Genomic DNA, 71392 nt, shown 5'->3' with positions numbered 1-71392 from the left:
CAAATAGATCAAAAGTAAAAGGATGGGGTGCCTGGGTGGCACAGTTGGTTAAGTGTCTGACTCTTGATTTCAGCCCAGGTCATGATCTCATGGTTGGTGGGATTGAGCCCTCAGTCAGGCTCCGCACTAGTAGCACAGAGCCTGCTTGGGATTCTCTCTCTTCCTCTCTCTGTCTTCCCCTCCCCTGCTCATACTCTCTCTCTCAAAGTAAATAAATATTTTTTTTAAGTAAAAGGATAGAAAAAGATATATCATGCAAACAGCAACCATAACAAAGATGGAATGGTTATACTAATATCAGACAAAATAGATTTTGAAACAGGAAAAAAGTCATTAGCAATAAAGAGGTACATCTCATAATGATATGAAATGGGATGAGTTAATCCATCAGGAAGATGAAACAATTATATATGCATCTAATCAAACACCCCAGGGATGCCTGGGTGGCCAAGTTGGTTGAGCATCTGACTCTTGGTTTTGACTCAGTCTATAATCTCACAGTTGATGAGTTCAAGCCCTGCATTGGGCTCTGTGCTGACAGTGTGGGCCTACTTAGGATTCTCTCTCCCTCTCTCTCTGGCCCTCCCCTGCTTATGTGCTCGCTCTCTCTCTCAAAATAAATAAATAAACAAACAAACAAACTTAAAAAAAGACCCCCAAAATATATGAAGGAAAAAAACGACAGGAATGAAAGGAGAAATAGACATTTTAACAATAGTTGGAAACATCAATACCCTATTTTCAAGAATAGATAGATAAATTAGGGTTGCCTGGGTGGCTCAGTCGGTTAAGTGTCCGACTCTTCGTTTTGGCTCAGGTCATGATCTCATGGTTCGTGAGTTCGAGCCCTGCATTGGGCTGACAGTGTGGAGCCTGCTTGGGATTCTCTTTTTCTCTCCCTCTATCTCTGCCCTACCCCTGCTCATGCTTTCTCTCTCTCTCTCAAAAATAAATAAACATTAAAAATTAAAAAAAATAGAAAAATCAGAGATTAACAAAGAAATAGAGGACTTGAACACTTTTAACCAAAGAGACCTAATGTACATCTCTAGGACACTGAACCTAAGAACAGCATAATATACATTTCTCTCAAGTGCATATGGAATATTCTCCAGGATAGACCATATAGTAGATGATAAAACAAACCTCAGTACTTTTAAAAGGATTGAAAGAATGCAAAGCATGTTCTCTGACCATAATGTAATTACCTGTATAACTCTCTAAAAAAAGCTCAAGAATATTCATAGGAACAAAATATATCCAGACCCCAGCAAAGTAAAAATCAAAATATCTGGCATATACTTACTATCAGGCATGCAAACAAACAGGAATTACAACCTGTATTTATAGATATACACGATCAGTCAATCAAAACTGACCCAGAACTGATATAGATATTAGAATTAACCAACAAGGATATTAAAACAATTATTATAACTATATATCACATAATCAAAAACTTAGAGGAAAGATTGAACTTTCAGACATGGAAGAAATAAAACCACCCAAATTGAACCTCTAAAATTATAATGTCTGAGATAAAATATACATTGGATGGAAAGTTCTGCCTGACGGTTTTACCACACTCATTACACTCTTAAGGCTTCTCTCCAGTGTGGATTCTCTGATGCCCATTGAGGGATGAGCTCTGATTGACAGATCTGCCACATTTACCACATTGATAGAATTTCTGTTCCTTCAGAACTCCTTGATGTTCAGAAGGACATATTAGGATGTTCCTTATGTTCAGCATATCCATCTTTTTTGTGTGTTTTAAACATTCCTTGTTTATTACTCCCAAGAAATCACTTTCCAATTTACCTCCTTCTCCATGTGAGGGTTGGCCTTTTACTTCCTCTGAAGTATCTTTATAGGCCTATAGCTTCTGATCCCTCAGGAACCACCACACAGGATCCTCCTGATGTCCCATTCAATGATTCTGACCTTTTAGAAATTTCCTTCTTTGGAGTCAACTCTGAACTCTGCATCCCTGTTCTTATCGTCTGCCAAAATAAAGAAGAAAACTGATTTTACTAGTTTATTTTCCTGTGGTTGAAACAGAATCTCTAAGAAACCTATACCTCAAAACAAAAACAAAAACAACAAAACCCTTCACATATGGGTAAGGAATGAGGTGACACATTGAAAACAGGAGGGGAAATTGGAAATAGCTCATTTTTTTTCTTCAGGGACAGAAAAAAAAATAGAGAAGAGGAAGTTGATAAATTCAGGAGAGTAGAAGAGATACTAGGACAGATAAATGGTGAACCATCATAGTCAAGTTAGAAGGGCAGGTGAAAAGCAGACAACTTTGTGGTATGATCTTACAGAAGTAAGATCCTTAGTAAAATGATTAACTCTAAGGTCCTTTCCAACCATCACATTGTTTGGTACCATGGCTCGTGGAGAAGATGTTGAGGAGACAAAGAGGTGGCAAGCACCTCAAATCAAATATGGGAGAAGACGGAATAATCATGATCATGATTGCTAAACATGAAAATGTTGATTACTTTCAATCAAGTTGTAACCAGGGCCACAAACTATCATGCCATTTTAGTATATGAGACGTTGAAGATGTCAGAGTTCCTGACTTTTAAGCCCACCTTTTCCATAGTTGACTACTGTCCTAGCCTAGTCAATCACAGAACCTGCCTTGCCAAAATCATCTTCCAGGAGGCTTCCCTGATCCAGTTTTGGTTGAGAGGGAAGCTGAGGTAACCATATTTTGTTCCAAGTGACGCTACTTAGTCCATAATGGACTACAGGTGATTGGACCAGGGTCAGGCACTTGACCCATGTGAAGCTTATCTCTAGGTTAATTATCAACCTCTGCTATGACTTGGGTGGGGCAAAAGCTCTGCCCAAACAGAGATGATATTTAATGGCTGATCCAACTGGAATACCTCTCTATGGAAATTTTCAATTGGAAACAGGACGAAAATAAGGCAGTTAAAAGCAGGAACTGAAGATGAAATGATGTATGGAAAGAGCATTAGGAGCCACAGCAAATAAAGTATGAGAGAACAGAAACTAAAATGAAGAAGCTATAAGGGGGACAGATGATTCTTCTTCACAGCTGAGCAGCAGTGGAAAAAGTAGAGAGAAAACAGATATACAGGAAGCAACTGAGTTACATTCACAGTGAAACACTAGGGTAGAGATTCATTTATTTTTGTTGTTGAGGCTCCCAGACTGTCATCCATCAAGGTACATTCTCCATGAGGACCTGTTTCTCATAGTCTCTTCTAGCTAGTTGGGCTTGGATCCCTTTCCATGTGGTAAGAAATTTAACCATAGACCCCTCTTTAACCAGGGATGCTTTCTTTTCCTCATTACTGTACCGTTCAGGAGGATGAGATGTGTTAAAGCTTGCTAATCCATGTCCCTATAAAAGTCCTATCTAACCTAGAAGTTAAAGAATTAGCTCCTGGATCCTCTGGAACAAGATAATTAGTCTCCAGCCAGACTGATACATGGGTTTTCACAAAATTGGGCATTGATGAAGGCACATTTTTATTTTAATCTAAATTGTTGATTATAAGTTTAGGTTTCTCCAATAGCATAACTTGAGATAAGGACTTAGGGATAGGTAGATAACTGGGGGGGGGGGGGGGAGGGGTGATCCCAAGAAGCAGAAGAGAGAAGCAGGGAGAATAAGACAGACAATAGAGGAAAAGCCAATAAAGTGTGAGATATTGAGTGGTTCCAGTCTGAGCAACTAAGGCTCAATCTCACTTGGGGCCCCCTAAGAACCCATGTGGGACATAGCTGAGAGTTTTTTTGTCAAAGCACAGGAAGCTTGGGTATTTATGCACCAATTCTTATTTGTCATTCTTCTGGGTTGCCCTTGGGGCTGTTATTCTCACCACTTCTTCCAGGCAGTACCTGAGACGGGCTGGAAGAGAAAGCCCTGAGGCAAAATAACCGGAGATGTCATGGTGCCCACTGGAGATGGAAGAATGTTAAGATGGATAGAACCATTCCTCAAGAGTTGCACAAAATTCACAGGTAGGCCAAAGTGATTATGGTATATAGAGAACAGATAGCATATACTGCAGGTCACAAGCAGAAGGTGCTTTTAATACCTGACTCAAATAATTTAGTATGTAGAAATAATTTCTTCATCTGTGTAGTAACTACTAACATTTTTCAGTACCCAAAAGTATCTGCACAATCTCTTGGACTGGGAAGGGCCCGAGTTACATTTTGTTCTGCTCCCCAGCCACTTTTTTTTTTTTTTAATTTTTTAATGTTTATTTATTTTTTAAATTTTTTTTAACGTTTTTATTTATTTTTGAGACAGAGAGAGACAGAGCATGAACGGGAGGGGCAGAGAGAGAGGAAGACACAGAATCGGAAGCAGGCTTCAGGCTCCGAGCCATCAGCACAGAGCCCGACGCGGGGCTCGAACTCACGGACCATGAGATCATGACCTGAGCTGAAGTCGGACGCTTAACCGACTGAGCCACCCAGGTGCCTCTTTAATGTTTATTTTTGAGAGGGAGAGTGCAAGCGGGAGAGGGGCACAGAGAGAGGGAGACACAGAATTCAAAGCCAGCTTCAGGCTCTGAGCTGTCAGCACAGAGCCCCACTCTGGCCTGGAACCCATGAACTCCGAGATCATTACCTGAGCCGAAGTCTGACGCTTAACCGACTGAGCCACCCTGGAGCCCCTCCCCAGTCATTTCTAAGGCTAGGAGACACTAGATTGATTTCAGGACTACCGCTTTTGGGTCTCTCCAAAGCACAGTGTATTTCAAGAGCTATGACCTTCTTTATACAAGTCCAGGTGGTATAAGCTAAGATAGTAGGTTCAGCTCCTTTAGGAGCCAACAAGTGTCCCGAGGGCCTGGGCCATATTATTCACCGTCGCATCCTTTACGTGTGGGATGCAACAGCTTCCATCAGTTCGTTCGGAGTAATGGAAACCCAAGCGCCCGGAAGCTCGGCCGGCCTCTTCTACTCTGGCGAAAACGAATCATAGAGATATGGCTTGCCAGAGAGCCAGGGATGGGAGGGGCTGGTGAGCAACCGGAAGTAGCGGTACGAGCGGGTCAGCCATTATTCTGGTCCTCGGCCGCAGTCGCGTCCTGTTCCCGTGTCATCTCTTGGAGTTCTGGTGCCCGGGCGGCGGTACCTAAGGCCGGAAGCGCAGCGGGAATCCCGGGTGAGCGGAGTAAGCTGGGGTCGGGTGGGCGGCCGGAGAAGCGGGCATGAGCTCCCTAGGGCAGCGCACACCTAGCCGACCCCTCCTGGCCACTGGCCCCCAGCACAGCCCCTACTCTGTTCCGTGTTGGCGTGGACGCCGTGGCTTGGACTGGGCAGATGGCGGCGTGGGGAAGGTAGTGAAGACAGCACCTCTGAGTCTTTGTGTGTCTGTGGTGCTCGAGTCAAACAATGAGGACAGATGCCTCAGTAGCCGGGCCTTTCTGCTTTTCCCCAGTCTTTTCTGAGGCTGGTAGAGACAGCTTGGGAGTTCTAGAGCCGTGGCAACCAGACTCCTGGGGACCTTTTTGTTTTTTGTTTTTTGGTAGGGATGGATTAATTTTTATCTTTTAATTTTGTGTTATAGTGGTGTTTAAAAAGCATACTTACACCACCCATGCCGCCATTATTTAATATATATATTCATTCATTTATTTTGAGAGAAAGAGAGAGAATCCCAAGCAGGCTCTGCTCTGCGTTGTCAGCGCAGAGCCGGATGCAGTGCTCCCATCTCAACAACCGTGAGTGAGATCATGACCTTAAATGAAATCAGGAGTCTGTTGGCTAGCCCACTGAGCCACCCAGGTGCCCCAGAGGAATATATTTTAAAGCTAAGTACTGACACTGTAAGCTCGGAATAAATGCCATCCTTTGCAAGAAAGGTCATTGCCAACCTCTGTTAGTCACTGTGTATAGTTACTGTATTTTTTGTTTTACAGTTTGCCAGATTAAATCTTTGTAATGAACTGGTGTTTGGAAACTTTTGCATTAGAATGGATGTTGTTTGGCTTTCAGAAGTCTTTTAGATGGAAGTATTTTGGACTTTTGGAATTAAAATCCCTGATTTCAGAATTTACTCCCACATATAACCAGTCAAATGGCCTTGAGTGAATTACTTAGCTCTTCTGAGCCTTCTCTTATTCTTTTTTAACTCAGAGCTCACAAATGTTTTGTGGGAAGTAAACAAAATGTATGTTGTAAGATTTATTTATATCTGTGAAGGAAGAGTAGAGTTCTAGTAATTTACCGTAGAAGATCCTTTTCTCCCCTTTTATTTATTTTTCTCAAAATAAAGTTTAGTTTTTAGAGCAGTTTTAGTTTCACACCAAAAGTGAGCAGAAAGCACAGAGATTTTCCATATACTTCCCTCATTCATGCACAGCTTCCCCCACTTATAACATCCCCCATAGACTGGTACATTTGTTAAAATCGATGAAACTACGTTGTCATGTCATAATCACCCAAATTCTATAGTCATTACATTAGGGTTCACTCTTGGTGGTATACATTCTATGGGTTTGGACAAATGTAAAATGACATATATAATGTATCCGCCATTATAGTATCGTGCAGAGTGGTTTCACTGCCCTAAAAATCCTCTCTGCTCTGCCTGTTCATCCCTCTCTTCTCCCACCCCCCGGCAACCATTGATATTTTTACTGACTCTCTAGTTTTACCTTTTTTTGAATGCCATGTATTTGGAATTGTACAGTAGATTGTCTCTTCAGATTGGTTTCTTTCACTTAGTAATGGGCATTTTAAGATTCCTCCACATCTTTTCATGGCTCGATAGCTCATTTCTTTTTGGTGCTGAATAATATTCCGTTGTTGGAATGTATCACATTTATCCATTCACCTTGTGAAGGACATCTCAGTTGCTTCCAGATTTTGGCAATTATTTATAATGCTGCTATAAACATTTGTGTGCAGATTTTTGTGTGGACATATGTTTTTAACTCCTTTCAATAAATACCAAAGGGCATGACTGCTGGATTGTATGTTAAAGAGTATGTTTAGTTTTGCAAGAAACTGCCAAAACAGTCTTCCAAAGTTGGCTGTACCATTTTGCATTCCCACCAGTAATGAATGAGAATTCCTGTTACTTCACATCCTCACCAGCTTTTGGTGGGGTTAGTATTCTGGATTTGGCCGTGTTAATAGGTGTGTAATGGTATTTCACTGTTGTTTTGACTTTCATTTCCCTGGTGGCATATGATGTGGAGCATCTTTGTATATTCTTGTTTAGAATGTGTATATCTTCTTAAAAAATTTTTTTTTAACATTTTATTTATTTTTGAGACAGGGAGAGACAGAGCATGAACAGGGGAGGGTCAGAGAGAGGGAGACACAGAATCTGAAACAGGCTCCAGGCTCTGAGCTGTCAGCACAGAGCCCGACGCGGGGCTCGAACCCACGGACCGTGAGATCATGACCTGAGCCGAAGTCGGCCGCTTAACCAACTGAGCCACCCAGGCGCCCCGAGAATGTGTATATCTTCTTTGGTGAGGTGTTGGTTAAGGTCTTTGGGCTATTTTTTAATTGAGTTGTTTGTTTTCTTATTGTTGAGTTTTAAGAGTTCTTTGTATAATGTATAAAAAGGTTAACAGTCCTTTATCAGATTAAGTGTGTCTTTTGCAAATATTTTTCCCAGTCTATGGCTTGTTATCTCACTCTCTTGACATTGTCTTTCACAGTGCAGAAGTTTTTAAATTTTATCAAAGTTCAGTTTATTATTTTTTTTCACGAATCACACTATTGTGTTGCATCTAAAGAGTCATCACTATACCCAAGATCATTTAGGTTTTCTTCTGTTATCTTCTAGGAGTTTCATAGTTTTGCATTTCACATTAAAAAAAATTTTTTTGGATGTTTATTTATTTTTGAGAGAGAGGGAGAGACAGAGCACGAGCAAGGGAGGGGCAGAGAGAGAGGGAGACACAGAATCCAAAGAAATCTCCAGGCCCCCAACTTTCAGCAGAGAGCCTGACATGGGGCTCGAACTCACGAACTGTGAGATCATGACTTGAGCTGAAGTCAGATGCTTAACCAACTGAGCCACCCAGGTGCCTCTTGCATTTCACATTTAGATCCGTTTTGAGTTATTTTTGTGAAGGGTGTAAGATTTGTGTCTAAGTGATTTATTTATTTACTTATTTATTTAGTTAGTAAGTCAGTAAGTAAGTATGTGGATGTCCAGTTGTCTTGGTACCATTTGTTGAAAAGACTCTTTATTCCATTGTATTTCCTTTGCTCCTTTATCAAATAACAGTTGACTATATTTATGTGGATCTATTTATGGGCTCTCTATTCTGTTCCATTAATTTGTTCTTTCACCAATACCACACTGTCTTCATTACTTCATGTTGTGTGGTGTCAGTCCTTCTACTTTGTCCTTTTTTTTGAATGTTTTATTGGTTATTCTGGGTCTTTTGCTTCTTGTATAAACTTCAGAGTGAGTTTGTTGGTGTCCACAAAATAACTTGCTGAGATTTTGATTGGCATTGCATTGAATCTGTAGATAAATTGGAAAGAACTGGCACTTTGGCAATATTGAATCTTTCGGTCTGTGAACATGGAATAGAAATCCTTTTTGAAAGTTCCTTTCCATCACCCACACCCAGATCAATTGCCAGGAACTGCTCAGTTTTTCTCAATTGTTTTATCCTTACTGCTGATTAGTGTAGAATTTCATCATTTGTTTAGACTATTGCAAAAACTTTACTGGCCTTCCTAAGATCCAGTCCTCCCTCCCCCATCATTCCTCCTATATAGATTTCTGACCTTGTTAGTTAGTACTTCCTTCACACTTAGAGTGGGAAAATCCTTTCTAACTCTGACACAAAACCCAGAGCCATAAAAAAAAAAAAAAAAAAGAAAAGAATGATTGCATGGTGAAACAAATATAAAGAAAGTCACATGAGATATATGGCAAAGACATGACAAAGGAAAAATTTGCCACTCCTATCGTAACAAAGGACTAATTTTCCTTTTAAAAATACACTCATTTACTCAAAATGCAAGTTAGATTTGGTGAAGGAGTGAGGAAAAAGGTACTCACTCCCATATTGCTCATGCTGGAAGTGTAAATTGTAAATTAGTCCAGGCCCAATGAAGGACTAATTGGCAATATCAAAATTATAAAGTCACGTAAATTTTGATCCAGCAATTCTGCTTCGAGGAACTTTTCATGTGTATGCCTACCCACATGCAAATTGATAGATGCCCAGAGTTTTTCATGAGAATATTGTTAGTTAGAAAAGATTAAAAACTGCCCATCTGTGATAGAGTGGGTAAATAAATTATGATACACCCATACAGCAATACTATGCATCGGTAAAAAGACAGGAGGAGCTATGTGTGATAGGAAAGATCTCTAGGATACATTTTTTTTTTTCTAAACAGATTATATTTTTAAGTAATCTTAGGTAATCTACATCCAACCTAGGGCTTGAACTCACAACCCCAAGATCAAGAGTTGCATGCTGCACTGACTGAGGCAGCCAGGCATCCCTAAGATACATTGTTAATTGAGAAAAGGAAGATGCAGTACATGACTCATGGTGTCCTATCGTTTATGAAAAAATATATATATTATACATTGTTTTATATATATATGCACATACACACATAATAACTGTAAAGATACATAAGATAAATAAGAAACTAATGGGAAGAGGGAAACTTTACACAGTATGCATTTTATAATTTAAAACTTTGAATCAGTATTACCTATTTTAAAAAATAACAAAAAATATAAAGTAAAATCTCTCTATTGGTTGCTTATCACATATAGTATGTGATCACCTCTTTGTTCTGCCTCTTAAGAGCCTTTAGAATTTGACTTCTGTTTACTTCTCGACTCTACTCCCATGGCCTTACCTCCAGAGTTTACTTTACTTCTCTGGTTTGCAAAGTACATTTTTTGTTTTGTTTTGTTTTGTTTTTCCTCTTTCTTTTTTCTTTTTTTTTCAAAGCACATTTGTAATAGAGCTATACTGTCATCCCCATGCTTTTGAAAATATAGTTTCTTTATTCCTGGAATGGCTTGCCTAATACTCCAGTGGTCTTTATTTTTCTTTAAAGCCCAATCCAAAATTACCTTCCATGAATTCTTTCTGTGCTTGTATGACCTCCTATTAATTTTACTTATACATTATATTGAAATTGTGTTTACATTTCTGCCTCCTCTGTTCAGTTATATACATGCTCCTTAAGGGTCCGAGTGTTAAATAAAATTAGTGAGAGTGCATTCGTATGTCATTGATAGTGTTTTAACCGTTATGACTTTAAAAGCTTAAAACTATTCTCATCTTCCAGCCCAACAGTTTTTTGTTTCTGGGAATTTTTCCTGAAAAAATAAGCAGAGGTATAACCAAAAATTCATCAGCAAAGATGTTCATTGTGGCCTAATTTATAATAAGAGGAAATTATAAATAATTTAATTGTTTAACAATAGGGGACTACTTAAGTATGCATAGTCTCATGTGCTCCTAAAATAATGATAAAGACTATGTGATGTCATGTTCATTAGATAACATGTGAGAAGCAAGTTACAGAGCTGTACTATTGGTTCCAATCATGTGATCCAAATCGGTACAGGGAGAAATGATCAGAAGAATATAGTACAAACCAATAGCAGTGATTATTCTCTGGTTTTGTGTGTCTTTTCTGATTTTACAAATTTTATGTTTTGTAATGAGAACAATAAATGTTATTTCTAAAAAAAGAAGATTTTTAGAGAGCAGCAAGCCTAAGTTTTATATAATAAAAGTCAAATGTATCCAAATATTTTGATTAATGGATAAACAATTTTCAGAGAATCCAAAGTATGTACAGTAAAGCTAACTTAGTTCAGCTTTTCTTTGTTAATTGAGAAGGTGTTAGGGTTTTGTCTTCTGTGTATCAGGATTAAGACCATACTTGTTAGGGGCGCCTGGGTGGCTCAGTTGGTTGAACGTCCACCTTCTGCTCAGGTCATGATCTTGTGATTTGTGGGTTCAAGCCCTGCATTGGGCTCTGTGCTGACAGCTCAGAGCCTGGAGCCTGCTTTAGATTCTGTGTCTCCTTCTCTCTGCGCCCTCCCCTACTTGTGCTCTCTCTGTCTCAAAATAAACATTAAAAAAAAAAAAAAAAAAAGACGACCATACTTGTTGACTGCACAGAACATAGGAAAGAGTGCTAATTAAAGAAGGATAGTAACTAATTTTTGAGTCCATATACCAGGCACTGTCCAAAACTTGAAATGCATGTAGATATCAAATTCTCACACAAGCCTCTGAGATAGGAACTGTTATTACCCCTATTTTGCTGGTTAAGAAACTGAGACTCAAAGGGGCGCCTGGGTGACTCAGTTGGTTAAGCGTCTGACTCTTGGTTTCAGCTCGGGTCATGATCTCACGGTTCGTAGGCTCAAGCCCTGTGTCGGGCTCCGTGCTGACAGTGTGGAGCCTGCTTGGGATTTTCTCTCCATCTCTCTTTGCCCCTCACCTGCTTGTGCATCCTCTCTCTCGCTCGCTCTCTCTCAAAATAAATAAGCTTAAAAAAAAAAAAAGAACTAAAACTCGGAAGTGAGGTAACTTATTCAGGGTCACACAGGAGTAGCCAGGATGCCCATTGTTAGAGTGGTAGATAAAGGATTTACTGTAATTAGGTGGAGGAGACACTGAATGCAGACTAAAGGAATTTGGGGGCATGTGGGTGGCTCATTCGGTTAAGCATCTGGACTCAAGTCATGATCTCAGGGTTTGTGAGTTCAAGCCCCACATGGAGTTCTGCACTGTAAGCAGAGCCTGCTTGGGATTCTCTTTCTCCCTCTCTGCTCTTCCCCTGCTCGTGTGTGCGCGCACGCGCTCTCTCTCAAAATAAATAAATAAACATTAAAAAAAAGACTAAAGGAATTTCATATCTTTGGTTGTAGCAGTGGTCTGGGTAACATGAGTGTCTATGTCTTCAGAGCCTTGGGCAGGGGCTTCTCTCAGAGGAAGCACTGCTCAGCACCTAGAAACTTGTGTTCAGGGAGGTTCTCTTCATCACTAGAAACTGGGGGCTCGAAAACTTGGTTGTTCCTTTGGGTTAATGTTATCAATGACTTATTGAGGTCTTCTAGATGATGTTCTCCAAGCTTTAAGGAAGAAATCAAGCAAGGATCGAGGGGACCCGGAGAGGAGCCTTTCTTAAATGACAACAATGACAAGAGAAAATTGGGGCCACAATGCTCTGAGACAAGAGGGTCTTGTTAAAGGGAAGGATGATACTTGGAAATGGGGAACCAGCTTCCAAGGAAGCAGCTCCTCTGTTTGGGAGACCTCCCACCTGCACTTTAGACAGTTACGTTACCATGAGACATCTGGACCCCAGGAGGCACTGATCCGACTCCGGGAGCTCTGTCGCCGGTGGCTGAGGCCAGAAGCACGTACCAAGGCCCAGATCCTGGAGCTGCTGGTCCTGGAGCAGTTCCTGAGCATCTTGCCTGGGGAGATTCGGACCTGGGTGCAGATCCATCGCCCTGGGAGTGGTGAGGAAGCCGTGGCCCTGGTAGAGGAGCTACAGCAAGACCTCGATGGACCAGCACTGAAAGTGAGAAGGGGGGAGGGGAGAGAGTTTGGGTTGGAAGGCAGGAGAGAATTGAGCCAGGGCAAGCTGTGCCGGAGGGTGATCCTGTGATTTTCATAAATAATTAATAGCACATTAGCCACCCTAATGCTTATTACAGCAGGTTCATGAGCTATTTCACATCATGGCATATCTGCAGAGAAGTGGATTTATGACTGGGGCCTTGGGCCCAATTCAGAAGTAGCACAAAGGCATTAACTGTGCTTTGTCCTTCTGGGTGATGCTTGCTAATGCTGAGGTTTGGTTCAGTAATCTGAAAAACATAATGTTTCTAAGTATTTCCCTAAATGGAAGCATATGTATTGTTTGTATTAAGTCTGGAAAGGCAAGGGGGAGCAAGACTGAAGCTTTCTTAATCTGGCAGGATCTCCCTATGTGTGCCCCTAGGGATTCTCTGACCCAGGGAATCTTACTTCTGGAAAGATTTTATATTCTTGACCATTAAATTGGGATCTTAATATTTTCCTAGTGTGTGTTAGATCTCTTTCTGTCAATCTGTAGTCCACTAGAAACATTTGTACGTAAGGAAGTCTGAACTTAAGTTCAGACTTAAGTTAACTTAAACTTGGGAATGGCGCCAGGGATGGGCTTGTTTATTTTAATCATAAAAATGAAGAATTTTAGAGCTAAATATTTCATTATAAAGCACTAATCCATCCTCATTTAAGAGATAAAAAAATGGAGACAGAAAAAGTTTCACTCGATTGCATTGTGTCAGATAGCTAGCTAGCAACAAAACCATGTGTCGACTCTAGTGTTCCTTCTCTTGGGGCAAGAAGGGATAACAAAGGGGTAAATAGGTAGAAGAGTATATTGAACCTAAGTCTGATCTAAAACCAGGTCTAGAGCTAAAACCCATTCCTTTGTGACTTGTTACTTCCCATTTGATTCTTAGCCCACACCCAGGTGTGGCTTTGTTTCCACCATTCTGTTCAGTCTCAGTGGGGGAGAGGTCACCAGTGCCATGAGTGGAGCTAGAGGGCCAGCTCCATTGTTCTCAAGGCAAAACTTTACTGCTGTTTTTGATGCTCCGTACTTGAGGTGGGTCTCTGATCTCATAGTTCTTTCTAGACTGTGGGCAGAAAGAGGTCCATGGTGGTTAGGTGAGTCCATTTTCTGGAGGTACAAGAAGAGTTGGCTTATTGTGTTTTGCTTATTCTCAGGTTCCAGTTCTTGTTCAGGACCAGGACATTCTCCAGGAGGGGATGAGTACTCCAGGAGCAGCAGTTCCTCACGCACCCAGTGGCAGCCACATAGCTGAAATTTGCCAGAATCCTTTTACTGACCCAGTGGTGTTCAATCTCCAGGATCCTCAACATGGTACTTGGTGGCCCTGGCTTTGGACTTTCTCAGAATCTTTATTATGGCTCATCCCTGTACTCCCAGTTAGTTGCTTCCTCTCCTGTCTTGTATATGAAACCCTTGTGGTACCAAGTTCTTTCTGCTCTTCCCTACCTGCCCTTTCCTGGGTCCCTCTTACCTTTAATTTTTTTTTTTTAATGTTTATTTATTTTTTTTGAGAGAGGGAGAGAGACAGAGTGCAAGCAGGGGAGGGGCAGAGAGAGAGAGGGAGACACAGGGTCACTCAAAAGGTTTGTAAGTCATTTTATAGCCATCATTGTCTAGACCTGGGAGTTCTGGGTCTTTCTGAATTCTTTGTTTGTCAAAGATACAGGACTTGGAGTAGTGGGCAGGAACAGCAGTAACTTCACATGTAGCTTTTTCTCCTTCCTCAGATTCTCCTGCCCCTGAAGCTTCTGCCCTTTCCCAGGAAGAGAATCCAAGAAATCAATTAATGGCCCTCATGCTCCTAACAGCCCAGCCCCAGGTAAGGTTTGCATTCTCTTTCCTTCCTAAGGCCCTCTCTGCACTACCAAACTGGCTGAGGTGCCCTCTGTCATCCTAATGTTTGGGGCCCAGTCAGTTCTTGTCTCTAAATCACAGTCCAAGCGTTTGGAGGGTAGACTTTATGTGGGGTTTCATTAGTACTCTTTGATCGTTCTTGTTCATCTCAGTAGGGGAGCTCCAAGGCACGGAGAATCTCACATACTCCTGTTATTTCAGGAGTTGGTGATGTTTGAGGAGGTGTCAGTATGCTTCACTTCAGAGGAATGGGAGTGTCTGGGCCCAATTCAGAGGGCCTTGTACTGGGATGTGATGCTGGAGAATTATGGAAATGTGACCTCCCTAGGTAAGGACTCTTTCTTCCCATCATTCTTACCTTTATTTCATTAGTCTTTGTTCTCTCATTATGAAAGTAGTATATTTTGGAATACATAGAATATTAGAAAGAAGAAAATATAACTTTCTTAAACCCACTGTAGACAACTACTATCAAAATTTTGACATATTACCTTTGTTTTTTTTCTATATGAGTTTTTTTATTGGCTACATAATTTGTGCCATAATTCAGCCATTTCCTTATTTTAGATAATTCTCTAATAGTCTATCCCTATACCTAGGGTCTTTCTTTGTTTCTCATTATTTTTTAGAAGTAGAATTACTAGGCTTAAGTTTGAATTGTTATACAGTTCTTGCCTCATACTGCCAAATTCCTTTCCATAGTGATTTCTGGGATCCCCGCGGAGTGTTACATAAGAACGCTTCTTTTGCTCTGCCTTTATTGGTACTGTGTAATCCCATTCTTTTAAATTGTTGCTGGTAGGATTTTCTAAAGTTATATCTTTATACTCTAGTGGATTTTTCTGACTATTAATAAAGTAAGAACATTTAAAAGTACTTAGTAGGCATTTGTGCTTCCAATAGACATTAAAATATCTATCATGTGGTGGAAATGATGTGATTTTGCCATTAGCTTATCGTGGTTTGGGAAATGAGCATAGAAAGAATAAACAAAGCAGAGTAAAATAAGAATGAACAAAGCAGAGTATAAGAGTGTGATAAACCTTTTCAGATGGAAATGAAGGGGACAAAGCAACCATTACCGTTTCTGGGATTAGGAAAGGCCATAAAAGAGGTAGCTTTGGGGGTGCCTGGGTGGCTCAGTTGGTTAAGCATCCAGCTTTGGCTCAGGTCACAATCTCATGGTTCGTGGGTTCAAGCCCTGCATCGGGCTCTGTGCTGACAGCTCAGCCTGGAGCCTGCTTCACATTCTGTGTCTCCCTCTCCCTCTGCCCCTATCTTGCTTGTGCTCTTTCTCTTTCTGTCTCTCAACAATAAATAAATGTTAAAAAAAAAAAAAAAAAGTAGCTTTGTGCTGGACTTTGAAGAAAAAGGTAAGATTTTGTTTGGAAAAATAGACATTAAAAATTGAGGAATCAGGGGCACCTGGGTGGCTCAGTTGGTTAAGCGTCCGACTTGGGCCCAGGTCACGATCTCGCGGTATGTGAGTTCGAGCCCCGCGTCGGGCTCTGTGCTGACTGCTCAGAGCCTGGAGCCTGTTTCAGATTCTGTGTCTCCCTCTCTCTCTGACCCTCCCCCGTTCATGCTCTGTCTCTCTCTGTCTCAAAAATAAATAAGTGTTAAAAAAAAAAAATTAAAAAAAAAATTGAGGAATCAACTAATGCACTGATCGAATTTATACTGAAATACAGATTCATAATATCAGTTTAAATAGCTGCATAGTATGTAGTATTCCATTGTTTATGTATCATGCTTTACCTTGACAGCTTTATGATACTGAATTTCTGTTTAAGAACATTACATGCTTTTCTATTGGTTAAGCACTGCCTTTATGTTTCAGGCCTGTTTAAAATTGTCTTCACCTAGATCTTGTATATTTCAGGTTACATTGGTTCTTCGAAATTGGAGTCTTTTCTGATGTTTTCTAATTAACTATGGTTTACATATGTGAAAATACTGATTTTTTTTTTTGCCATGTCTCAACCTTACTATTTTATTGTCTACAGTAATTTATACTGTATATTTTTACAATTAATGAGGATATATCTTTTATGATCTCAGATGTACCGATAGTGGGCCCAACATTCTGTAGATTTTATTTATTTTTTATAAATTTTATTTTTTTAATGTTTTCTTATTATTTATTTTGGGGGGAAGGGGCAGAGAGAGAGGGAAACAGAGCATCTAAAGTGGGCTCTGCGCTGATGGCAGAGAGCCTGATGTGGGACTCAAACCCATGAACTGTGAGATCAAGTTGGATGTTTAACAGACCGAGCCACCCAGGTACCCTAAGTCCCAGTAAATTTTTTTTTAAATGTTTACTTATTTTTGAGAGATAGAGACAGACAGAGTGTGAGCAGGGGAGGGGCAGAGAGAGAGAGGGAGACACAGAATGTGAAGCAGGCTCCAGGCTCCGAGCTGTCAGCACAGAGCCCAACATGGGGCTCAAACTCACAGACCATAAGATCATGACCTGAGCTGAAGTCTGATGCTTAACTGGCTGAGCCACCCAGGCGCCCCTAGATTTTATATTACATGTTACCAAACTGCTTTCTACCAGTGATGTACCAATTTACATTCCCATGAAAAGAGTAAAAGAGGGCCCATTTCTCTTATACGTGCTTATGATTTGATCATTGTTTTAAATCTCTGCTGGGTAGATGACAAATACTATTTTTCTGGTTGTCATTTCTTTGATTATTGTGTGGGGAAATCCTTTCACATGTTTATTGGTTTCACTCCTATTCGTATACTTTCTACATATTTTATTTATTAAACTGCTGACCCTTTGTCAAGTATTGCGTATATTTTTCCCATTTTTTTGCCTTTTAATGTTATTTATGAGTTGTTTTTTTTTAAGACCTAGAAAATCTTTTATGGTAGCATTAAACTTAGCAGTGTTTTCCTTTATAGTCTTTGTTGTCTTCTCAGTAAAATTGTTTTTTAAAAAATCACTCGTATTTTTTTCGGATACTTTTACTTTTTCATTTTTTTTTAATGTTTATTCATTTTTGAGAGAGAGAGGGTACAAGCAGGAGAGGGACAGAGAGAGGGGGACAGAGCATCCAAAGCAGGTTCTGCACTGACAGCAGAGATCCCAATACAGGGCTCGAACTCTCAAACCGTGAGATCGTGACCTGAGCCATTCGGACACTTAACTAACTGAGCCACCCAGGTGCCCCTACTGTTTCATTTTTACATTTAAGCTTTACATGATCTAAAATTTATCTTGATCTACAGAATGACATAGGAACCCAGTTTGTTTTTTTAACCCAAATGACTTTTAGTGGTTGCAATGCTATTTACTCAATAATCCATCTTTTCTAAGAGTTTTTTAAATGTTTTATGAGTAAATTGGTGAATTTTATGAACACTCACCATGGATCCGTATAACTCATGCTGTAAGCCAAAATAAATTCTCGATTAGTCTAAGAGTTAAACTAAAGAAGAAGGAGGAGGAGGAGAGGAGGAGGAGGAAAGGGAGGAGGAGGAGGAAATGGAATTGCTTATTCTAGCTCTTTGAGGAAAGAGAAGTTTGAATCAACTTTATTAAATAAGATACTCTTTAACTGCATTGTTGTTGGGGCTTTAGCAAGCAGATACCCAGGTGTTTATGCCCTTTGACCTAGTGATTTTCATTTGAGGAGGATACCTTAAGGAGATTGTTCAGAAAGAGGAAAATAAATAATATGTCTAATAGTGCCAGTAAAGTATTTATAATGGTTAAAAGTTGAGCACAAGCAAATTCACCAAGATAGAGAAAGTACTAAGCAAACTGTGGTGTTTTGACTTGGAATTATACTATGACATTATCAAATATGACAATTCTGTGCACTCAGTTTCCATGCATGGATAAACTGGTAGAAAAGCAGATTCTCAGATGGCTTGCATACACTGCTTCAATATGTAAAAGATTTGTATACGTTTATTTAAGAGATTGGAATAGAATTTGAAGGAAATTAAAGAAATAGTACTTCCTGTGTCAAAGTTAGCCCCTGCCTTCAAACATTCAAATTGGATTGGTAGACATTTACACTAATAATTACAATACCCTGTAGCAAATGCTATATAATAAAATGTGCACAAGCGTGGGAGCCCATAGGAGCTTGGGATGGTGGAGGGACTGGGAGAGTGGGGGCAGGGGTGGGTGGCTCAGGGAAAGATTTATAGAGGGGGTGACTTTTTATTTTAATAACAGTTTTATTGAGATACAATGTACGTACCATGTGGCTCACCCAATTAAAGGTTACAGTGCTTTAATTAGTGTACACACAGAGCTGTGCGACCCTCACCACAATTAATTTTATAACAGTTCATCACTCCAAAAGAAACCTTATATCATATAGCAGTCATATTCATTTCACCCAACTGCCCCTCCAACCCAGCCCTAGGCAACCACTGATCTGCTTTCTGTCTCTCTAGATTTGCCTGTTCTATGGACATTTTATGTAAATGAAATCACACAGGTCTTCTGCAGCTGCTTTTACTTGGCATAATGTTCTCAAGGTTCATCCATGTTATAGCATGTATTAATACTTTATTTCTTTTTTTTTTTTTTTTTAATTTTTTTTTCAACGTTTTTTATTTATTTTTGGGACAGAAAGAGACAGAGCATGAACGGGGGAGGGGCAGAGAGAGAGGGAGACACAGAATCGGAAACAGGCTCCAGGCTCCGAGCCATCAGCCCAGAGCCCGACGCGGGGCTCGAACTCCCGGACCGCGAGATCGTGACCTGGCTGATGTCGGACGCTTAACCGACTGCGCCACCCAGGCGCCCCAATACTTTATTTCTTTTATCCGTTTATTTATTATTATTTTTGAATGTTTTTATTTATTTTTGAGAGACAGAGAGACCGAGCATGAGTGGGAGACAGAGAGAGAGGGAGACACAGAAGCCAAAGCAGGCTCTGGGCTCTGAGCTGTCAGCACAGAGCCCAACATGGGGCTCGAACTGGTGAACCGCGAGATCATGACCTGAGCCAAAGTCGGACACTCAACTGACTGAGCCACCCACGCACCCCGACTTTATTCCTTTTAATGATATTGTCTTGTGTGTATATATCACATTTTCTTGATTCATTCATCAGTTGATGGTCATTGAAAAATGTTGCTTCCACCTTTGAGCTGTTGTATAAACAACACTGCTGTAAATATTTGTGTACAAGTTTTTCTGTGGATGTGTGTATTTTTATTTCTCTTGGAAGTATACCAGGGAGTGGAATTTCTGGGTCATATGGTAACTCTATGTTTAATCATATAAGGAGCTGACACTTCCAAAGTTGCTGCACCATTTTACACTTTCACCAGTAGTGTATAAGGGTTCCAATTTCTCCAGATCTTTCCCAGCTTTATTATCACACTTTCTGATTTAGCCATCTTAGTAGGTCTAAAAAGATCTCATTGTGGTTTTCATTTGCATTTCCCTGATGGCTAAAGATGTTGTGCAACTTTTCACGTGCTTATGGGCTGTTTGTATGTCTTTCATGCAATGTCTTTTCATTATTCTTTGCCTATATTTTAATTGGGTTGTCTTTTTATTGTTGATTTGTAGGAGTTTTTATATTTTAGATACAAATACCTTACCAGATATGGGACTTTCAAGTATTTTCTCCCATTCTGTGAGTTGTCTTTTCACTTTCTCAGTGGTGTCCTTTGAAACACAAACGTTACTAATTATGATGAATTTCAGTTTACTTTTTCTTTTGTTGCTTATGTTTTGGTGTCATCTAAGAAACTATTGCCTAATCCAAGGTCATTAAAATTTATGTCTATGTTTTCTTCTAACAGTTTTATAGTTTTAGTTCTTATGTTTAGGTCTCTTTGATCCATTTTGAGTAATTTTTGTATATGGTGTGATTAAGGTCCAACTTCATTCTTTCCATGTGCCTATTTCATTATCTCAGAACCATTTTTCCCCATTGAATTGTTTTGGTACCCTTTTGAGGATCAGTTAACCATAAATCAGTCCAGCTTATTTCTGGACTCTCAGTTCTATTCCTTTGATTGTATGTCTATCTTATGTCAGTGGCACCCTGTCTTATTACTGTTGTTTTGAAGTATATTTTTTTTAAAGTTTATTTATTTATTTTGAGAGAGAGAGAGAGAATGAATGTGTGTGTTAGTGGGGGAGGGGCAGAGAGAGAGGGAGAGCGAGAATCCCAATATCAGTGCAGAGCCTGATGCAGCGCTTGTTATCTCACATCATGACCTAAGCCAAAATCAAGAGTCCAACCCTTAACCTACCGAGCCACCCAGGTGCCCTTGAAGTACATTTTAAAATTAGGAAGTATGAGGGCCACCTGGGTGGCTCAGTCAGTTAAGTGTCCAACTCCTGGTTTTGGCTCAGGTCATGATCTCACGGTTCGTGAGTTCGAGCCCCACGTTGGACTGTGCACTGATGGTACAGAGCCTGCTTGGGATTCTCTCTCTCCCTCTCTCTGTCCCTCCACCGCTCACTCACTGTTTCTCAAAATAAATAAACATTTAGATAATAAAATTGGGAAGTATGAGCCTTTCAACTGTGTTCTTCTTCTTCAATATTGTTTTAGCTGTTCTTGGCCTGTTGAGTTTCCATATTGATTTTAGGATTAGTTTGTCAATTTCTGTGAAGAAGCCATCTGGGATTATGATAGGGATTGCACTGAATTTTTAGATCAATGTGGAGATTATTGCTGTTTTAACAATGTTAAGTCTTCCAGTCCATGAACATGGGATATGTTGATATGTTTTCATTTATGTAGTCTTTAACTTCTTTAAACAGTGTTTTGTAGTTTTCAGAGTATAAGTTTTGTATTTTTTAAAATTTATGCCTTTCTCCTTCAGCAACCTTAAAGATTTAAGGGGCAAAATTTTTCAGGGGTATATGATGAGGGAGCATAAGACAAGCTGATACCCTGCAAACACCCTTACCCCAGGTGAGATAATGTGTGACATTCCTCAGGCATTCAGGCTACCTGGAAAGGGAAAAATAATGGTTAACTGAAAGAGACCAGTCATGTAGGATATGAGTCTTCATCAGTTTATGAATGTCTTAGTAAATTATAAGAAAAAGGCAATCTTATTAATAGCCTAATCTCCAGAAACCATAGCCTCAGTTTCCCTAACATCACCCTTCCCTCCAATAGTGGTGTGGGGATCGAAGGCAAGAAGGAAATGGCAGATAAGATTAAATTTCCTTATAACCTGCAGCCCGTTGACAGATACTTGAGGCAAATACGGAATATAACATTTCTCCAAGAACTCCCTACTGTCTTAATGTTAATGCCTTACTGGAGGAAAACCAACCTTAGTTTGACAATAGCTAGACCTCCAGTAGCTTATGAGTCCTCTTTAGCATATGAAAGTCCTTCTGGAGGCCTCCCTTTTGTCTTTACCTTCCCCAACTCCAGAGTATATAACCAGTCACTCTTCACAACCCTCGTGCAGCTCTTTCTGCCTAATAAAATCACCTTTTTGCACCCTTCCCCCAAATCAGTCAATCAATCAATCAGTTTATTCCTAAGTCTTTTACTCTTTCTTAGGCTGTTTTTCTTGATTTCCCTTTAGGATGGTTCAGTACTGGCATGTAGAAATCCCACTGATTTTTGTTTATTGATCTTGTATCCTGAAATCTTTCTGTACTTATTTAGTTCTAACAGTTTTTTTTGGTAGATTCTTTAGGATTTTCTTTTTTTTTTTTTCTTTTTTAAATGTTTATTTTGTGAGAGATAGATCGTGAGCAGGGGAGGAGCAGAGAGAGAGAGAGGGAGAGAGAGAATCCTAAGCAGGCTCCGCGCTGTCTGTTCAGAGCCCTACATGGGACTCAATCTCACTAACTATGAGATCATGACCCGACCCGAAATGAAGAGTTAGATGCTTAACTGACTGAGCTACCCAGGTGCCCCTTTAGGATTCTACATGTAAGATCTTGTCATCTGCAAAGAGAATAGTTTTACTTGTTCCTTTTCAATCTGGATAACTTTTATTTTTTTCTCTTGCCTAATTCCCTTGCTAAAACCTGCACTATATATTACATAGAAGTGGCAAGAGCATGTAGTTCTTTCTGTTACTGTTCTTAGAGAGAAAGCATCAGTCGTTCATCATTAACTATGATGTTAGCTTTCGATTTTTTTGTAGGTCTCTGAACTTCCCTTATATTCCTAGTTTGTTATTCATGAAGGGTTGTTGGATTTTTACCAGATGCTTTTTCTGCATCTGTTGAGATGATTATGTGATTTTTGTCCTTCAATCCACTGATATGATGTATTACATTAATTGATTTTCCAAAATTATACCAACACTGCTTTCCTGTGATAAATCCCACTTGGTCATGGTGTATAATTTTTCATGTGTTGCTGGATTAAGTTGGCTAATATTCTGTTGAGAATTTTTAGGTCTATATTCATACATTTGTAGGTTTCTTTCTTTTCCTTTTTTCTTTTTTTGGGCATCTGCATGTAGTTCTTTCTGGCTAGAGTCTAGGGGCATAAAGAGTACTGGTAAAAAATAAAGCCAGAAAGATAGGCAGGAAGTAGATGAGGGCATCTCTTGGGTTATGCTGGTTATTTGTGCTTTATCCTGTAGGTAGTTAAGAATCATTTGTTTTGAACAGGTGAGTGACATGGTCAGATTTACTTATTGGAAAGATAATTGGCGATGGAGTGGACATGGATTAAAGAGGGGAGGCTTGGAAGTAGAGAAGCCTGTCTGTTTCTTGTAGACTTCATTCAAGATTGCAGAAAGTAATCAGGTTCCTCTATCAATCTGACATTTTTCTGCCAAGTCCTCTAAAGCTCAATAGGCCTACAGGTTGTGTGATTTCCATACTGAAATTTCAGATAGTTTAACTAGCAAATTACTGTGTATACAAGAATTGGCTGATTTCCCTTTTTTTTTTTTTAAAGAATTTTAATCATTTTTTTCCTTTCAAGACATTTGGAATATTGAATATGAATTTTAAGGCATTTCTGTCTTTTTGTTTTCAAGTAAACACTGTGCCCAAAGTGGGGCTCAAATTCATAACCCCAAGATCAAGAGTTGCATGCTTGGGGTGCCTGGGTGGCTCAGTTGGTTAAGCGACCGACTCTTGGTTTTGGTTCAGGTCATGATCTCGCAGTTCGCGAGTTCAGGCCCTCCTCTGACTGTGCTGACAGTGTGGAACCTGCTTGGGATTCTCTCTCTCTCTCTCTCTCTCTCTCTCTCTCTCTCTTTCTCTCTCTGCCCCTCCCCACTAGCTCTCTCTCAAAATAAATAAATAAACTTAAAAAAAAAAGACTTGCATGCTTCACTGACTGAGCCCGCCAGACGCCCCAAGAATTGCTAATTTCTTAAACAATTTTTCATCTCAGTTAACCACTTACAGCACTTCTACCTCCTAAAAGCACTTCTACTCCTTTAAAACACTTCTACTTCCACTTAAAGAGAATCTTCCTGAGACCAGCATCCTGCTTAAACTGTGAAACCATTCCTTCATCCAATCACTGTGGATAAGGAAACTGGAGTACCAATACTGGATAGGACACATGCTCATCCCTATAGCCAGATGAAATAGTTTGATTGACAGCCCTGCCTGAATCCTGGAGAAAGGGGCAGTCGAGATGAGATAGGAAAACCTGACCTAAGGATGTAATTTAAGTTGACATTTATTGAATATTTTCTATCTTTACCATCTCATAAATTAAAGAAGTTTATAATGAAATAAAATGGCTACTCCTTTCCTATGTCTTTTCTCTCTATTTAGGTAGAAGAAGAGTGTTGTTCTACTCTAGTAGAAGATAATGTTACTATTATTCACATTACTTTACTTATTAGGTAATTTGGGGAACTAGTTCATATTTTTTCCTCACGTTTGTGAGGAAAAATGTTTGTAAAAACATTTTCAAAAATATAAGTTCACATTTTATAACATTTGAGAACATCAGAGTAGAAAGGAACTTTGGCAGTTTACTAGTTCAGCTGCATCATTTTGTAGATACGTTTATGTTTTTAAAATGTCTCTATGTTTTTTTCTTTTCATTCTGTATTTCTTCTAATATGAGTCTTAATCAGACCTGATGTTTCTGTGAAATTTTAAAATTTCCATTTCTCAATTTTAAAAGGAATAGTGGGAGTTATATATGAATTCTAAGCATTAAGTTGCTTTTTAGTGGATTTTTTTCCCTGTAGTTTACTTGCTTTCAAACAATTAAAAAATGTTTATGCCCTTGACTCTTCAAAAATTAAAGATTGCCTTTAGGGTTCTTAGGTATATTTTCTCTCCGTTAGAGTTTCCATCTTCCTAGCATGAAGAAAATAAAAAGATAATTCTTTATAAGCCAAATGATTCTCCCTGTTCAATCTGACTTCCTGAGCCTCATGTCTGAACTGCCTACACATGATCTCATGTTATCTCTTTGGTTTTTTCTTGCATCTATTTACTCAACATCATTTATATTTCTCCATCTGCTCCCTGAAGACAAAATGCTTAGAAGTGTCTGAGTGAGTTCTGTGTTAATCCACTGTGTCAGCCTTGTCAGGGTAGTATTCTGCCTCGTACCTTCATCTCGTGAAAAGTTCTTTTTGTATCCATATAAAAATGTACCTCCTGGCTTGTTTGAAAATCATTTGAAGATCTTGTTCTTACTAACGTAGGGATGTGGTAACATTTGCGTTTTTAATTCCTTTTACCAGAATGGGAGACCATGACTGAGAATGAGGAGGTGACACCAAAGCCAAGCATTTCTCAAAGAACAGATTCTCAGAAAGGAACATCCAAAAGACTTCAAGGAAGTGTTCCCCAGACCCTTGATTTTGAGGAGGAATGTGAATGGCAAATTGTGGCAAGTCAGTGGGGGACTGAAACAGGGGAAAGAGATACGCTGAAGAAAGGTCCCCTCTGTGAACGAGATACAAAGAAAAGGGCTCTACCAGAAAAACAAGGCCAAAAGTGGAAGGAGTTTGGAGAAAGCTTGACTCTAGGTTCAGCTCTTTCTGAAAGTTTAATAGGTAATGAAGGAAAGAAGTTTTATAAATGTGATATATGTTGTAAACATTTCAATAAAATCTCCCATCTTATAAACCATCGGAGAATCCACACTGGGGAGAAGCCTCATAAATGTAAGGAGTGTGGAAAAGGCTTTATTCAGCGCTCAAGCCTTCTAATGCATTTACGCAACCATTCTGGGGAGAAACCTTATAAATGTAATGAATGTGGGAAAGCCTTCTCTCAAAGTGCTTACCTTCTAAACCATCAAAGAATCCACACTGGAGAGAAGCCTTATAAATGTAAGGAGTGTGGAAAGGGCTTCTATAGGCACTCAGGCCTTATTATACATCTAAGGCGCCATTCTGGGGAGAGACCTTACAAATGTAACGAGTGTGGGAAAGTTTTCTCTCAGAATGCTTACCTCATTGATCATCAGAGGCTCCACAAAGGGGAAGAGCCTTATAAATGTAACAAGTGTCAGAAAGCTTTCGTTCTGAAGAAGAGCCTCATTCTACACCAGAGAATCCACTCTGGGGAAAAACCCTATAAGTGTGATGAATGTGGGAAAACCTTTGCTCAGACCACTTACCTTGTTGACCATCAGCGACTCCACAGTGCAGAGAACCCGTACAAATGTAAAGAATGTGGAAAAGTTTTCATTCGAAGCAAAAGCCTTCTCTTACACCAGAGAGTACACACAGAAAAGAAGACTTTTGGTTGTAAAAAATGTGGGAAGATTTTCAATTCAAAGTCAAACCTCATTGACCATAAGAGGATGCACAGCAGAGAGAAACCATATAAATGTACTGAATGTGGGAAAGCCTTTACTCAGAGTGCTTACCTTTTTGACCATCAGAGACTCCACAATGGAGAGAAACCCTATGAATGTAATGAATGTGGGAAAGTTTTTATTTTAAAGAAGAGCCTCATATTACATCAGAGGTTTCACACTGGAGAGAATCTCTATGAGTGTAAAGACTGTGGCAAGGTCTTTGGTTCTAACAGAAACCTCACTGACCATGAGAGACTCCACAATGGGGAGAAGCCCTATGAATGTCGAGAGTGTGGGAAAACTTTCATTATGAGCAAAAGTTTCATGGTCCATCAGAAACTACATACACAGGAGAAATCCTACAAATGTGAGGATTGTGGGAAGGCTTTTAGTTACAATTCAAGTCTGCTCGTACATCGGAGAATCCACACTGGGGAAAAGCCCTTTGAATGCAATGAGTGTGGAAGAGCTTTCAGTTCAAACAGAAACCTCATTGAACATAAGAGAATCCACAGTGGTGAGAAACCCTATGAGTGTAATGAGTGTGGTAAGTGCTTCATTTTGAAGAAAAGCCTCATTGGACATCAGAGGATTCACACAAGGGAAAAATCTTATAAATGCAGTGACTGTGGGAAAGTCTTCAGTTACCGCTCAAACCTTATAGCCCATCAGAGAATCCATACTGGTGAGAAGCCCTATGCATGTAATGAATGTGGGAAAGGCTTTACTTACAACAGAAACCTTATTGAACATCAAAGAATTCACAGTGGGGAAAAAACCTATGAATGTCATATATGTAGAAAAGTTCTTACCTCTAGTAGAAATCTTATGGTACATCAAAGAATCCACACTGGAGAGAAGCCATATAAATGTAATGAGTGTGGAAAAGACTTTAGTCAGAATAAAAACCTTGTTGTACATCAGAGGATGCACACCGGGGAAAAACCATATGAGTGTGAGAAGTGTAGAAAATCTTTTACTTCTAAGAGGAATTTAGTTGGCCACCAGAGAATCCATACAGGGGAGAAACCATATGGGTGTAATGATTGTAGTAAAGTTTTTAGGCAGAGAAAAAACCTTACTGTACATCAGAAAATTCATACAGATGGAAAACTCTGTGAATGTGATGAGTCTGAAAAGGAATTCTCTCAGACTTCAAACCTTCACCTTCAACAAGAGATCCATACCGTGGAGGGATTCTCTTGGCTCCAAAATGCCAATGAGTCTAAGACAGAGATTCAGAAAATCTAGTGTCATATGTAAAATGGGATAGAATTCCAACCTACCTAAGTAACTGTTAGACAAATGGCAGTATATCATTCTTGCAAGGAAAAAAAAATCATGATTGACTCTTTTGTAAACCAGTGATTTGCATGTGGAAGAAAGCTAATGTAGACTTTCAAGACTGCAACAACGTAAACCAAATTCTAGTTAAAGAATACTTTGTTCCAGGCCATTTGTTATGACTCTAGAAAGGGACCTTAGAGCAATTAGACTCTGAAAAAAATTTATGAGATGTAATAATGTAGTTGTAAATGATAGCAAAAATATTTTTGTATTAAAAAATGAACATTGTTTCTGAAAGTGTGTAAATTGTACATTTTAAAAATTGCATCACTGCTACAGAAAGTCTCTGTGGACAGTATGATCGAGACATGTCAGACATGGATGTGGGTGGGCAAGAGTCTGCTGTTTGAGGGCAACTTAAGAAGAGTGCTGTATTTGGAATTAGAAGACCTAGTTTTAGGTCCTGGCTCCTTCTCTTACTAGCTATGTGATGTTGTTAAGTCAGTTTCTAGGCCTCAGTTTCTCTGTCAGTGAAATGTTGATATAATGCCTACCTCACACGGTTTGAGGATTAAGTAAAGGATGTTTGTGAATGTACTTTGTGAAATAATTTAGTTGTCAATAAAGTTGGATAAAAGAGGTATGGTCAAAATACAGAACATGGCATAATGTAATGTTTGTTCATTACATCAATGAACAATTGAATCCAGGAGCCTCAAAAACACTCATTTTTACAGTAAGAGGAAGTATGGTGGTAGATGGCTAACTTTGGATTTTAATAGTCTAAGAAGACTTTTTAAAAATACAGCTTTCAGAATGAATTAATAGATAATATGCGTAGTTTGTTTTGATAGCAAAGTATTGGCGTATTATGGAAAAGCAATATTCTGTTCAGCTGTTAACACTGAAGCCAAGGAAAAGTATTTTTCGACCTTCAAATTTGAAACCTAGCAGAAGGTGAATTTCAAAATGGAAGGACAGTCCTATGTTGCTTTCCTTGTTCATAGGGAAAAATCCTTAACCCCAACCCCTGAGCTAATGATCCCTGCCACTTTATTCTCAGTTCTGATCAACATTTCACCATTGCTGACATATGAAAGGTCGTTACTCAAGAAACAACATCCTGTTCCAGTACTCAGTTTACTACATAAGGTTCACAAAGAGCCGAGTTCTTAAATCTCTAACTAAATCAATTCAGAATCTACCTCTGAGTAATCAGGCCCATCACTCCTTATGAACCAATCTTAGATCTAATTCATCCTGTATTCTTGAGTTGCTAATTTTATACTGTAATTTTCAAAATTCCCAATTCTGTAACTGGTCTATAAAAAACCTTAATATCAAGATTGTGTTTCTAATACTAGTAGTATTAAAGTGGCGTGTTGATAAATGATACTAATTCAGCCCCAGAGTTCCTTGAGGTCTGGTTCCCCATTAGACTGAAAGGTACACAGGAGTGAAAAGTGGAAGGAGCGCAAGATTTAAAGTCGTAAGGCCTGGATACAAGTCAGTTTCTGTCACTTGCCTTGGACAAATGCCTTCATTTCTTGAGCCTTGATTTATCTGTTAAACAGGAAGGTGAAAATCTACCTCACAAAGTTGTTATGAGGTAGTGAATATAAAGCTGCTTTCTATTTGTGCTATAGGAGAATCACTACTGATTGTATAATAATTACAAAGGGAAAGAGGTACTTTTAACAATGGAGAAGCTGGCATTCACCTCTTAACCACTTAAAATACAACGTCATTAAGACTGAGGCAACCTACATAATGTGCCTCCTCATGTGATGCAGTAAGCCAAAAGTATAACCTGGATTTATCAAGCTTCTTAGACCTATTGCCAGTTTACAGGAAATAAAGGAGGCAGAGGAACAAGATAAATGGCACCACAAGAAAATTTAGAACACAGGATATTGTATAAGAAAACTGCACTGGATTCTTCAAAAATATGATGAAAAAGGCAGGAGGTGATAATTGTTGAAGCTGAATGAGTATTGGGAGTTCATTGTACTGATGTCTGCTTTTGTATATATATTAACATTTCCAGAATGAAAAGTATAAAAGTGGACAAGGGAGGTTTTGTTTTTTTTTTTTCTTTTAACTTTTTTTTAACGTTTATTTATTATTGAGAGACTGAGAGACAGAGAGACACAGAGCATGAGCAGGGGAGGCGTAGAGAGAGGGGGAGACATAGAATCTGAAGTAGGCTCCAGGCTCTGAGCTGTCAGCACAGAGCCCTACACGGGGCTCAAACTCAAACTGCAAGATCATGACCTGAGCCGAAGTCGGTTGCTTAACCAACTGAGCCACCCAGGCACCCCAAGGGAGGTTGTTTTTAAAAGGTATTAAAGAGCCATAAGACAGAAAGAGACTCATACAAATGCCCAGTTGATTTTTGGCAAAGGTAGAAGAGCAGTTTAGTAGAGGAGAGAGAGCCTTTTCAACAAATGCTGCTGGTGCAATTAGATATCCATAGGCAAAAATACATACATACGTACATAGGAACTATGACTAAGCAAAGAACTCTTAGACTTATATCAAAAGCAGGGTCCAGGGGCGCCTGGGTGGCGCAGTCGGTTAAGCGTCCGACTTCAGCCAGGTCACGATCTCGCGGTCTGTGAGTTCGAGCCCCGCGTCAGGCTCTGGGCTGATGGCTCGGAGCCTGGAGCCTGTTTCCGATTCTGTGTCTCCCTCTCTCTCTGCCCCTCCCCCGTTCATGCTCTGTCTCTCTCTGTCCCAAAAATAAATAAAAAACGTTGAAAAAAAAATTTAAAAAAAAAAAAAGCAGGGTCCATAAGAAGAAAATGATAAATTAGACCTCATCACAATTAATTTGCTCTGCAAAGAAACTTTAAGAGTGCCAAGACATAACGGACTTGGGGGGAATAATTGCAAACCATATATCCAACAGGAGTTGTTTTTAGGCTGTATAAAAAATCTCAAAACCCACCAATAATAAATAGATTCAAATAGAAAGTGGGCAAAAGACATGTAAAGATTTCACCAAAGAATAGGTAGCAAATAAATGAAAAGTTGTTCACTATCATTAGCCATTAGGAAAATAAAAGTTAAAAATCACTGTACACCTATCAGAATAGCTTAGAAAAAGGGGACAAAATAATATTACTACATGTTGGCAATGATGCAGAGTAACTGGATCTCATATGTTGCTGGGATTGTTAAATGGTACAGACACTCTTGGAAACAGTTTGGCAGTTGTTGTTTTTTTAAGCCTCCCCCCCCCCCGCCCCCTGCCTTTTTTTGAAGAGCTAGCATGTTGAGTGGGGGAGAGGTTGGGGGGGTGGGGAGAGACAGAGAGAGAGAGAGAGAGAGAGAGACAGAGAGAATCTTAAGCAGGCTTCATGCTCAGTGTAGAGCCTGATGCGGGGCTCAATCCCATCATCCTGAGATCATGACCTGAGTCAGTCAAGAGTCAGATGCTCAGCACCCCGTTTGGCAGTTTCTTAAAAACCCAAACATGCATTTACGATATAACCCAGTATTTGTACTCCTGAGCATTTATCCCTGAGAAATGAAAACTTATGTTCAGAAAAACATGTATACAACTTCATAGCAGTTTTATTTGTAATAGTCAACATCTGTAACTAACCCAAATAGCCTCAACAAGTGGCTAAAACAGTATTATATCTATACCATGAATACTTATTACTCTACAATAAGATGGGATGACCTAATGCTGCAATGACAAGTGAATCTCAAAATTATGCTGAGTGAAAAAAAATCCAATCTCAAAAGGTATTCTGTATGATTCTATTTATATAATCTAAAATGACAAAACTATATAGAGATGAAAGATTAGTGGTTGCCAGAGGTTGGGGATGGTGGGAAGGGACAGCAGGGAGAGGGAAGGGTAACACTTAGGAAGGTCTTTGTGGTGTTGAAAGAGTATATCTTGATTGTGGTAGTGGTTACACAAATATACACGTGATAAAAAGTAGAAGTATACACAATGTACAAGTGTCAATTTCCTGATTTTTATACTAAACTACTTATGTAAGTTGTACTTGTTGAGGGAAACTGGGGGAAGGGTATTATTTTTCCAACTTGCTGTGAATTGAACTCAAAATGAAAGGTAAAACAAGACCCTAAAAAACCATGACCAAATGCACTGCGTGAAACTGATTTGGAAGAACAAAATTATGAAATATATATTTTAGGGTGGTTGGGAGACTTTAATATGATTGGATATTAGATGATATTAGGGAATTGTTAATTTTCTTACCATTATGTAATGGTGGTATAACGTTTGGAGAATATTATGAAAGAATGCATATTGAAGTATTTGGAATGAAGTGTTTTGATGTTTACAACTTTCAAAGAATTTTTTTCCAGTATACACAGAGAGATCAGGCAAACGGAGGCAAGTGTTGAGTCCAGATGGAGGATACAGGTACTCACTGTACCATTCTTTAAACTTTTCTGTACTGTTGATATTTTCAAAATAAAACGTTTGGGGCAAAATTATCAGGGCGTTCTACAGACGAATGCTTTGTAGCTTCAGGCTCCTGCGTACACGCCTCGCCCAACCACTGCCGAGCCAGGGGATGTCTCCTTTCCTGAGGCTTTAGGGCCACAGTCCGCCTGCACCCTCCTACGCACTTTTATTCCCATCCCTGGTCCGCAGCGATATTGGACACCTATCGAGAAGATAGCACCTCCGACATTCCTAGAGAGGCCGGCCTGGGGACTTGGGAAGCCGGAAGCCCGTCTCCAGGCACTTCCTGTCCGGTCATTGTTCTCGCACCGGTAGGCGCGGGGCGCATGATCTAGCGTATGTTCTGCTGCAGAGCCCGCGAGCTCTGGCCCGGCCTTTCCGCGGTGCTCGGTGAGTGGGGTCGGCGGGATTGGGCACGGACCTTGCAGGCGCGGAAGGGGCCATTAGAGGGGCGCACCGCCGCGACCTTCCCTTGGGGCCTAGGCCTGTCTATCCCCGGTGGGCTCCGCGTCCCTCTACTTCGGGAACACGGCTGCAGCCTACCGGGGGTCTGGCCTGGGGGAGCTTGGACACGGACAGCCCCAGGGGCCAGGCTTACTCCGGGAATAGGGCTTACGGTATGGAGGTGGGGGAGGTAGGTTGCCACGTTGGGAAAGAGGGAAAGGACACTGAAAGGGAATCCCTTGATAAGGGACTCTGCTGTGTGGGGCTGGAGGCGGATTTGAGTTTGGTCAGCAGGCCGGTAAGAATACTCACAGTAGGCGGTCTTGCTTATACACAGGTGAAATGAATGTTAAGGGCCTTTCCGCCTGGTGGAATTCAGCTAGTCATAGGAAAAATAATCATCCAGATCGAGATTTGTTACAGGAGTGAAAGTACTATTGCGTTATTCAGGAAATTGTGCACACTACATTGCTAATAAGTTGACATAGGAGAAAGTATGTGATCACTTCAATAGTAGCAAAAGGAGACTTAGTAAAATTTGGCATCCCCCCCCCCAGTAAAACATCTGAAGGGGAATAGACAAATTTTAATCTATTCGTAATAAACTAAACTAGTAAGATTGTTTTTCTCACATGTTCAGCAAAGACCGCTGGCTTGGGTGTGATAAAGGGGTATGGTTAAGTTGGTGGTGGTGTGATTTGATGTGGTCCTTTTAGAAAGCAGTTTAGCGCTATATGTCAATGCTTGAACTAGTATCCCTCAATTCTAAAGGAATAATTCAGCAGAAGAAAAGGCTATTTGCACAGAAAAAAATTTAACATTAATTATGAAGAAAATAAATTGGAAACGATCAGAATTCCTTTTACCAAAGTAATGGCTTATAAATAGTATTGGTCAAGGAAGTTATATTTATTTACTTATTTTTTAAAAAAAAATTTTTTTTTCAATGTTTATTTTATTTTTGGGACAGAGAGAGACAGAGCATGAACGGGGGAGGGGCAGAGAGAGAGGGAGACACAGAATCGGAAACAGGCTCCAGGCTCTGAGCCATCAGCCCAGAGCCTGATTCGGGGCTCGAACTCACGGACCGCGAGATCGTGACCTGGCTGAAGTCGGACGCTTAACCGACTGCGCCACCCAGGCGCCCCAAGGAAGTTATATTTAGAATGCTATGCCAGAATGAAGTAACTCTGTATGTACATATATTGAAAGGTCTAACACTGTGGAATACTATGTGAAATAAAGACATTGAGTTCAAAAAACAAAATGCAAGTTGCTGAAAAATGTACAAATGTGTTCTAATTTCTGTTTTGGGAAAATAAGCAGTATGTGTAAAGGTGTGCATATCTGGAAATGCAGAGAAACCACTGATAACTACCGTGTGCGTGTGTATATGTAGGGCATATATTTGATTCTATGTATTTTTCTCTTTCTTGACTCTTTTTGGATGAGAACAATAGAATTAACACCAGTAGGTTATTGCATACCTACTAAAAGTGATAAGTATGAAGACTGGCAACATAAAACGTCTTTTTTTTTTTTTTTTAAATGTTTTTATTTATTTTTGAGAGAGAGTGTGAGCGGCGGGGAGGGGGGGGCGTGGAGAGAAAGGGAGGCAAGATCTGAAGCAGGCTTCAGGTTCTGAGCTGTCAGCACAGCCCAACACGGGGCTCAAACTCATGAACCACAAGATCATGACCCAAGCTGAAGTTGGATGCTCAACCGACTGAGCCACCCAGGTGTCCCAAAACATCTTTTTTTTTTTAAATCTTAAGAGTAATACAAGACATTTGGAAAAAATGGAAAAAGTAAACATCAAACAAGAATCTCAAAACTATCTGTAATTACATCACCCAGAGGTGACCATCTATCTCTAAATGTTGGTGTCTAGACTGTCAAACTTTTTCTTGAGTTTCTTTAGTTCATGCTTTTGTGTATCTTTGGCAATTAAAAAAGTTCTTTGTGTTGTAATAGTCCTTCTTAAGAAAAACAACAAAACAATGATGGTGGGGTGCCTGGTTGGTCCAGTCAGTTAAGCGTCCCGCTTTTGATCTCAGGTCAGGTCATGAGTTCAAGCCCTGCATTGGGTTCTGCATTGGGTGTGAAGCCTACTTAAAAAAAAAAAAAACCCATGGCGATAATTGTGAAAATATATACATGCCCATAGTTAAAAACAAGAAGTTTATTAAGTCATAATTGTTAGTGTGGTTGAAGGTTTCCCCTTAAAAGAAGTGTCTTAAATTCTGTGCTATACAGTGGTTACCTTTTCGGAGGTGGAGTAGGGTTGATTTTTTTTCGTTATTTTCTGTATTTTTCAAGTTTTATAATAAAAATACGTTAACTCTATAATCAGGGGAAAATCAGTAAACATTAAATAAAGCTGTTTGTAATGTGATTATGATGGGAACAAATTACATGTTTGCCGTTGAACCCTTTCTACCCTATGGGGGAAGAGCAGAGCAGACTCTTGCTGCTGTGGCTACTGTGTAGGCACTGGGCAACAGTAGGCTTAATGGCATCCAGGCACACCTCTCCTTGATGCTAACAGTGTTTTCTGGTTTTCAGTAGACAGTATCATCCTGGCCCTGAGAAGAAACTCAAGAAGAAACTTAAAGATTAGATGGGGCTTGACCTCTGCTGGGCAGCCCCCAGCTATAAGAGTTCCCCTCCTGAGCAGAGACGATGACTGCAGAACTGAGAGAGGCCATGGCCTTAGCCCCCTGGGGCTCAGTGACAGTGAAAAAGGAGGAGGAAGAGGAAGAAAACTTCCTAGGTCAGGCATCTAGCCAACAAGTGCACTCGGAGAACATCAAAGTCTGGGCTCCTGGGGAAAGTCCCCAGACAGGCCTTGTCATATCAGAACAGGAGGAAAAGGTAAATAATAGTCTTGGAGGAGGGAGGAAAGAGAGACCTGAACACCTCAAGTAGTTTCAGAGGGAACTATGTTCCTCTGCTTCCACCTGGAGTATTATTTTCAGGGTAGGGCTCAAGTCTGTTGTCCTTCGGTATGTAATAGAAACAGTCTCTTCTGACTGATGGGACATTAATGCTTTCTGTAAATCAGTGGTTCTCAAATTTTGCTGCACAGAATTACCTGGGGAGCTTTTTATAAAATCGTGATGCTCATGCCATACTCGATTCCAGTTAAAGGAGAATCTTGGTCTGGGACCCAGACATCTGAGATTTAAAAAAACAAAAAACAAAACCCTCTTCAGGTGACTCTAGTCAAGGTTTGATAGCTCTAACATATGCTTCTCAAATTTTAATATGCATAGGAATCACCAGGAGGTCTTGTTAAAATGCAGATTCTGATTCAGGAGGTCTGGGTTAAGATTCTACACTTGTCACAAGCTCCCAGATGATAGTGGTCTATGGATCACACTTTGAGTAGTGGGGCTATACACTCTACAGTGGCCTTTGATGTTTTCAGAAACATTCCTTACTATCACTAGCCAGATGAGCTGAGGTTCCCCAAAGATCATAACCTTGCTTCTTTGGTCTTTAGACCTCAAAAAACTCTACCCTGGAACATCTCCCCATGTGTTGCTCTTTTGTCAGGCACCCACTAGCAAGCCAGGCTTGGATGCCAGAGTGGCCAGTGAAGTGAAATCAAAGAGATAGAGAAGAAAGTCACAGGCTTGATTCTCTGCCTAACTCACCTTGGGGATCAGAGAAGACTGCCTTTATTTTCTGTTTTTGTTGTTTTATTAAAAAAAAAAAAAAGTTTAAAAAATGTAAAAAAAAAAATCTTTTATGGTGTCCAGGAATAGGTACTTTTATGTTCTCATCTTTAAAACTAATCATACTGCTTGCCATTGACAATTTTCTCAGAAATCCACCTGTGCTTACTTGTCTCTAGGATCCAAACATGTTCTGGAACATGGCTGTAGTCCTGAAAGCAACACAGGAGGCACCTCCTGCCTCAGCCCTTGGCACCTGCTCATTATCAGGGACTCTGGCCAAGAGTGAGATACTGGAGACACATGGGAACATGACCTCTCTAGGTAAGGTTCAACCCCTGATTCAGAATCTGACCATTGGGGTTTCTCAGAATCCATTCAGAGACTGGTGGTCTTGTCTCCCAGCTTGAAAAACATAAGAGTATTGAGGTATTGAAACCATCAGGGAAAGCTGGATAATAGAATGGTGAAAGATGCCTATGCATTTATCACAGGAAATGCCATATTTGGCACACGGTCTTAAGACACCAGACAAACACAGGCAAACTCCAAATTCACCTTTTAATCCCATTTGTTTCCTATCTATTCATACATGGAGACACATCCTGTTCATATGCTTTGTGTTTATCATAGGTCAGTGAGCCTGCAAGAAAAGCTAGCTAAAGTAGGAAGGGTCAATTTTTGTGGTGATTTTGAGGAAATGCCCTGGAGATGTTTTGTTTTTATAGATCTTTATGCAGATTCCAGAGGATTTTGAACAGTTGTGTCAGCCATATTGATGTTCAAAGCTAGGTCTTCATGGTTTTATCACCTGGTTTTCTCTCTAAGCTGGGACTCAGGATATATCTGACAAGCAGTGGAAGAAACTTATCTATGAAAAAGTGACGTGTAACTGTGGGCCAAGAATATGGTAGCTGTGGGTCCTGTGTTGTAGAAGTAATCCCTGCATGACTGCCAAGGCCCCTCTGGCACTCACATTCTATGTCAGCTGGGTACAGGGCTATGCCTGAATATTTTGAACCCACTCTGGTCCCTAGCCCATTCCTCAGGCTGACCAAGTTACTCACTTTCTTAAACCACTGTTGTGGGGAAGGTTAAAATTACCACTTTCATTTTCTTATCTGTTCCTTAATCTTTCCCTCTAACTCTCAGCAGCTTCTATTGCCCACTTTCTGCTCTCTGTTCCATTCTCTCTGATGTATCATCCCTTCTTTCCTGTTTCCTTGCTTTATCAGTCATTCAATGTCTGAACTCCAGCAGTGGCACCCATATACTAGGAATGGTGACTTTGTTCCTTCTCTGCCTCTTACCTCAAGACCCTGTTCCCAGCCAAGATTTACCTTTCTTTGTGCTGCCAGACGTTTGCATAGCTGTAGGTAACAGCAGGGATATGAGCTCTAGGAATTGAGAGAGAGATCTGAGTGTAGCTGCTCTCCTGCTTTTGATAACTCTGTGACCTTGAATGAGTCTTTTCTCTCTGGACCTCCATTGCCTGTTCTGTCAACTTGGGTGTACTGATTCAGTAGATACAGGATTTGTTGGGGGCATGCTTACTATGTGCTGGGTAGTGTGTTGGGTGTTGGGGATACACTAAATGAGACACAGTCTTGCCCTTTTTAAAATTTTACTATTTTTTTTTTAAGCTTCTACACAGGTGAAAGAATAGTTTCATCTTGATGACAAAATTGTATAATATACATGAATGTGCTTTGGAAACTTTGATGTGTTACTGAGCTATTAATATCTGAGAGAGTTTTATCTACAGTTTCCTATGTATTAACTAATATTGACTTCATTAAAGTTTATACATTTAAAGCCAAGTTTTTAAGCATTTAAACCTAACTCATTTTTATTTTACTTCTACATCTAGAAAATTTTTTTATAAAAATGAGAATATTTGTACTTTTTCTTTAATTCATGTTTAGTTAAGCTTCAAGTTTTACAGATTAAATTTTTAAGCTTTTTAAAACAGGGCACCTAGGTAGCTCAGTCTGTTGAGTGTCTGACTCTTGATGTCAGCTCAGGCCGTGACCTCATGGTTCATGAGTTCAAGCCCCCTGCTGGGCTCTCCACTGACAGTGCAGAGCCTCCTTGGGGTTCTTTCTCCCTCTCTCTCTTCCTTTCTCTCTGCCCCTCTCCTGCTCACGTGCACACCTCTCTCTCTCTCTCTCTCTCTCTCTCAGAATTAAAAAAAAAAAAGAAAATTTTGTACTTTTTAAAAGATTTGTTCCACCTACATATCATTTTTTTAATATAAAAATTTCCTTATTTCTATTTTCTTAAAAATATATAAAATGTATTAAATTTCAAATTTAATATATCCAATTTTTTAAAACATTTCAAACACCTAAGTAGCTAGATTTACAAATATTACACTTATAACCTAGATAAGCACATGGCTTTTGTAAGTCTAATGAGTTTGTAATGACATACAAAATTAGTAAATTATCTTTCATATGTCAGAACACATCCACCAGCTAAGATGGCAGGCTTATATAGCATTTCATAACTCTTCTTTTTAAAAAAATGAAAGAGGGGCACCTAGGTGGCTTAGTCGGTTAAGCGTCTGACTTCGGCTCAGGTCATGATCTCACGGTCCGTGAGTTCGAGCCCCGCGTCGGGCTCTGTGCTGACAGGTCAGAGCCTGGAGCCCGTTTCGGATTCTGTGTCTCCCTCTCTCTGACCCTCCCCTGTTCATGCTCTGTCTCTCTCTGTCTCAAAAATAAATAAACGTTAAAAAAAAAAATTAAAAAAAAAATGAAAGAAAAGTATTGATTTCAAAACTTATTACTTTGTGCTCTAGTTGATCACAAGTATGTTTTTAGTTTATTTCTATACTTATTTCTGTACTAGGATTACAGTAATCTTTCAAGATCCAAAAGAGGAAAAATAGCATCTCAAACAAGCCAGGGGTACAGGTTCTCAGCCGATGGCTAATTAATTAACCCAAGGGGATTTGAGCTTGAGTACACAGAATGGGCCTTCTTTCCTTTTCTTAGACCCTGGGCATTGGCCTAGATCCTAGCTCTTACTTTATCCCTGTGATGAAACTGTCAGGTAGCCACTACATGAAGACCTTGTAGGCCTAAGTTGTATCCGCTTCTGTAATAATTTTGACATAAAGCATGATGTACATATAAAGACTTGTTTCTGTTATTCTAATTGGTCCAGTAGTCCCCATCCATCTTAATCTTTCATGTCTTTCTCGTGTTCTAAATATCATGGTAAAAAGGGTAGAGTGAGGTTAGGGGAAGTGAGGTCATAGACTGAAGTATTCTTAGACTTGGTTTTTGTTGGAGAGATGCTTGGTGGGGATGGGAGGCCCCCAGTGTCAGTGATGGCTGGTGCTAAAGGAGAGAAGAAGGAGATGGAAAAAAAGCAGAGTGGGAGACATTAGGAGGGAAGATTAGGTGAGATGTATGGGAGAAAGAAAAGTAGAGAACATGGAAGAAAGTAATGGACAAAAGAAGAGCAGAAAAGACATGAAACCATACAGGGGAAAAAAAAATCAGAATATTTCACACACAAATTTTAAAAATAAAAACCAAGAGAGGACAGATGAAGAGGCAGTAGGGGAAAGGGGTAATGGGAAAAAAAGTAAAATAAGAAAAAAGATATGGTGACAAATGTGACTAAGGGTGGTGAGCGCTGAGTTGTGTATGGAATTGTTGAATCACTATGTTAATACACTTGAAACTAATATATCAAACTATGTTCATTATATTTCAGTTAAAAAAAATAAAGAGAAAAAAAGAAAATGATGTAAGGGCAGTAAATCTACAGGGAGAAAAATAGATTTAAGAAAGACATCAGAACAGTAGGAATAGAAATAACTGGAAAAAGGCTAGCATTTCTGAATTTGTTGTTACATTCAGTGCTCTGCTATATGCAGCCCTCAGGCATTCCCTTTTTCCAACACTGCCCATCTTATCTGAATGATTGTGATGGGAATGTCATATTAGTGTTGTCTTAACCAGGCAGCCAAACTGGACTGTTTCCCTGCCCCCCCCATGTTGCTTTGTACCTCAACGTGCCTGTCCCAGTCACTCATCTCATAGATTAGAGAGTTGCGCTGGTCTCTGCTTGTGGGATGTTGTGTAGATGCAGGATTGACCAGCTGCAGTTGCTTCATGAGCTGCAGCTCACAGCTTTCCTGCTCACTTCTAGGCCGACAGCACCAGTGGGAGCACTTCCCTCCACTGCAGGCTTGCCTCCCACTGCTGTTTGCCCTGGTTTCATGTGCCTTGTCTGGGTGGTGTTTCTGAGTTTGGTATATTTAAAGTTCTGTGAAGGGTTCCCTCTGCCAACACTAGGTATGGATGCATGGATGGACATTCCAGGACCAAGAGTGGTAGGGGTGGAGAGGAGACAAAGAATTATGGTGTTGCTGACTGCAGGACTTCTTTTTGACACCATTAGGGTTCTGAGGCAATGTGGAGCAGCCAGAAACTAGTCAGAGTTTTAAAACTTCAGGAAGTTTTGGTGTTTTCATGATAATGGCATAATGGAGCAGGCTATACCATGACTCAGTCTTAGGAAGGTCAGCTTTCCTTGACATAAGGCTTTCATATGACATAAGACATAAGCTGTTTGTTTAATACAAGGATTCAGCTGTTACTGTTCACATTGTTCTTTAGTCCCTTCTAATGTTGCCATCTGTCACCATAACAACTCCTCTCCTCTAAGGTTCATCTTTGCTCCTGGGCCCCAACACTTAGACTCACAGCACTACTAGTCAGGCTCAGAGTCACTGCAGACTCTCACAGAGCCACTTCCTATGCTCCATGGCTGTTCTCAGCCATTACCATAGAGTAACTCAGTTAATCTCATGGTCTTATGAGGTAGATACTGTTAGTGTCCCTATTTTAGAGATAAGGAAACTGAGGCACAGAGAAGTTACCAGCCCAAAGTCCTGCAGCTGGTAAGTGGCAGAGCAGGGATTTGAAACCAGGCAGTCTGGCTCCAGAATCCGTGTTCTTAACCTCTGAGCTGCATAAACCCTTAATGTTTCGGGTGCTCTTAGCTGCGCTGGTCCTTTTGGCATCCAGCGTGACCCTCTCTGTCCATGCTTATCCTTTCTTTGATATCTAGCTTCCTCTGACACAGAAATCTAAGTTGCATAGATCTTCAGTCCCAGGGAGGGACTCTCCCTAATTAATTGGTGGGTTGTAAGCAAATTCACACTAATTGGCTAAGGTAAGAAGACCTTACCTTACCTAAGAAGGCCTGGGGAGAAACTAGTGTTGTTCATAACTGGTCTTACAATTAAGACAGCCCGGAGACATGTCTGAAGATGACTTTCCTGGCATGAGGCACTGGATTAGATGTCTAGTTGAGGTAAGTGGAAGTGCTGGAAAGACCATGAATTAGTAGATTCTGCTCTAGGTGTGGGAGAGGGCATAGACCTGGCAAAAGAACCTACAGAGGAGAGGTGATGCATGGGGGAATACTTTTCCTTTGATGAAGCCATTTTACATACGCTGAAGTCACATACTTCCTGACGTTTATCGCTTCGTGATCCTGTTCTTTTTATGGGCCAGAATAAGCTGACATTTGTACTTTCTGTTTATTGTTTCAGGTGCTGAAACCAAGAACCCACAGTTACTGGTTCCAAAAACTGAGATATGTGATGAAGCAGAAAAACCCTGCATAATGCCAGGAAGAATCCAGAAAGTTAATCCTCCAGAACCTGAGTTAGGAGAAGCCTGTGAAAAAGGGAACCTGTTAAAGAAGCAGAGAATCAAGAGGGAAAAGAAAGATTTCAGACAAGTGACAGTGAAGGACTGTCATGTACCTGAAAGCTTCAAAGTAGAGGAAAACCAGAAATGTCAGGAATCTGGGGAAAGGTATAGCCTTAGTTCTAGCTCTGTTAAAAATCAGAAAAGCCAGCCTGGACAGAAGCCTTTTACATGTAGTGTGTGTGGAAAAGGCTTTAGTCAGAGTGCAAACCTCGTAGTGCATCAGCGAATCCACACAGGGGAGAAGCCCTTTGAATGTCATGAGTGTGGGAAGGCCTTCATTCAGAGTGCAAACCTTGTTGTGCATCAGCGAATCCACACTGGACAGAAGCCGTATGTTTGTTCAAAATGTGGGAAAGCCTTCACTCAGAGTTCAAATCTGACTGTACATCAAAAAATCCACTCCTTAGAAAAAACCTTTAAGTGTAGTGAATGTGAGAAAGCCTTCAGTTATAGCTCACAACTTGCTCGGCACCAGAAAGTCCACATTACAGAAAAATGCTATGAATGTAATGAGTGTGGGAAAACATTTACTCGGAGCTCAAACCTCATTGTCCACCAGAGGATCCACACTGGGGAGAAGCCCTTTGCCTGTAACGATTGTGGCAAAGCCTTCACCCAGAGTGCAAACCTTATTGTGCATCAGCGAAGCCATACTGGTGAGAAGCCATATGAGTGTAAAGAATGTGGAAAAGCCTTTAGTTGTTTTTCGCACCTTATTGTGCACCAGAGAATTCACACTGCAGAGAAACCTTATGATTGCAGTGAGTGTGGAAAAGCCTTCAGTCAGCTCTCTTGCCTTATTGTGCATCAGAGGATTCACAGTGGAGATCTCCCTTATGTGTGTAATGAGTGTGGGAAGGCCTTCACGTGTAGCTCATACCTGCTTATTCATCAGAGAATTCATAATGGGGAGAAACCTTACACATGCAATGAGTGTGGCAAGGCCTTCCGGCAGAGGTCGAGTCTCACTGTGCACCAGAGAACCCACACTGGGGAGAAGCCCTACGAGTGTGCCAAGTGTGGTGCGGCTTTCATTTCTAACTCGCACCTCATGCGACACCACAGAACTCATCTTGTTGAGTGACAAGTACTTGTTACTCCAGGCATTGATCATAATCCACTGCCCCCTAATTGGACACGTCTTTGCTGTTTTTGTTTGTAAAAATGAGGCCCGCCATGTTACAAGTAACAGTTTTCAAGAATGCAGCACAGAACACAAGACAAGCATTTCAGAGGCTGACTTAAAGAAAGTGAAAGCATCTAAAGGCAAGGACTGTGTTTTAAACTGTGCCCTCAGTAGTCCTGTTTGAAATGAAATGTGGCTTTCTTTAAAATGGGTCATGCAAAGCTAAGTGATAAAGATCCTGTTTGAGGAAAGGTATTTTTAGCTTAATTTTGTTTTTTGAGCCTGGTAATTTCTTGAGCAACAGGCAGGTTGTTGGTATAGGTCTGCCTGGTGCAATTCTGGAGCTTTGAACCTTGTATTCTAGTATTTGGGTTAAGCAGTGATTAATTAAGGAAATCACTTGGGGTAGCAATTCACCAACAACTCACCTATGAACATTGATTAGCTTTCCATTCCTTAGGTAATTTAAACAAAAAAACACCCTATTAACTGTCTCCTGGTCCTAAAATGGATAGAAGTAGCAAACAGCTGTTTCTCTTATTATCTGTGACTCGTGAACCTTGGTGTAGTAAAGCTCTGGGGACCTCTGATGAGTCTTTTCTTCCCAGTGTGCAGGGCCAACCACTGGAGGGTTGATGGAGACAACACGCTGGGGCCACAAATGTGCTGGCCTGTATTCATTTGCTAAGATCAACAACTCTAAGTGACCCTAACTCCCATTGTACTCCCATCGGAGTAAGATGCCTGTGACACTCCCCAGATAGAGGAGTCAAAGAATAAAGCTTGCCGAGAGGCATAGCCACGTTGTCTATGCTCATTCTGCTTAGGCTCAGCCAGGGAGCTCAATTTGGGTGTTATTCTCACTTTCTGGCTGGTCTTTAGAAGAACTAATGGAGTCCTAATTCTGAGAGGGAGGAGGAAGAATGGGACTCCTTAGGTCTTAATTTGGTTTTTTTTTTTTGAGAAGTTCAAAGGTATTGGAATATGAAAACTTAGAAGGATGAAGAAACTGGCTAAGGTAAGAACCTTTGTTACCATTGAGCCTTTATTCTTAGTAAGATGATTTATAAAACTATGCAATAGGTAGTTATGTAATATTGCCTTGTATTTATATAGAACTTAATTCTTTGTTTAAATTTGATTATGCACCTTCATGTATAAAAACAAGATTCCCAGCACTTCTCTCATGCTTTCACATAGATCCTTACCTTAATCTTTAGAACACTGAAAGAGCTGTTTGCCCCATTTATCTGAGAGTGGTCAAACAGCAAATAACAGCCTACATTCAAATCCAGGACTTAAATCCGGGTTCTCTTTGTTCTGCCATGCTGTGTGTCTAACCACCTGTAATCCTCACCTGGGTCTGTGCAGAGCCTGAGAAAGGGGTATATGGTCTCATTTTCAGGTGAGGAAGCTGAGTGACAGATTTGGGGATGTGCCTTAGGCAGAGTAACCAGTAAGCAGCAAATCTGAGACTAATTTGAGTTTCCCAAATTCTGGATCTCTCTCCTCACCCCATTCAGCAAGCAGGTGCATATCGTAAGTGCCCTACCTGTTGATAAGCGATCTGGTGTGACTGTCAGTAGAAGTCCCACCATTGGGACTCATACTGGCTCATTTGTATTTTACAGAGCAGTTTTAATGCACAGAAAGCATATGTATAAACAGGAAAGCTTGTTTATTTTCTCTTCCCCCTTCTCTTCAACCGTGGTGTTTTATCCAGGCATGTGCACCTTCTTTTCCCAGTTGCATTGTCAGTCATACACAACTGTAAGAAGTCAGTAGAATTCAAAAGTGAGAATCAAAAATGCTCATGTCCTCACTGACCCTGACAGTCCCTATTCCTGTCTCCTAGCTAGCAGTGGAGAGACCCAAAGATAAGACCTCATGCTGAGAATAGGAACAAGCTTAGGTTTTTCCCTCTGCAGGATCAGGAAGCCCAGAAGATAGGGAGAGCAGGTCTGATGATTTGGGATAAATTGGTGATCTAGACCTATCAAGAGACCAAAAGTACTTTCCTGAAAGGTACCAGCTGGGACTTATGACCATTGGGGCAGTTAAATTGTTTTAGTTCCACATTGTGTGTTCATCCTCATAATTGGATGCTCATCATGGATGATTGTGATTTCCTGGCTAAAGGTTGCTATTCATAGACAATTCAGAAAAGGCTACTCAGGTGATTGTGATGTGAAGGTAAAGGTGAAGCTTGATTTGTGAATCAGACCCAACTTCTCAGTGAAACAGTGGTTTTCACTTAGCTGCATGTTAAAATCACCTAGTGTGCTTAAGAAAATTTCCAGTCCCAGGGCCCAGTATTTTTTTTTTAGTTCTGGAGGGAACCCAGTGTGTAACCAAGGTAATGGCCACTGTAGTCAAATAAAGTCTGCAGGCCACAAATACATGTGATCAAAGGTGGAGTGGGGAAGCCCTAGAATAAAGATCTGGATGTGTGTGTGTAGAGTGTTCTGTGTGGTTTCAGCAAAACAAGATGCTAACGACATTGGCTGTCCTGGTGTCCTGTACCTTGGCTGTGAGGATTCTGTGACTGACTCTGTTTGTATTTTAAGTGATATACCACACTTTTTATTTATATGAGCAAGCCACGTTTTACATAACATACTTTTATATTCCTCATTCAACAAAATGACTTTTTACACTTCTACTGTATTTCATTTCAGGGTCTGGGTTTCCACAAACCTTCACCCACGTTCAGGACCTCCAATCCTTCACAAATCATGGGAACCTAATGGATTACTAGATAGACCAGATCCTTACCCAACTAACAACTTTTGCTTCCAGTTCAACGCCAGCCCTCAAAATAAATTACAGCCCTCCTTTTTCTGTATGGTTCCTGATAAATGACAAGGGACTGCTCCTTATTGTCAGATTTGGCTTAGCTTTTCCTTTTCCCAGAGGTCAGCTCCTTTCTCCTTTTGCTGTTATTTCTAGAAGTGGATGGGAACTCTGAAGCCCTGCTTCTTAAGTTGCCAAGAGCTATCAAGGAGCCAGACCAGCTGAGCCAAGAAGTCTCAAATGAGACCAACAGTTATGTATCAGGTGGAGCACAGTGATGTAAAAGTGATAATGAAATCTTGTATTTTGCGGGGCACAGGTGAGAGACTCTTCATTGAGACACACACACAGACGCACACCCCTACGTCCCTCAAACATTTGCCCGTGAATTCCTCTAGGCTCAGGAAGAGGTGTTTGGGGCAAGGCTAATATTCTTCTATGTTCTGGGTCCCCTCCCTTCCTTGCCTAGGTCGTTGTCCTCCCACATCTGTCACTTCACTTGCTCCATTCTGTGCTCAATCTTTCACAGCCCCTTTGAGGATCTAATGGGGTTGAAGATACTCTTCCAGAGAAATGCAGATAGCACATTCAGTTTTGCACTCATTTGTGGGGGTGCAGATAAGCTTCCTAAGGCCAGTTATTGGCTCCTTTAGGGTGTAAAGTCACACTTGGGAATGCACTACATAATTGCCATTGACTTTTATCTTTAACTTATTTTATTTTATTCTTTTTAAATGGGCTCTACACCCAGCATGGAGCCCAACGTGGGGCTTGAACCCTGAAATTAAGACCTGAGCTGAGATCCAAGATTCAGTCACTTAACTGAGTCACCCAAGTGCCCCATTACCAGTGACATTTTTAAAAAATGAGGTTGGGGGTGCCTGGGTGGCTCAGTCAGTTAAGCCTCTGATTCCTGATTTTGGCTCAGGTACTAATCACAGTCATGAGATGGGGCTCTGCACTGGGCATGGTGCCTGCTTAAGATTCTCTTTCTCCCTCTGCCCCTTGCCCACTGGTGTATGCTCTCAAAAAAAAAAAAAAAATCAGAATCTCTCGATGTTGCCCAACTTTTTAAATCTTGCTTTTCCTGGATTCCTCCTTCAACAGATGGCAGCATTATGCAGCACCCCAACTGGAAACCCATGATATTTCTGGTTTCCCACGTGTCATTCTCTTATTATAACAGTACTTACTATTCACTCTCTTTGTGGCAAACATGGTGCTAGTTCCTGGAGTGCAGAGGCAGACAAGGTCTATCAGAGCCTCTTCTGATGTCTCCTCAGAAACCTCTGGATTCCTTCACATGATTTATTAAGCTCTTCACTTCCCATGCACCTTTTACTGCAACCTGAAGGCATGTGCTTGCTCTTCTGTGTGCCTTTGCTCACACTGTCCCCGGTGCTTATTACTACCACTTCCTACCCTACCTCTGTCTACTTTACCAAACTTTAGGTTTCTTTTACATTGATTCCAGTCCCATCTCTGAGAACCCTCTGACTCCCCTACAGCAAGGATACATTTAGAAGTACAAAGAGCATATGATATGTATCCACTCTGTGTTTTAAAGTGAAAAACAACAACAATCCTGGATTCATAATTATGTATATAGTACAGTTCTCATTTGATGTTACATATACTATTGTAACATACATATGCTATTAAATAATAAATTACCTGGATGAAATATAAGAAAATGATATAAGTGGTTAAGTGGCTTGTTCACAGCCATACAGATAGTAACTTGCAGAGCTTAGGCTCAAACCCGGTCCATATAGATTATAAAATTATGGGTGATTAAAAATCTTTTTTTTTTCTTTTTAACTAATTTCCATGTTTTCTACAAGGAACAAGAATTTTATAATCAGAAAAAAATGATTATATTTACATATTTAGTTTGAATGTATTAACTATAAACAGTACTTCATTTCCGTATTTAAGGTGTGGGATATGCCCTACCATTTCTTTCTCTTTCCATTCTCATGTCTTTTCCTCTGACAATGTCAAGTCTGATAATTCTTGAACTCCATTCTGTCTTCTATGCTTTGTTTATTGATTTATTTCAAAAGTTTAAAATAAACAGCATGAATGTTATTCTGACCATGTAAATGTTCACTGCAGATCTAAGTAGCTTCCTACGACTATGTATGTTTTGAAACAGCATTTTGTTTTACTGGAGTTTCTATTTGCCCTTCTTTTCCTCTTGTACTGATTGCTTTTAGCACACTCAGTTATTTTCAGATTCTCCATCCAGTTCGATACTCTGTAGAATCCCCATTTTTTATTTAAGAAACCTCCAGCCTCCTGCTCTGGTCTGTCCTTGATGTTTTCCTGCCCACTGTTTTCTTGTTATACTAGGCTTCATTGAGTTCTGAATTGTACATGTTGCTGTTTGTATTTCACTGCAGTGTATCTTCAGGTCATTTGCCAAGAAAGAGTATATGAAAGACAAAATGTTGAGTGCTTAATATATCGTAAACATCTTTCTCTGCCCTCAAGTTTGATTGGTGCTTTGGCTCTGAAATTCTACATGGAAAAATTTCCCCACAAGTTTGTGGAGTCTTATTCCTGTCAGATTCTTATTTCTTTGACAATCAATAAATACTATTTGTATTACTGTGGTCTGTTCCCCTACCCCCATGTCCGGAAGCTTTTAAAGTCTCCTCTTTATTCTTGGTGCACTCAATTCCCCAATGTACTCAGTGGAATTTTTCAATCTAGCAACTCAGGTATTTTTATTCTTGGAAATGTTCTTGTGTTACCCCTTTCCATGTATTTATTTTTCCTGTTTTTACTCTTTCTGGAATTCCTGTCAATCAAATGTAGGACCTTGTGGGTTGATCCTAAACTATTTTCTGTGTTATTTCCATTTCCTTGTTTTGTGCTATTTTCTTGGAGAGTACCTTCATTATTTTTCAACCTGCCTAGTGAATTTCTTATTTTGGCAATAATTAATTTCTAAAAAGTCTTTTCTGTTCTTTTTTTGTAGCATACTATTCTCATTTTAGAGATACCTCTCAAATCTGTTCTGATGAGAAGGTTTCTAATTAAAGGTTTCTCTGTCATCTGATATCTCACCCTTTCATGCCCTTGACCCTGGATCCTTTTTCTCTTTGTTTCTCTTATTTACTCTCATTGGAGACTTTCCTCAAATATGTTGTGCTTCTTAATGACACACACAAAAGTATCAAAAGTCCAATTGAGACCTCTGTGTGTTCGAGTGGAGAGCGAGCTCTTTCCCTGGAAACCTCTAAATTCCAGAATGCTGAAATCTTTTTTCTGGGGCTCATCTGCTGCCTTAGCAGGAAATCCTCTGATATTTTTGTCTGGGGTTTGGATGCTATAAGTGTTTCTCTAGGAATGGGAGAGAAGAGAATCAAGTGTTATTCTAGACCTTCAGTTAATGCCCTTATTTTTAGCCTCACTTCTTCCTCCTTAATGTACCTGAGATTTCCAAGTCCCAGATTGTTTTGGGGCTTGGCAGGGTAGATCTGCTACCTCCTTCCATTGTATTGCCCTCAGCAAGTATCTCAAGCTGTTAATCTGTCCATGCAACTTTCTCAGTTACCAGTTCATCCATTTTACATCTTATAGAAATTTATTTGCCTTATCCCATCATTATTTATACATTTTAAACCATTTTAATCCATTATCATTTTAGGGGAAGTTAAACCATTTAAAAAGAACGTTGAAATTCTTTGCTATAGTATACTACCACTTAGCTATCTGAAAAATGAATATTTTGACACTTATATACTTGTCAGTGTTATTATTTTACAAAAAATGGAAACAACCCAAGTGACTAACAATAGGGGAGTGATTAAATTATGATACGATGAAATAATATGCACCCACTAAAATATTCAGAAGACGGTTTAGTGATATAAAATGTTTATGATATTAAATGGAAAATGCTAAGTACCAAATTAAGTGGTGGAAACAGCCCAGTTTTCTTAAATATACATGCATAGAAAAGACTGAAAGAAAATAAGTACACTGGTGATTAACAGTGGTTAAATCTTACTATGTTGTCTCTTTTTTCTATAATAAGCCCTTACTCTTATCACCAGGAGGGAAAAGGCAAATAAAAAAGATCATGGCTTGTACAGAGTAGTGAGGCATTTTGAGGGACTGTGATCGTGGGGAGCAGCAGAATAAGGGACTGGGGAACAAAGTGCCCAGTTACCGATGACTTCATGCCAGGTGAAGGAGTTCAGTCAGGGAATATATGTAACCTCAGTGTTTGTGACGGCCACTTGTGGCTGGACGGTGGTGAGGGGAGAAAGGAATCCTGGAGACCATACAGATAGCTTTTGTCAGACTCCAAGGGAGATTCTGACCCAGGCAGTGGCAGGGGGCCAGAGGAGAAGGGACAGGTGGAATAAGCAGGCCTTAGGGGTATGAAAGATCAAGCAGCAAATCCCCAATCCAGAAATCAGCCTCCACACCCTGGTGAAACATGACTTGTGACAAATGGGGCCTGACCCAGACTTGAGAAGCCCTGGTTTCCTTGTGCCTCTCTGGGGCCACCGTGTGTTCACAGTGGTTAATACTTCTGTGGTGTTGGGTGGGGATTTGGGGGAGGCAACCCAAGTCCTAGCAGGCTAGTAGTAAGGTAGTAACCACCTCCTTAGTTGAGGGGTTCCTGTGTGGGAAGCTAAATGCCAGATGTTCTTTAATTCATTTAGTCCTTACCTGAGGAGAGAAGTTTTCTTATAATCCCCGTTTTCAAAGCCAGTAGTCACGGTCAGGGTTAGAATAGCTCTGAGGCCAAACAAACCCTGTGTCGCTTTCTCCCAAGCTGCTTTCTCAGTGTCCCTCCAGAGACCCTTCTCATCAAAAGTACAAAAGCAAACAATGAAGAGTAAGTCCTCCAAGCCCAGAGTACCCCAGGTTATCAGTACCCTGGAGATAACTTTAAAATTTCGTGACCCTTCATACAGAGTCCATGCATTAACAATCATATGTATCCCCCTCTGAAACACAAACAGGAGCTTAGGATACGCACTTTTTTCATTTAGTGTGTCGTGGAGATGATTATATATTAGCCTATAAGATCTACCTCATTCTTTTTTTCTTTGCCATGTGATACTGAATAGTATGGTTGTACCATGACTCATGTAGCAGTGTCCTGTTGGTAGTCGTGTAGGTTCTTTTCTATCTTTTGCTTTACAAACAATGCCATGCTGATTATCCCAGCACACCATCTTCTGTGTGTGACTTTGTTTGCAAGGTAAATTGGTAAAGAGTATAGGTACGTTTGGTATTTTGATAGAAATTACAAATGTGGTTCCCAGTATGTGTATGAAAATGCCCATTTCTGTGAGTCTTATATAAAAGTATTGTTTTCTGGTCTGGTAAGTGAAAAATGCTCTCATGTTTTATTTTTCACTCAGTTATGAGTGAAACTGGATATCGTTTTAGGTGTTTAAAAAGTTTTTCTTTTTTCTGTGATTTGCTTGTTCATATTCTTTAACAGTTTTGTGTTGGGTTGTTGATCCTTTTAAGAATTGGTTTATATAGACTCTGCTGTAGTAAAGAAATTACTTAACTGCCATATGTGTTGCAGATATTACCCAGTTTATAGTTAGTCCTTTAATTTTTATGGTTTGGATATTTAAGATGTAAAGTCAAATCATAGATTTCTCCTCTTCAAATTTTACATTCTCCCATGATTTTGCCTAGTCCTTTGAGTTAGGTCATTTGAAATTCATTTTGGAGTAACAGGACTGAATTGGGTTGTGGCCTCACCCCCTGTCCCTTTTCCTCTGGATCAAACAGGAGGAACCAGCTGGGAGAACCATAAAGATGAAGACCCCTCCTGTTTTCTTAGAGCTGCTAGGTGAAAGCCTACAGCCCCATACTTCTGCCCTGGTGGGTACACTTCAGAGACCCGGCCCTGAGGTCCACGCTGGGCCCAAAGGTGCTGCCTCCTTGCACTCTGGTTAATGGAGGGCAGAGGTCACGGGAGGGGGTGGCATGGGGAGGAGGTGCTGAAGGTAGGGAAGGAGAGGCCATATTCATGTGCAAGGGAGAGGAAGGACCTTGCAGTAGTCCTGCGCTGGGAGGGGCATGTTGAAGAGAAAGTGAAGGGTGGGCTGCAGCCTAAGGTCATCGAGGTGATAGAATAGTCTGCAACTGGGGTGAGGGGAATAGAGGCGAGGGCCAGCTGGGGAGAATCAGCAATGGATGGAAAGAGCAAAGACATGGAGGAGGTGGTGGGCAGGGAAAGAGGTGGCGTGGGGGTTTGGGGGTGGGTGGTTGGAAAAAAGAGAGTCTCAGTCCAGGGCAAGCAAAGTTGATTTCTCTGGCCTTGGGTGGGTGGGGCAGGAATCAGGCCATACCACTGGGGACAAGATGATTCTCTCAAATGCATTCTCTAGAATGCCTCTCACTTACCTGGAACCCAGGACAAATTCCTAACCTCTCCTAACATAAGTCTTCCCTCCACTTCTTCCAAGATGAGTGTGAGGCTGGGGTAAATGAGGGATTTGAAAAGGCATTGTAACCAGTAGAAGGTTGCTTGGCTGCACAAGCCTGGCATGTTCCTGTTGGAGGACAGCATGGCATGGAAAAACAAGCCTTACCTGAGTGGCCAAACAATTTTACTTTAATAGTTAAGCATAGAATGCAGTTCACACTGACAGCCTTTTGCATAGGTGTCAATGCGAGGAGTCCTTGAGCAGTCTTTTTGTTGTTGTTGTTGTTGCTTCCTGGTAGTGGTGGGCCCTGAGCTAGGCAGAGACTAGAGCCAGCAAAGGGCTCAGCCAAGCATAATCTGGCCCTTGGAGCTGAGCCGGATTCCCCATCACTGCTGCTGGAAGAGTTGTTCCAAATTTAGCAAAGCTTAGAGAGTAATAAGCAGAGACCTTGGTTGATGAGAGGACAGAAAATGAGGAAAGATGTGAAGTCCTAACTCAGGTACCAGAAAAGAAGTACAATGGAGTCCAAGGTGCCACTCTCTGCTGAGGAAGAAGCCAGATGGTTCTGAGGCCAGAAGGAGCTATAAGAAGATAGATAGCTCAGGAAGTAAGTCTGGCAGGGTCTGGACCTTAAGCAAGAGCAGAATGATGGTCCCTGGTCCCTGACAACTATGGGGCTGAAGTGCTTTCCAGAGGTTGGGGTACGCTAGAGCACCTTTCTTTCCTAACATCTTCCTGGGCACCACCGGGCCTTTGGAATAATAGGTGCCCACTGTCATAGGCTGTGTTCAGGCAGATGACACTCCTGGGATGGGCCACATCTCTGGTGAAGAATGTTTATTGTCCTTTTAGGTGACACTCTCTGAGCCCAAAGAAACTACCATCAGGTGCAAATCAGGGCTTCTCTGCTGTCACTTGGGGTTGAAAGAATGTAATACACACAAATGAGGACAACCTGAACGTGGAGGAGTGCTGGGCCCATGGCTCTGGACTTAAGAACACCACCACCACAGCTGAGGGTGGACATTTTTCAATGGAGTTAAGTTGTCCACAACTGAAAGTGAGAAGTAGAAAGATGGGCTTGCCCTAAAAGAGGGTGGTTAAAGGATCAGGGGCTGCTGGGGTATGGGTGAGACTCATCTGGTCTTCTCATAAGCCATTCTTTGTTTCCTGGTGAGGCCTGGACCCTTGATATGTAAGCCCAGATGCATGGGGCTCAGTTTTTTATTAACTTATTGTCCAAGTGGCTAGTTAGTATCAAAAGCCGTGCACCAAGCATCTATGAGGGGCTTTTCAGGACCTGCTCTGCCTCTGACCAGTTGAGTCACCTCAGGGAAGTCACAAAACTTTTGAGTCAGTTTTCTCACCTGTCTTGATGAAGCAGCATTTCCTACCCTGCTAGCTTCACAGGGTGGTGTGCATCAAAGGAGACTGCACCAGGATAGGGCTCTAAACTGTTCAGTCATATATAGTATTGCTGTGAGTATTAAGTAGGCTGAACTCCTTGTCCAAGAATAGAAGGTATGCTCTTTGGGAGGGATGCATCAGTGAGCTGTATGGTGCTTGTATCCCCTCCTGGAGTTGACTCTTTGGTATATGTCTTTTTTGCCTTCCAGTCCCAAACCTTCCCAGAAAGTTTACCATGTCCCATTGCCCAGCCAGGGAAGGGGAGAACATTTCATATTTAGCCTTAACTTCTCCATGCCAAATGTAGGCTTTTCTCTGGCATTTCTTTCCAGGTCTCAGACTCAGCCTGGCAACAGTAGCATAAGATCTCGGAGAAAGCCACCCAAGAGCAAGGCCAAGGCCGCCTCTGCCTTGAGCCTTCTGAGGCCACCTGCTGCCCTGCCTGGGACCCATCTGGTTCCTGCGCTGAGGGCCACTGCTGGGACTGAAGTGGGGAATGTTAGGCTGGGTAAGGCTGCTTTCCACTGGCGTTGGCCACCACCTCTCTGAAATGAGTGTGGTACTCTGATACTCTTAACTGTGTGGGCCTCTTGGGACTCAGGCTTCATGGCCTGGCCTTTCCAAAAAGCTGCCAAACAGGGTGCATGTGTCACCAGAAAGGCTGTTTCCCCCCTGGCCAGTTAGCAAATATCTCTTTGAGAATTACATGAATGTGCTGAGCTGTCAGTGGAAGAAAGTACCAGAGAATGTGGCCCACAGCTCTGTGAGCAGACCTGGCTCTAGAAGCCAGTCCAGGCTGGAGGCCACAGGACTTGTGTTTACCAGATACTGTCAGCCCATTATGGCATCATGATTTCACATTGATTAGACAGGTTGCTTTCCTGGGCCACAAACCCAAATGCTTTATAATAACCCCAGTAAACAAAGAATCTGTTACAGCAGTTTTTCACCCCTTGCTTAGTGGTGACAGCCTGGCAGGCATAGTGGCCCCCAGGATGACTTTCACTCCAAGGCTGGTCATTCAGAGCCTTCCTGAGCATTTCACCAGATGTGCACTAGTATTGAGTTTTCTGGGGCCCAAAGGAGGCAGGACAGAAGCACTCTTTACCTCCTGTCACTTCTGAGGGCAGAGACTGTTCCCCCAGCATTGTGTTCTCACAAACACTTGCCACAAGTACACCAGGTAAAGAAAGGTATAGACATAATAGCATTAGGCTGCTGCCCTGCAGAAACTCAGCCTAGTTGGGAACCTGGGATGGACACATGGGAAAGAGAAACCTAGTTCACCAAAATATATTGAGGCCACTGTGAAACAAATGGGGATGTATGGCAGAGATGGTCAAAAGTAGAGGAGGGGGCAGTCACTGAGAACTGTGGGAATGGGGGTCAATGAAGACTCCCTGAAAGAGGTGTGACCTGAGCCAGGGCCAAATGATGGGTGGGTAGATGGCTAGGTGGGTGTGTGAATAGATCTTAGATGGGTGGAGAGTGGATTAATGGATGGATAGATGGGTGGGTGAATGGATGGATGAATAGTTATGGTAAGTAGACAAGGATTGGGTGCTCCAGGCCATGAGGAATATGAAAGAAAAGACACAAATACAGGAAATCTTTCTTGGAGAGCATGGGTATGACCAGAAAACTCGGGGAAGTTGATAAAGAGAATAGAGAATGGGATATAAGATCAAACTGAGGGCTAGGACTGGAATGAGGCAGACCCTAGCCATCTCTGTCCTTGGAACAGTTATCTGCTCTTTGAGACTATGCTCAAAACAGAGAGGTCACACCTTTCTGGGTGTTGTGCTTGAGTCTTTCTCTTCATGCTCTCCTGTGCCCAAAGAGAGGAGCATTGGCTGCTCTCCTAAGGAGCTTCCTTAGCATTTTCACATCCCCTTGCTTCTCTAGCCATTTTGGAAGCGTAAGTTTGTGTGCCTTCTGGACTTCTCATTTCCTGTAGTTTTGGGGTAGAAAGGGAGCTTTGTGTGTACCTGCCCAACACTTTGGAGGATCAGATTCTCTTCTGTCTCTTCCTCCCTAGACTAAGCCTATGGGTTGTGAGGCTGGGGATCTACACCTCTCTGCCTCTTCCATTGCTAGGCCTCAGCACCCTTCCTTCACATAGTACCCTTCCCTCCATGTAGCACCCTTGTTCTCCCTTGTCTCCTTGATCTCATGGGTCCCTGAGTTTTCTCTCAGGAGTTCTTTTCCTGTCTCTTTGGCTAGCAAGGGGACCTGGCCAAGCTCCTTGACCTCCAGAAACCTGTTTTCCATATCCAAGCCCTTCTCTGACCACCCACTTGCTGCTTTGGCCAGTTCCCAAGACACTCTCTGTGTCTCTTCTCCTGGCTTAGCAGTCTGTAGTTGTAGGCATTGCCTTCCCTCAGCAAATGTCTAGTGGCAGTACTATTCCTGCCTCCTCCCCAGAATGCATGCTTTCCTTTACTGCCCTTTTTTTCTCATTTTTCTTTACCCATACTCCAAAACCATGGTGCACGTATAAGAAAATTATGAATTTAAGTACTCTGCTCCCCCACTTTCGATGTTTCAGGAGGCTCACTGGTGTAATACTTGTGGCCTTTCTCTGGCTTGGCATTCATTCTTGTCCCAGGACAAACACGGATTGGATTTGATTGCTGAGTTTGGAAAAGAAACTGACTTTGAGAAGGCCAGTCCTCTTCTCTCTCGTTGTCCAGTCTGTGCACAGAGACTGTGCATTTGCCCTCTTCCTCTTTGCTGCAGGTGCTACAGGAGCAAATCCATGGTAGTCCAGGGTGCTTAATGCTCTCCAGTCCTGGGATTTAGTGTTAGTAACCCCACTTGCTGGCAGCTGTCAGCCACATTTGCCAATATCAGCTTTCCAGTAGTAAAGATTATATATTGGTCTCCCCATATCTTATTTCTCTAGTGGAAAATTACATTAATAGCTAATATATAGCACATTAATTAATTTAGTTCTTACAATGTTGGCATGAAAGAGGTATTAGCGTTAACCCATTCTAAAGATAGGCACAGAGAGGTCAAGTAACTAAATGGTCATGGCTGAGGCAGGAATTGGCTTCATGGAGTCTGGCCTCAGAGACCACACTGTTGGACTCAGTACTATATTGCCCCTTAAAGGGGGATGTTATTTATTGGGTTTCTTCAAGTCCCAATATAGTCTCCTTTCCTATCCTGAGTATAAAGCTGTATTTTTATTTGTTTATGTTATAGATTATTTATTTTTGTCCTCTATGTTTTGTCCAGATATTGAGACCAAAGTTAAGAAGGAGAATGTGGTTCTGAAACACAGTGAATCTAAAGGGAGAATTCTCTGGAAGACTCCAGGGTGAAATTTCCAGAGGTCTGTGCATTTGGGGAAGTCAGAGGAGGCAGCAGCAGGAGGGCAGAGCATTCTGAACAGCCTGAAGACAAGCAAGTCAGTCAAGATGAGCCAAGCACCAGCCAGGCCCCAGCAAAAGAAGAGAAAATGCTTCCCAGGAGAGAGAGAGGCCGCAACTATATGGGACTCAGGGGATGTGATTGCAGTGCCAGTCCGGCAGCCCCCAGTAAAAATCTCTGTTCATGTGCTGAGTTTGACAAGGCATTTGGCTAGAGCTCCACCCTAATTATAGACCAGAGAATCTATACCTGGAGAAGCAGTACAGGTGTAGGGAGTATGGGAAGGCCTATGCTTGCAGCTCCCACCATATCCAGCCACCAGAAGGTGCACGTGGGGGAGAAGCCCTTGTCTGCAACATGCAGTAAGGCCTTAAGCCAGGGCTGAAGCCTCATCATGCACCAGGGCATGCACATGGTGGGGAAGCCCTATGAGTACCCAGAGTGCAGCAAGGCTTTCACCTGCAGCTCCTACCTCCTGGTGCACCACACAAGTGAGAGGCCCTAATGATGCACACAGTAAAGGAAGGCCTTTGGCCAGAGCTCCCACCTCATCTTTCAACAAACTACTCATGCCCAGAAGAAACACCAGCCAGCCTCGCTGGTCAGAGCCTACCCAGTGTGATGGAGTCAAGGTTTCAGGTCCAACACTGGATCTAACTAAGAGGAAGCTGAGCCCTTGTCATCAGGCTTGCTTTTTGCCAGGTGCTGCAAATAAGGCTGAGGCAGGTTCCCATGAAGACCTTCATTGTTTTTGGAGACGGATGTACACACACATAAACAGAAATCACTGGAGGACATTAGAAACAAGACATCATTAAATGCTGAGATGTGTGCCGAGAAATCAAGGTCCACATGGAGGGCGTGCTGATGCGGCCTTATGGGAGAATGGGTTTGGCACTGGGTTGATGGGGAGGAGCCCAGGGTGGGTGGATATGGGGTTACTGGGACAAGCTTGGTTGCATATGGGGAGGTAGGAAGACTCGGGTCAAAAACCCTGATGTGTGGATGGTGCAAAGCAAGGTCAAGCCCCTCCCCATAGGATTTGGCTTCCTACCCCAGTGTGACCTTGTGCAAGCCACTGAGGAGGCTGAGCATCATTTACCACGGTCCAATGTAGGAGTTGGATGCTAGGGGCTTTGAGCTAGCTTCTCACTTTGACACCTGTGGTTTCCAGAGGTATGAAATGTTTGTCAGAATGGGGACTAGTGGAGAGGGAGGTGTGGGAGGATAAAGCTGGTGGTGACTCAGGGTAGACTGGTTAAGAAAAGAGGAAAAGGGGACCACATGGAAGGCAGCAAGGGAAATCTGTTTAGTTTGGGCTGAAGGAGCTCCCAGTTCTCTCTTTAGTTAGTGTCCATTCAGCCCTAAGCTGAGTGTGCTAAGGAATCCACATGAGAGAGACCTGGTCCTTAAGAATGAAGTCCCGCAGGGGAAGTAAGAACAACACAAGTCAGAACGTGCTGGTGGCAGGACAGCCAAGGATCATTGTGGGAAGTTGAGGGGTGAGTGGAGGGTGAAGAAAGCAGACTTGAAGGGTGGGTAGGATTTCAAAACTTGATGGTGGAGGAGTTCCTATTAGAAGGATTTGTTGGAAAGCAAGGAGTATGTGGGGATGCTGTGTATGGTCTTGGCTTGAGACACAAAGATGGCATGTCAGTTGTGCTCTGGATGCTTGGAAATGCTTGTTCTTTGTGAGTTGGAGTCTAGGAGTCTGAAATCCTTTCCAGCATTAGCTCCTTTTGTAGTGTGGAGGTTTTATGGACAAAGAAAGTGTCTGTGCTTCCACTGTCACTAAGCAGTGTTTAGCATGAAATGCTGATGGTGCATAATCTAGTAAACAATCCAGTATGCCTGATGTTTTGGTTGCCAGCAATATCATGGAGCCCTTCAGGCAGCAGGGAGTTTCATAAAGGCTGATTTACAGAGGCATGGCAGGGGATGGTGACACACCAGATACCAGCAACAGCTGGAGCCTGTGTCACTCCTAGCTTGAAGGCACTAGAGAAGAAATGTGTGTGAGCCAGGGGAAAGACCTTTCCCCAGGAGTTATGGTTATAGGAGGATGGCCACTACCAGAGTCATGGTGTCAGAGCAGGAAGGGAGCAGACATGAGTACCCCATCCCTTTCTACTTCCTCCCTCTGACCTAGTGGTGCCTCCTACCAGGACCAGGAAGCTGGAGGTAAGATAAAGGGAATCAGGTTAATGCCATCTACTGGGACCTGTGCCCCAGGGCAGAGACGCAGAGGATGGATGTGGGGTACAGATAAGAATAAGCAGCACTGAGTAGAAAGAATTATAGAAGAAGCCTTCCAATGGCATGAAAAGGGATCTAAACCCAGGCCCAGAGTCTGGGCTCTGGACACCAGGAGGGGACTTGCCTCATTTTGGAGTGAGTCAGTGAGGAGGGAAATGTCAGGCAGAACAACAATCAAAACATCCCAATATCCCTGGTTTGGAGAGGGTGCCTGAGGTCCTCCTGGTGAACAGAGGTGGGGATGTCTGGGTATTGGTGGGGGGGGGGGGGGGGTCCTTGGGTGGAAAGCACATTTTCCTGTGCAACTGTGCCCTCTATGTGGACAGTTTTTAAAAAGGTCCTTGATGCTTTCCAGAGCACACAGTCTCTTTGGGACTCTCACTGATTCCTCACACTCCCGTCTTTCAAGAGGCTCTATTTAGTTCCCCATCTCTAGTCCTTTCAGTCTGACATCTCCCTTGGCCTGTTAAGCTCCATGAGAAAGAATTGCTAGCATTTCATGTGGCTAAAGCCCCCAAACACCTGCCTCTGCCACATCCCGATCTGTTTTCCTCCCCAAGATATTCCTTTCCTCTCTGGGTTAATGGTGGTGGTGCTCTAAGCACTTGGGATAAGATTTCTGGAATCACTTCTCTCTCCTTGCTCTGCACACTCAACTAGTCATCATATTCTGATAGACACACAGGTCACCTCCAGCGGGTCTCTCCCATGGCTGCCTCCACTGTTCAGGTCTGTGCTTGACTATCATGCCTACCACCTCTGCACATTGCTCCCCTACTATGGTGCACATTCTTTTTTTTTTTTTTTTAATTTTTTTTTTCCAACGTTTATTTATTTTTGGGACAGAGAGAGACAGAGCATGAATGGGGGAGGGGCAGAGAGAGAGGGAGACACAGAATCGGAAACAGGCTCCAGGCTCTGAGCCATCAGCCCAGAGCCTGACGTGGGGCTCGAACTCCCGGACCACGAGATCGTGACCTGGCTGAAGTCGGACGCTTAACCGACTGCGCCACCCAGGCGCCCCTGGTGCACATTCTTTAAACAAGGGGAAGGGTAGGAATTGTTTGGGGAGAGCTGTTAAGAGCCTCAGAGGTCATATCAACAACTAGGAACTAATGCCAGGAGTGACTGAAGAAACCCATACCTCCAAACCATGCCTAATCTATGGCCCTTGATGGCAATTCATACCAGTTAAAGGCAGGGTGTGAACTCAGGCAGTGTACTTATGTCCTTCTTTGACTTCTTTGAACTGGTTGTAATATTGGTTCCCTCATTATTAGCAGGTGGAACAAAATCTTTAATGATTTTACCTTTTTTTTTTTTTGGTTTTGTTTTTAATTATATTTAACCAACCTCTCCTAAATTCCTTTGTGGACTGTTGGAAGTAAGCCTTATCCAAACCAGCAAAACCCAAGGCATGGCTGAGTGGACACTGACCCCTGTCCATCTGCGGTAGACTATATAGCTATTGTTTTTCTTGCCTAATGCACTTTCTCATTCCCTTCTGGTAACAGACTCTGTACCCTGCTCATGGGGGAAGTACATGCTCCTGTTCTGGCCAGTGGCAATACCTCATTCTCTTGGCAACTGTACTTGATTCATAGGGTAGCGTGGTGCATAAATATGATCAATCAGAATTCTGTTCCTGGGAATAAAGAATTGCTGGGGAAAAAAGTTTGGTTGGTTTCTACATTGCCTTATCATAGGCTCCCTATAAAAGAGTCTGAGGCAAAGCTTACATTGGAAGATGCAACCCCAGGGAAGTAAGAGAAAAGGAAAAAAGGTAAGTCATGTGGAGATGAAGAAAAAGTAAATTCAAGGTAATGTTTTATTAAGCTGGCTCCAAGAAAACCCAGCTGGTTGTACAGTCTTTTAGAAGAACCTTGCAGAACTACCAGGTCTGGGACAGTCTGTCAGGTAGGGGTGGGAAGACAGGAATGGAGTTTATCTGCTAGCTCTTGTCTCTCAGTGAAGTTCACCAAAGGGACATCAAGTCCCTCACACTGCAGGGTTTTATTTCTTGGTCTCTCGGCAGTTGTTGAGGAAGCTAAATCTTGGATCCCATAGTGTGACAGTCTATGTCACAAGTGGTGGAAGGACGCATCCCAGGTTGAGTTGGACTGGAACTGGGGAGTGTGTCTTGTCTTGGGTGCTGAGAGTTCTGGTTCTTATGGATTTTGAGTTCTCTCAATACACTCCTACTTCCATCGTCCAAGAACTAGCTCAGCCCCTGTTGTATACCAGGCATTATTCTAGGTGTTGGGGATACAGCAACAAGCAAAACTGTCTCTGCCCTCCTGAACTTAACTTCTAATACACTGGGCAGACTAACAAATGAAAAGGTAACATGTAAAATGGTGATAGGTACTATGGAGAAAATAAAAGAGAAAGAAGATAAGTGTTGGGCCCAGGTGTGCTATTATAAGAGCACGAAGAAAATAATTTCTGATAAGATGGTTTTGTGTGTGTGTGTGTGTATGTATGTATGTATGTATGTATGTATGTGTGTTTCTGTCTGGCCCTGCATGCTCTTTTTAATTTTAATTTTATTTATGCCAGTATAGTTAACATATAGTGTTATATTGGTTTCAGGTGTCCAATATAGTGATTCAACCATCCCATACATCATCCAGTGCTCATCATGACATGGGCACTCCTTAATCCCCATTGCCTATTTCACCCATCCTCCCGCCTCCCTTCTGGTAACCATCAGTTTGCTCTGTATAGTTAAGAGTCTGTTTCTTGGTTTCTCTCTCCCTCTCTTCCCCTGCTCCTTTGCTTGTTTATTTCTTAAATTCCATATATGAGTGAAATCATATGGTATTTGTCTTTCCCTGACTTATTTTGCTTAGTATTATGCTCTCTAGCTCCATCCATGCTGTTGCAAATAGCAAGATTTCATTCTTTTTTAAGCTGAGTAATATTCCATTATGTATATAGATAACACATACCTTCTTTGTCCATCAGTTGATGAACACTTGGGCTGCTTCAATAATTTGGCTGTTATTTATAATGCTGCAAAAAACATGAGGGTGCATGTATCCTTTTGAATTAGTGTTTTTGTATTTTTTTTCTTTTCTTTCTTTTTCTTTTCTTTTTTTTTTTTTTTTTTTTGGTAAATACCTACTAGTGAAATCTCTGTATCATGGGGTAGTCCTATTTGTAACTTTTTGAGGAACCTCCATACTGTTTTCTGCAGTAGCTGCACCAGTTTGCATTTCTACCATCAGTGCAAGAGGGTTCCTTTTCCTCCACATCCTCACCAACACCTGCTGGTTCTTATGTTGATTTTAGCCATTTGCACAGGTGTGAGGTGATATCTCGTGGTTTCCATTTGCATTTCCCTGATGACTCGATGTGAAACATCTCTTTGTGTGTCTGTTGGCCATAAGGACTTGGGGGGGGGGGCCTGCTTGGGTCCTCTGCCCATTTTTTGATTGTATTATTTGAATTTTTGGTGTTGAGTTGTATAAGTTCTTTATATATTTCGTATATTGACTCCTTATCAGACATAACATTTCCAGTATCTTTTCCCATTCAGGAGGTTGCCTTTTTGTTTTGTTGATGGTTTCCTTCGCTGTGCAAAAGCTTTTTACTTTGGTGAAATCCTGGTAGTTTGTTTTTGCTTTTGTTTCCCTTGCCTGAGGAGACATATCTAGAAAAGTCTTTCTATGGCTGATGTCAAAGAAATTACTGCCTATATTTTCTTCTTGGAGTTTTTTGGTTCCAGACTCACATTTAGGTCTTTAATCTATTGTGAGTTTATTTTTGTGTATAGTGTAAAAAAAGCGATACAGTTTCATTCTTTTTCATGTAACTGGCTAGTTTTCCCAGCATCATTTGTTGGAGAGGCTGTCTTCAAAGATTGTATATCTTTCCTCCTTTGTCATAGATTCATTGACCATGTAAGTGGGTTTATTTCTGGGATCTGTGTTCTGTACTATCAATATATGTGTCTGTTTTGTGCCAGTATACTCATACTGTTTTGATTATTATTGTTTTGTGTATTTTGAAATATGGGATTGTGATACCTCCAGCTTTGTTCTTTTTTCTCAAGATTGTTTTGTCTATTTGTTTTTTGTTTGTTGTTGTTGTTTTTTTAAGGTTCCATACAAATTTTAGGATTATCTGTACTAGTTTTGTGAAAAACACTGTTGGTATTTTGATAGAAATTGCGTTGAATCTGTAGATTATTTGGGATAGTATGGACACTTTAAGAATATTAAGTCTTCCAATTCATGAGCATGAAACACCTTTCCATTTGTGTCATCTATTTTTAACTTTTTGAGGAATATCAATACTGTTTTCCAGAGTGGTTGTGCCAGTTTGCATTCCTACCAACAATGTAAAAGAGTTGCTCTTTGCTTCCTCTCCAACATCTGTTGTTTCCTGTGTTTTAATTTTAGCCATTCTGATAGGTTTGAGGTGGTATCTCATCATAATTTTGATTTGTATTTCCCTGATTATAAGTGATGTTGAGCATCTTTTCATGTTTCTGTTATCCATCTGTATGTCCTCTTTGGAAAAATGTCTGTTCATGTCTTCTGCCCATTTCATAACTGGGTTATTATTATTATTTTATTATTTTCAAGTATTGAGTTTGTTAAATTTTTTATAGATTTTGGATACTAGCCCTTTATCTGATATGTCATTTGCAGGTATCTTCTCTCATTCCATAGGTTGCCTTTTAGTTTTGTTGATTGTTTCCTTTGCTGTGCAGAGGCTTTTTATCTTGATGAAGTCCCAGTAGTTCATGTTTGCTTTTGTTTCCCTTTCTTTAGGAGACTTATCTAGTAAGAACTTGCTGCGGCTGCCTATGTTCTCCTCTAGGATTTTGATGGTTTCCTGTCTCACATTTAGGACTTTTATCCATTTTGAGTTTATTTTTGTGTATCGTGTAAGAAAGTGATCCAGTTTCATTCTTCTGCATATTGCTGTCCAATTTTCTTAACACCATTTGTTGCAGAGACTTTTTTCCCACTGGATTTTCTTTTCCTGCTTTATTGAAGATTAGTTGACCATAGAAGTCTGGATCCATTTCTGAGTTCTCTATTTTGTTCCATTGTTCTATGTGTCTATTTTTGTGCCAGAACCATACTGTCTTGATGAACACATCTTTGTAATATAGCTTGAAGTCAGGAATTGTGATGCCTCCAGCTTTTCCTTTTTAGGATTGCCTTTGTTATTCAGGGTCATTTGTGGTTCCATGCAAATTTTAGGATTGTTTGTTCTAGCTTTGTGAAAAATGTTGGTGGTATTTTGATAGGAATTGCATGAACTGTTCTAGGTATCTTGTTTTTTGGTGCACTTGTACATGGGATCGATTCCATCATTTTTCTTTCTGCTGGTTCATTATTGGTGTATAGAAATGCAACAGATTTCTTTAGGTTGATTTTATATCCTGTGACAATGCTGAATTCATGTATTCTAGCAATTTTTTGGTGGTCTTTTGTTATAGACTTTGGGTCTAGAGTTTTTTTCTCATATAGCAAGAAAGAGGGACGCAGGATTAAAATGCGAGAGATGGCTGGCCAATGTCTGGGAGAAGACAAGAGCCGCGAATAAAGGTTCTTCCTCCGTATGTATTAAGATCAGAAGGTTTACAAACGTGATGGGCATGTACAAAGAGACAGTCTGTGAACGTTAACTCATGGGCATGAGGGAAAGGTGGTTTTGAAGATACATGGTGTTAGGGGTTTGGGTCAGTATAAACCAAAATCCTGGTGCCGGACAGATGGATGTTAACAGCAGACATGAGGCAGTGAGGCACCAGGTCTGTTTATCTTAGCTAGTCTAGGGGATAAGACAGAGCATGTGACCTCAGGGTCAACAAGGCACTTTTCTTTTGCTAATTAGCTCCACTCTGGGCATCTTCACCCCACAGTGGTCTATAGCCCTGTTTACCTGTTTACCTAATTTGGTCCTTCCTTCCTGTGAAAGCAGCTTTCTGCTATAGTACTACATTGGGGAGCATATCTGCCCTGAATACCTAATCTTATTTACCTCATATACCTTTGTATTGGGGCCTTTGCCCCGCCCTCTCTATACTGGGGCCTTTGCCCTGCCCTCTCTATATTTATTTACCTAGTCTTGTTTACCCGAACTTGGATGTGATCATCCAATGGCTTTGTAATTATTTTTGCCTTGTTAACCCATCAGTGCAGTCTCAGGGAATTCCTAAGCTTATTCCCCACAGTCTTTCAGGTTTTCTACATATGGTGTCATGTCATCTGCAACTAGTGAAAGTTTGACTTCCTTGCTGATTTGAATGCCTTTTATTTCTTTTTGTTGTCTGAGTGCTGAGGCTAAGATATCCAGTACTATGTTAAATAGTGATGGTGAGAGTGGGCATCTTTGTCCTGTTCCTGACCATAGGGGAAATGCTCTCCGATTTCCCCATTGAGGAAGATATTAGCTGTGGGTCTTTTGTATATGGCCTTTATGATGTTGATGTGTGTTCCTTCTATCCCTACTTTTCTGAGGGTTTTTATGAGGAATGGATGCTGTTTTTTGTCAAATGCTTTTTCTGAATCTAATGAGAGAATCATGGTTCTTACCCTTTCTTTATTGATGTGGTATCACGTTGATTGATTTGTGAATATTTAATCAGACTTGCAGCTCAGGAATAAATGTCACTGGATCATGGTGAATAATTCTTTTAACGTACTGTTGAGTTCTGTTGGCTGGTATCTTGTTGAAATTATTGCATCTATGTCCATCAGGGCTGTTGACCAGTAATTCTCCTTTTTAGTGGGGTCTTTGGTTTTGGAATCAAGGTAATGCCTCATAGAAGGAATTTAGAAGTTTTCTTTTTCATTTCTATTTTTTGGAACAGTTTGGGAAGATTAGGTATTAACTCTAAATGTCTGGTGGAATTCCCTTGGGAAGCCATCTGGCCCTGAGTTTTGTTTGTTGGGAGATTTTTGATTACTGTTTCAGTATATTTTCTGGTTATGGATCTGTTCAAATTTTCCATTTCTCCTTGTATCAGTTTTGGTAGTTGTATGTTTTAGGAATTTTTTATCTATTGCTTCCGGATTGCCCAGTTTTTTGGCATATAGCTTTTCATAATATTCTGTTATAAATGTTTTTTATGTCTGTGGTTTTGGTGTGATCACTTCCCTTTCATTCATTTGGGTCCTTTCTCTTTTCTTTTTGATAAGTCTGGCTAGGGGGTTGTCAATTTTGCTTATTCTTTCAAAAAACCCATCTCTTACTTTCATTGATCTGTTCTCAGGTTTGTTGTTGTTTCTATATCATTTATTTTTGCTCTAATCTTCATTATTTCCCTTCTTCTGACTTTAGGCTTTATTTGCTGTTCCTTTTCTAACTCCTCTAGGTGTAAAATTAAGTTGTGTATTTGGGACCATTCTTGCTTCTTGAGATAGGCCTGAATTGTAATAGAGTTTCATCTTAGGACTGCCTTTGCTGCATCCCAAAGGGTTTGGACTGTTGTATTTTCATTTTCTTTCATGTACTTTTAAATTTCATCTTTAATTTTCTGGTTAACCCGTTTTTCAGTAGGACACTCTTTAACCTCAATGTAATTGTGGTCTTTCTAAAATTTTTCTTGTGGACTTCAAGTTTCAAAGCATGTTGGTCTGAAAGTATGCATGGTATGATCTCTTTTTGTACTTGTTGAGGGCTGATTTGTGATCCAGTATTTGATCTATTCTGGAGAATGTTCCGTGTTCACTTGAAAAGAGAACGTGTATTCTGCTGCTTTAGGATGAAATGTTCTGAAGGTATTTGTTAAGTCCATCTGGTCCAGCATGTCATTTAAAACCATTGTTTCCTTGTTGATTTTCCTTGTTGATGTTCTGTTTCCATTGTTGTAAGTGGGGTGTTAAAGTCCCCTACAATTAGTGTACTATTATCAACGAGTTTCTTTATGTTTGTTATTAATTGATTTATATATTTGGGTACTCCCAAATTTGGCACATGAATATTTACAATTGTTAGATCTTGGTGGATAAGCCCCTTAATTATGATATAATGCCCTTATTCATCTCTTATTGCAATCTTTGGGTTAAAATCTAGTTTGTCTGATATATGTATGGCTACTTCAGCTTTCTTTTGGCAAAACCATGATAGATGGTTCTCCATCCCCTCACTCTCAATCTGCTGATGTCTTTATATTTAAGATGAATCTTCTGTAGGCAATATATAGATGGATCTTGCTTTTTTTTGCATTCTGATACCCTGTGTCTTTTGATTGGAGTATTTAGTCCATTTACATTCTGATGATTATTGAAAGATATGAATTAAGTGCCATTGTGTTGCCTGTAGAGTTGGTGTTTCTGGGGATGTTCTCTGGTCCTTTCTAGTTTTGTTGCTTTTGGTCTTTTGTTTTGTTTTTTCTCCACTCATAGAGTCCCAGTTAAAAAATGGGGCACCTGGGTGCCTTAGTTGGTTAAGCGTCCAGCTTCAGCTCAGGTCATGATCTCATGGTCCATGAGTTTGAGCCCCGCGTTGGGCTCTGTGCTGACAGCTCAGAGCCTGGAGCCTGCTCTGGATTCTTTGTCCCCCTCTGTCTCTGACCCTCCCCCGTTCATGCTCTGTCTCTCTCTGTCTCAAAAATAAATAAATATTAAAAAAAATTTTTTTAATGTCTTGCAGTCTGGTTTAGTGGTCATTAACTCCTTTATTTTTTGTTTGGGAAATGCTTTCTCTCTCCTATTCTGAATGACAGCCTTGCTAGATAAAGAATTCTTGGTTACACATTTTTCCCATTCAGCACATTGACTATTTCCTGCCACTCCCTTCTGGCCTGTCCAGTTTCTGTGGACAGATCTGCTGCAAACCTGATTTCTCTTCCTTGTAGGTTAAGGACCTTTTTTTTTTTTTTTCCTTGTCACTTTCAGGATTCTTTCGTCTGAGTATTTTGTGAGCTTGACCATGAAAAGCCTTGGTGATGGACAGCTGCTGTTGAATTTAATGGCAAGTTCTCTGTGCTTCTTGGATTTTAATGTCTGTGTCCTCCCTAGATGGGGATTTTTCAGCCATAATTTGCTCACATAAACCTTCTGCTCCCTTTTTTCTCTTCATTTTCTGGGACTCCTGTGATACAAATGTTATTCTTCTTTAGTAAGTCACTGAGTTCTCTAAGTCTTGTATCATGATCTTTGGCCTTTGTATCTCTTTTCTTTCCAGCTTCATTATTTTCCATAATTTTATCTTCCGTATCACTGATTCGCTCCTCTGCTTCATCCATCCTTGCAGTTATGGCATCCATTCAAGGTTGCATCTTGTTTATAACATTTTCAGTTTTGTTTCACCTACACTGTAGTTCTTTTATCTCTGCAGAAAGGGATTTTCTGGGGTCTTGTATGCTCCCCCCCCCCCCGCCCCAAGCCCAGCTAGTGTTCTTATAATCGTGGTTTTAAATTCTAGTTCTGACATCTTATGTCTGATTAAATCCCTGGCTACGAGTTCTATTGCTTATTCTTTTGGGGTGAGTTTCTCCATCTCATCATTTTGTCCAGAAAAGAAAAGAGCAAAGAAGAAAAACAAACAAAACAGATCCTGGGTGCATTTTGATCTCCTTGTTAAAATAATCTAGATCCAAAAATAAATTTTTTAAAAATAAAAAAAATTGAAGAATATATATTAAAAGTGTATATGTAAAAATAAAACATACAGCAGTAAAAAGGAAAGGTTTTGAACAAAATAAAATAAAAAATAAGAAATAAAGAATAAAACTAAAACGGAATTTAGGTCCTATTTCCCCTAGAGCTGAAGTTTTGTGACACTTCGATCCACAGACTTGGTGCAAAGGAGTTGTTTATGCTGGTCTTTTGGGGGAGGAGCTTGCTGTGCTGATTCTCAGGCTGACTTTTGGTGGAAATGCACCTCTGGAGTGAAGAGGGTGGGGCTTGGTGTAAGTGGCTCCAGTCTATACTAGGTGGTGCTGTTTTGCTCCCAGAAGGCTTTCAGCTCTGAAGGGTAGAATGAATATGGCTGCTCCCCACTCCACAGCCAAGGAGCTAAATGTTCGCCCCCGACCCACCCACTCTTAAAGGAAACCTCACAAAAGAGCAGTTAATCACCCCTCTCGAGGCCCCTGTCTTTGCCAGAATGGTGTTCAGAATGGTTTGATAACTAGCTGTATTCAAGGGATGAGACAAGCTTAGGAGCTCTCCTTGCTCCTCCACCATCTTAACTCCTCCCCCCTCTTCTAAGCTTCTTGGTCGTTCCCCACACACAGCTTAGGTGTTCTGTAAGGACCTGAGGAGAACTTTTAAGCATATTCTAAATGATTCTTCATTGTGAATTTTTATCTTACATTAGAAATTTCTCCTGAGATATTTCAGGATCAGGTTGTATTTTCCCTACTCTAACCCTAGCATCAACCGTTTCTCCAAAGAATACTGGTTCATTAAAAAAAAAAAAAAAAAAAAAAGGGGGGTGGGTGGTTCAGTTGTTTGAGTGTCCAACTTAAGCTCAGGTCATGATCTCATGGTCCGTGAGTTCAAGCCCCACATCAGGCTCTGTACTGACAGTCTGAAGTCTGGAACCTGCTTCGGATTCTGTGTCTCCCCCTTTTCTGTTCACAGTCAGTTTCTCTCTGTCTCTGTTTCAAAAAACATAAACATTAAAAAAAATTAAGAAAAAAATAAATTTGTTTAAAAACCAAGATCTGGTAAGGCAATACATATTCTTATTGCTACTGAACTGTCATTATCTATAAGGCAATACATATTGCTACTGAAGTGTCATTATTTCTAGGTTTTGTGCACTGACTGGCCTTCAAAACATGCAATCCTATGCACACACACACACACATCTATGTATGTATGTATGTATGTGTTTATCATTTATCAATCATGTTATCACTGTCTTTATATCTGTCCATCCATCAGAAAGCACAAATTTATACTGATACCTTGGATTCCAATCAAATACAACAATGTTCATGCTACTCTTCTCTCTTTCCTTGGTGTACTATATTTATTTGATTTTAGAAACTGGCTTTCATTACATTATATATAGTTTATCAACCTTAGTATACACATAACATAGTTTCAGAACTGGTAATCAATACCCTTATGAAGAACACATCTTTGAAATAGTGTAGAAAAGAATTTTTTTAAAAATTCAGCCTTACTTGTTCAAAATATAGTTTTCCAAAGTAAATTTGGGTTTCTCTTTACCTCCTATATAGTAATGTTGTTCATTTGTTATACAGCTAGGTTTATTTTGTATGTATTTCATTTTGCATTCACCACACTAAATGGAATTTTTTTTCTATTTTCTAACACTGTAATATTCCATCTTTGTTGCATACAGTTTTATAAGTTCTGGAAAATGCATAGAATTGTGTATACATTAACTGTTGATTGAACATGGACAATGATCTCAAATATACAGTTCAGTGCATTTTGACAAATGCATACACCTATGTAACCTATACTCCTGTCAACGTACACAATATTCTCAGTTGGTCAGCCAGTAGGAGAGGTGATCTGGAGGCTGAGCAGGGAGTAATGATAAAGAAACAAGTACTGATGGTGCTGTGGAAGGAGCAGGTAGTGTGGGGTGTTCTAGGGCACACCCCAGGTAAACACAAATTCCCATGCTGCAGGCAGCCATGTGTGTGAAAGGGCCAGAGGTGTGATTCCTACCACAATCACCACTACTGTCCTGCCAATGAAAACAGTAATAGACCTCAGAGTCCTTGAGTTACAACCTAGGTGCAGGCCAGCATCCCCAAGCCCCAGCACAGACCCATGGGTGGCAGGATAGTAGTGAAACAGGCTGAGTCTTGTAAAGTTTGCTGTGAAGGAAATTCACATAAGAAACAGCCTGAAATTGGAAACATCAAGAGAATTTGTTGTCTGTATCCTGGATGGATTTCATGGCAACTTAGGTCCATGGAATCTGAATTGACTCTAACTCGATTTGCTCAAAGTCTGGGGCTAAATTGGGACTCAAGGAAACATCTGGGGAAGCTTACAGCCTTGAGGTAGACAGCACTTTTTCCATCAGGGCATCTTTTCACCCTGAGACCCCTGAGAACAGTATTACTTTTATTCTGTTTCCCTTCTACAAATTTTGACACCCTTGGCCCTCGAGATTTGTACAGCTTGCCACCTTGGACCTCAAAATATGTAGATGAGCTTTCTAGAGGTGCTGTGCAAGGTGACATTGGCATACATACCCAGTTAGGGACAGGTATCGTTTCTAGAATTGTGTTCTAATCTCTTAATTGTGCTAGTTGCTTCCTCCAAC

General features: G+C 40.9%; 2 protein-coding genes across 5 annotated transcripts; both read left to right on the top strand.

Annotated features, from left to right (window-relative positions):
• Nucleotides 1–5064: 5064 nt before the first annotated feature.
• LOC124526298 (zinc finger protein 197) lies at nucleotides 5065–28120 on the top strand. Of its 4 annotated transcripts, none has more exons than XM_047099212.1 (6): nucleotides 5065–5167; nucleotides 12092–12561; nucleotides 13761–13917; nucleotides 14334–14425; nucleotides 14662–14788; nucleotides 25108–28120. In XM_047099212.1, the coding sequence occupies exons 2-6, from the start codon at nucleotides 12163–12165 to the stop codon at nucleotides 27423–27425; spliced, it is 3093 nt and encodes a 1030-aa protein (XP_046955168.1). In that variant the 5' UTR covers nucleotides 5065–5167; nucleotides 12092–12162; the 3' UTR covers nucleotides 27426–28120. The 4 variants fall into 4 exon arrangements, with proteins under 4 accessions (XP_046955168.1, XP_046955166.1, XP_046955167.1 ...); XM_047099210.1 differs by having other exon boundaries at nucleotides 5080–5176; nucleotides 12083–12561; XM_047099211.1 differs by having other exon boundaries at nucleotides 5082–5167; nucleotides 12083–12561.
• Nucleotides 28121–31261: 3141 nt separating this feature from the next.
• ZNF35 (zinc finger protein 35) lies at nucleotides 31262–46466 on the top strand. The gene is made up of 4 exons (XM_047099822.1): nucleotides 31262–32307; nucleotides 34927–35235; nucleotides 36221–36365; nucleotides 41620–46466. Exons 2-4 carry the CDS (start codon nucleotides 35044–35046, stop codon nucleotides 42864–42866), a joined length of 1584 nt encoding a protein of 527 aa, XP_046955778.1. The 5' UTR covers nucleotides 31262–32307; nucleotides 34927–35043; the 3' UTR covers nucleotides 42867–46466.
• Nucleotides 46467–71392: the final 24926 nt, after the last annotated feature.

This window comes from Lynx rufus, unplaced genomic scaffold (assembly GCF_022079265.1).
Source record: "Lynx rufus isolate CCGP_SWC_20201006 ecotype Redwood Valley unplaced genomic scaffold, mLynRuf1.p SCAF_5, whole genome shotgun sequence".
NCBI classification, from domain to species: Eukaryota; Metazoa; Chordata; class Mammalia; order Carnivora; family Felidae; genus Lynx; species Lynx rufus.
The sequence above is the reverse complement of the archived record's forward strand: the minus strand, read 5'-3'. Positions and strand labels throughout refer to the sequence as shown.

What these genes read in the sequence shown, in the direction of transcription:
- LOC124526298 (XM_047099212.1), top strand. Translation starts at nt 12,163, where the DNA reads ATGACAACAATGACAAGAGAAAATTGGGGCCACAATGCTCTGAGACAA. An exon ending in TCGATGGACCAGCACTGAAA is followed by an intron (nt 12,562 to 13,760) that starts GTGAGAAGGGGG and finishes GCTTATTCTCAG; the next exon opens with GTTCCAGTTCTTGTTCAGGA. An exon ending in TGGAAATGTGACCTCCCTAG is followed by an intron (nt 14,789 to 25,107) that starts GTAAGGACTCTT and finishes TCCTTTTACCAG; the next exon opens with AATGGGAGACCATGACTGAG.
- ZNF35 (XM_047099822.1), top strand. Translation starts at nt 35,044, where the DNA reads ATGACTGCAGAACTGAGAGAGGCCATGGCCTTAGCCCCCTGGGGCTCA. An exon ending in TATCAGAACAGGAGGAAAAG is followed by an intron (nt 35,236 to 36,220) that starts GTAAATAATAGT and finishes ACTTGTCTCTAG; the next exon opens with GATCCAAACATGTTCTGGAA. An exon ending in TGGGAACATGACCTCTCTAG is followed by an intron (nt 36,366 to 41,619) that starts GTAAGGTTCAAC and finishes TTATTGTTTCAG; the next exon opens with GTGCTGAAACCAAGAACCCA.